At 39.7% G+C, this 62,589-nt stretch overlaps 3 protein-coding genes and 1 long non-coding RNA gene across 4 annotated transcripts; all 4 read left to right on the top strand.

Annotated features, from left to right (window-relative positions):
• The first annotated feature begins 25,728 nt into the window (after positions 1–25,728).
• LOC113280163 (putative disease resistance protein RGA3) lies at positions 25,729–26,732 on the top strand. Its single transcript, XM_026528818.1, has 2 exons — positions 25,729–25,994; positions 26,090–26,732. The coding sequence occupies exons 1-2, from the start codon at positions 25,729–25,731 to the stop codon at positions 26,730–26,732; spliced, it is 909 nt and encodes a 302-aa protein (XP_026384603.1).
• Positions 26,733–26,738: 6 nt separating this feature from the next.
• Positions 26,739–29,212, top strand: LOC113283783. The gene is made up of 2 exons (XM_026533145.1): positions 26,739–28,463; positions 28,754–29,212. The coding sequence occupies exons 1-2, from the start codon at positions 28,182–28,184 to the stop codon at positions 28,907–28,909; spliced, it is 438 nt and encodes a 145-aa protein (XP_026388930.1). The 5' UTR covers positions 26,739–28,181; the 3' UTR covers positions 28,910–29,212.
• A 21,291-nt stretch (positions 29,213–50,503) lies between these two features.
• LOC113283781 (F-box/kelch-repeat protein At3g06240-like) lies at positions 50,504–51,823 on the top strand. Its single transcript, XM_026533144.1, has 2 exons — positions 50,504–51,492; positions 51,593–51,823. The coding sequence occupies exon 1, from the start codon at positions 50,535–50,537 to the stop codon at positions 51,324–51,326; it is 792 nt and encodes a 263-aa protein (XP_026388929.1). The 5' UTR covers positions 50,504–50,534; the 3' UTR covers positions 51,327–51,492; positions 51,593–51,823.
• Positions 51,824–53,516: 1,693 nt separating this feature from the next.
• Positions 53,517–56,712, top strand: LOC113283782. The gene is made up of 6 exons (XR_003327626.1): positions 53,517–53,822; positions 54,160–54,365; positions 54,593–55,353; positions 55,533–55,734; positions 55,851–56,138; positions 56,256–56,712. It is a non-coding gene; the product is annotated as an uncharacterized LOC113283782 (long non-coding RNA).
• The last annotated feature ends 5,877 nt before the right edge of the window (positions 56,713–62,589 follow it).

Genomic DNA, 62,589 nt, shown 5'->3' with positions numbered 1-62,589 from the left:
CAACAGTATGGAAAGAACTGTGGAAGATGAAGTTGCCACATCGTATTAAGCTCTTTACCTGGAAATGCCTAAAAGGCATAGTTCCAACAAGGATCAGATTGTCTCAAGCAATGCAGAACATTGAAACTCACTGTCAGATATGCAAACAAGAAGAAGAAACACTATATCATCTTTTTATAAGCTGTAACCATGCTAAGGAAGTCTGGAGATCTCTCAGCATTAATATTGATCAAGTTATTGCTAATTTCCAGTCAGTACAACAATGGATCATATCATGGTTTCAAGATGTACAAAATGTGGGAAATTCAGATCGTCAGAGCTGGAGAGAGTTATTAATGGTTGGTAGCTGGATTATATGGAAAGAGAGATGTGATTGTGTCTTCCAGGAAAAATCTCTCAATCCTCTTCTAACTTCTTCTAGAATTCAGTATCAATTACTAAGTTTTAGTAATTCTGTGCAGGATAGAAGAACAGATTATAATACTTCAGTCTCAGTCACTACTCCTCATGAAAAACATGCATATGATCATCTGCATAACTTTCATTCAGAAAGCACAAGTTCCTTTAAATTGTTTGTTGATGCATCTTTTGATCAAGATACTAATGATTGTGGTACTGGAATTGCCTTACATAATATTGCAGGTGAATGTACAGGGTTCAAAGGAACCTATGCAGCTAGAATAGTCGATGCTGAAGGTGGAGAATGCATGGCAATACTTGAAGGCTTAAAATGGGCCAAAGATATGGAGTTGGACAACATTCATTTGGTTGTTGATGCTGAAGTGGTGTCTAATTCAATTAATAATTACTCATCGTCGCTAAGATGGGAAAACAGAAAGTTATTGAGAGACATTAAAATTTTATTAGAATCGTTTTCAGTTTCTAAGATCAGTTATGTAAGGAGAGATGACAATTAGTTAGCTGACTCCATTTCTAAGAAGGTCAAGAAAGATAGATTAGTCGTTGAGGAGTTTAGCCTTGACACTTTGCATATTGATACTTTGTTATCCAGGATTTTGGATCCTGACATTTCTTAAGTAATAAAATTTCAAGTTATCTAAAAAAAGTGTAACGGTAAAGGATGGTATAGACAATTTCTATTTTTAAGACACCGCATAGCCACCTTCATTGGATTGGACTAAAATAAGTCGCCCCTATTTCTTTTTGAGTCACCTGCTAAAGCCACAAAGCTTTTTAGTAGAAATAAAAAAGTCCATTTTATGTTTTTATTGAAGCTCAGAATTCCAGTCACAGGTAGAAGCTCTAACTCGGAATTTGTTCATCTTTTAATCACGTCTCTTTAAATTATCCTTAAATTATATACAAAAATTTGAATCACGGCCAAGTCGGATTTTGTAAACCTAGATAGTTTCTACTCGATCCGTCAAATAAAAATACCCTCAACCCTGAAATTGTTGACACACCAAATAGGTGGGCCCTGCCTTTGGAGAGAAAACAGGGGTCCCATTAAAAGGTGGATGTGTCTATGCGGTTTTGAGGGAGTCCGTTTACACGGTTTGTTAAGTATTTTCAAAAATGAAAAAAAAAATATGGGCTTTTCATGAAATGGAGGTATTACTCGGTAATTGGCCGACCAAAAAGGAGGCCTTCTATGTGATGAGAAATCTGCATCCTGTCAGCCACAAATGGGCGTGCCAAAACCCGTTTTTCCAGCAAATTTTTTTTTCTTCGAATCGAACAACATCTTCATCGTTTTTCCCCGGACTTTCTCAGTTGCAGACCTACCAAGAACTGCATCTATCAGAGATTGGAATAATTTGGGAGTTTTTCAATCCATAAACGAAGAATTTTAGGATCCAAATTTCACCCATGAACAAATTTAGTTCTTTCAATTGGGATGAAGTTTAATTTGGGTTAGGATCCAGATTTCACCCATGAACGAATTTAATTCTTTCAATTGGGATGAAGTTTAATTTTTTTGTTATTCAAATCTCTTCCGATCAATAGCTGATTCTTCATATTAATCTGGGTTGAAAGATATATCCAGAAATCTGATGGATAATCGAAGTTACTACACTTCAAAAATTAACCCTGTAAAACGGGTCACGCAGGGCAACCGGGCGAAGAAGAAGCACTAAACCCGTTTCGATGCAAAAATAAGTTTCCTTTTTGGTCGGCCTCCCCACCGTGCGCGATAATCTAGTTTATGTAACATGTGTATTTGGCACATTTTATGTATCATCTTTTTCATCGAGAGTGATACGGGCTGAGTAAACTCACTTATTTACAAAAGGTGAAAAAATACAGACAAAGAAAGAAGAGGGAGACCGAGTAAAAGAATAGTGATTTTGGAGTGAAACAGTGAGAGACCGAGAGGGTTTAAGGGTTTTCCAAAATGATTACATATTGTTGAAGAAGAGCACGAATCTCATGGAAGTTCTTTTTTTCTTAATCAACTTAAATCAAGTGATTCAAAACCAGGGTCGTCGCTGAGCATAGGCCAGCTAGGCGACGGCCTAGGGCCCCCAAATCTTAGGGCCCCAAATCCTATCTATTTCCCATCACGTATTCGAATTTTTTTTTCTTTCATTTTTTTTTCTCTGTGATCTGCTTTCCTATCTAGTCCATTATACTGTTTTTATGTCCTTATACTTACTACAATTTACAAGTTCTAGGATTTCTCCTTTCACAATTAAAAAACAAGAACAAGATTTTCGCCAATGAAATCAAAGTAAATTTGACTTTTAATTCTTCTATCTAGATTCCACTTCCAAACTTTTAATTCAAAAATCCACTGCCTTAAAAAAGAAAGAAAATCAACAATTCAATTTAGTTGTTGTGTATAAAATATTTATAAATATGGTGCAAGTGCTTCGAAAAAAAAGTTAAGTTGGACGATTGGAAAACAACTAATTTTACAGTTTCTTATATCAACTTGAAAGTTATCTAAGGCATGATATGAGTCCTGATATATTAACGTACATGACTTATATGCATAATCGAAATCTTTTGAAGTTCCGCCCAAACAAAAATCCAATTTCTTTTTGTTGATTTACTTAAAAGATATTGAAAAGTGTTATCTCAATGTATGCCATGCTCCTAATGAAGTAATTCTCGGAATACCTGGATTTTTCTAATCCCTGAAATAGGTGGCCTGGATTGCTAACAACAATATGGAAAGGGAGATATTGAATCTTTGGTTTGGAATCGTTTTACTTTTCGAAAAAATACAACAAACAAATTTACAAAAAAGAAAATAAAATTTTTCTTCGATTTTCTCTATTCTTTTCATTTGAAATACTTTCAATACTACTATTCTGGAAGAACAAAGCATTGTTACACCTTTTCATAAAATGTAACTTGCTTAATCTTTCTGTGTGCACATATTTCATCATCAAACACGTGTATATAGGAACATACGTGGAGAGCATGCGGACAAAGTCATCAAAGCATGATGACATGTGCCCACAACCAAGATGCCCATCCCGTCGACGTTGGATCGTTGCCCGAGCAAATCTAAGGGCAGAAGTTAAAGGATGTTCCGGTAACACGCTGTACTGCGGAGCACCAAATAACTCCCAAAGAGTTACTTTATATCATCCCCAAAAGAAGCCAAGATCAACGATGGAGAGAAGATGTACTGACATAGACGCGACAGAGGCAGAGAACACTTGCCTGACACGAGCAGGCGCCTCAACTACCCGCATTAAACACTCTGAGCAGCATACGTGTCGATCAACCCGTGGAACGAACGAGGATGACTCTGCGTGATGAAGTTACAAACGAAGACCTCTGCGTGATGGACACAAAACACAAGAAGATAAGGTTCCAACGGCCTTCAGAGATGGGTCCCACACTCTAACCCTATAAATACCCCCTCTCCACCAAGAGTAAGGGGATCGAAAAAAGGGGGGAAGGAGAGAGAGAAAAGATTGTAAGTGTAAGTTAGTCCTTTACAATAGATAGACCAATGTAAACTACAAAGTCACTCGACTATCTTTGTAACCATCAAGTACATAGTGAAACAACAACCCCGTGGATGTAGGCCTTAGTGCTGAACCACGTAAATCCCGGTCTAATTTACACTTCAGCACTTTATTTTTGTCTAACGCTTCATGAGTTTTACTTTTATGCTTCGTTTTCTTTATCTACCCTTGCATAAACGCCACTCGCAGTATTCTTAGATGAGGCTATGATAAACCCGAAGGTTTTGAGCCAAGGAATCAATGGCATTGTATTATCAGCACGAGTTGGTACCTAGAGTTTGAATATTGTTTGTGAACATATAGATGCCTACGTGATTTACGTGTTCACAATTTGGCGCTAGAAACAGGGACTTCGTCCCGGTAAAAGATTTATCTTATCCTGTGATTTCATAATTAAATTAGCGTAAGATTGCTCAGCTTCATTATCTTTAACAGTATTTATCTTTTATTAACTTTTCCATGTTCAAAAACGCACCCGTTGTCTTCGGTACTACCGACAGTATCGTCGTTTACTGGTTAAAGGATTTATTACTTAGATCCACGGATCTACATTTTTATAGATCTCGTACGGACCTATCTTTCCGTTGGGCTTTCGTAAGTTTTCAAGGGATTTACGTGCAGTTTTAAAAGGGGTTTTCTCGCGTTTTCTCATACTTTCAATGAATCCGCAGTTTTAATAAGAATTTAATCCATATACTTTTAACTCATGTTTGAATCAAATGGGCTACCCTAAGAGTTCTCTGTGGCCCTCGGGCAGTTTCTATCTGTCGTGGAATTAGGAATTTTCGCAAACTAACCCGATCCGCACAGACATTTCTGTTTCCCGCTGTTTGAAATTCCCTTGTGCAGAAAGATGCAAGAAGTAGGAAAATCCAGAGCCACGTCGAAGGAAGCACCGAGGAAAACCCCGGTCATCACCCGGAGCAAGCAGAAAGGAGACAAAGCCAAAATGACCAGTCAGAGACAGGACACTGCGGAAATCACTTCGCCTATGAATGCTAATTCCGTTGCAGCCGCGGCCCTCAGAGCAGCGGCGACAAAATATAATACGACAGCGGCAGTCCCGAAGACTGCGGAAGCCGTGAAAACTCTTGCTACGAATCAATTTCACCAACCAAAAGAAAGGGTGGATGAATCCAGAACGTACCAACCCGCGCACCCACCAACCTTCGGAGTGCCATCAACCAATGAGCTGAATCAAACTGTGCAGGTGGCTCTAACACCGCAGATGGGCACTCCGCCCGATCTGGGAATGCCAACAATCGAAGCTGAACCTCCCCCGCCTTTAGTACAAACCATAGAAGAAGGCGGCACGGTGGCCGTAATAGCACGAGCTGGGACTCCCAATCAAGGGTCGAACCAATCAGACCGATTGATGGCCGAACTTGAAGAATTGAAGAAAAGCCAAAAGGTTTACGCGGATGCTGTGGCTTTGTTGGCCAGAGAAAACCAGGATTTAAAAGACCGGATTGCCTTAAGCACAAAGACGAGCCAACAACTCGATGAAGCAAATTCAAAGGCACCCGAACCAAACCGAGACCGAAGAGTCATCGTAGCGGCCAATGGAAACGCGGCCAGAGGAAGTAGCGCATCCGACCCAGATTATAACGATGGAGAGTCAAGCTATCACGAGCAGAGGAATGTAGGGCACCACCGCGCGATGGAAGAGCTGCGTGATGAAATGATGGCAGAGATCAGGCAATTAAAAAGTAGACAAGGCGGAGGAAGGTTGGAAGAAGTCATGAGAGAGGCTAACTCCACACCCTTAACTCATCGCCTGGCCAACACCCTATTCCACTCAAATGCCCTGTCCCGACATTCGAATGCTATGACGGATCCAGCGATCCCGCTGCACACATTCGGTATTATAACCGTGTACTGGCTAGATGGAGCCAGAACGACGCAGTACTCTGTAGATACTTCCCATCGAGTCTGAAGGGATCGGCATTGTCTTGGTTTGATAATCTGCCGCCAAACTCCATCCACTCCTACGACCAACTCGCAGAAAAGTTCTTAAGAACTTACATGTACAACAAGGCTGTTAATACTGGAATGGATAAGCTTTTTCACTGGCAATCGGATATAAGGAAACCACGAGGGAATACACCAACAGATGGCACAAGGTCTGCCAAGCCATAGGAAGTGTGGACCCGGTGGTAAGTATCAACTGCTACAAGTGGGGATTAGACCGAATGAGTCCACTCGTTGAGATTCATGGAAGCGTGCCCAAGACAGAGGGGGATCTTCGAATAATTATTGAAAAACACGCTCGTCTTGAAGAAATCCAGCGTGAAAACCCGAGGGCGTACCCACAGAGAACTCACCGTACAATTCCGCAGAACAAACCACTGGAACCAAAAGGAATTGCTCGGTGGAACGACCCACGAAGATAGGAAAGAACGAAGGGACGAAAGGCGAAAAGACGATCGGAAGTTCGAAGATCAAGTTTACACAAAGCTCAATGCTAGCTATGCTCGGATCCTGCGAGAGGTCAAAGGAAGGGAAAATCTGGAATGGCCATGGTCTAAGGGAAAACAACCCCCAAGAACCGAGAAATCCAAAGATTACTGTGAATACCACTGTTTCAACGGGCACCAGACCGAAAAGTGTAAAAACCTCAAAATAATGATCCAGAAATTATTGATGCGGGCGAGCTCAAACATTACATACGAAAGGATGTCGCAGAGGATAGATCTAAACGAACCAAGCCAGTCCAACTTCCAGAAGGGAACCGCACAATCAACACCATCTCATGTTCTGAAACCGCAGGGCCCTCACTTACAGCACAGATAGGAAAGAGGTTACGGAAGCAGTTCGAGGACCGATGCGAATTGTATAAGATCGATGGGATAGAGGTGGACGAACATGAAGAGTGGATGGACTCACCTATTATCTTCGATGCTGAAGATATCGACGAAGATATGGAAGACCATAACGACCCCTTGGTCCTCACACTACCCGTGGCTGGATGTAACCTTAAAAAGATCCTCATAGACGGGGGGAGCTCAGTGAACGTTCTATTCTACGATGCATTCAAACGAATGAAGCTCCATGAAGAACAGCTAATGACCTCTTATTACACCATCTACGGATTTAATGGAGCACCCACGAAGCCCTTGGGAGACATCGTGTTGCAGGTTGACGCTGGACCCATGAAAGTAGAAACACGGTTCAGCGTAGTGACGCCCCGTCCCCCTACAATGCCATCATTGGACGAAAATGGTTACATAAACTCAAGGGGTGGCGGCAACGTACTACCAATATCTCAGATTCCCTACACCTGAGGGAGTAATGGAAATCAAGGGAGATCGGGTCTCTGCAAGAGAGTGCCAAGCCACTCAGGATCGCATCAACAACGAACAAGAAAAGCAACACAAAACCCGAAGACTTAAAAATAAAGAAGCTGCGAAAGAGAAGGCCATAGACCAGTTCCTCAAGGAAACTACAGGAAGGGATTTGACCAAAGATGATAATGTCCGGAACACAGAGACAAGTACTTCAGCAGCCAACGCTGGACAGAAACATACCAAGTAGCAATTAAAGAACGCCCCAGTCCTCGGGGATCCGAAGCCGGTTTTCACGCCAGTAGAGCCCGTAAAAGAAATCAACATAGGAACGGAGGAAAACCCGAAGATGATCAAAGTAGGGACCATAATGGACGAAAAGAGAGAAGATTCCCTGACCAAGTTACTTAAAGAATACGCAGATGTATTCGCCTGGAAATTAGGAGATATGCCTGGGATTGACCCAAAAATAATCCAACATGAGCTGCGCATCAAACCAGGCACGCCACCTTTCAGACAGAAAATAAGAAAAGTCGCGCCGGAATATCATAAGGCAGTGGAAAAAGAACTTCGAAAACTACTAGACGCAGGTTTCATCAAGGAGGTCAAGTACCCTACGTGGATCTCCAATATGGTCGTCGTTCCTAAGAAAAATGGGGGGGTTAGGATATGCATCGATTTCACTAACCTCAACAAAGCATGTCCAAAGGATAGCTATCCATTGCCAAGCATAGACCAGCTGGTAGAAGCAGTAGAAGGATATGAAGAACTGTCATTCATGGATGGACATTCTGGCTACAACCAAGTGGCCCTGGCAGAAGAGGATCAGCCACACACAGCGTTCTACACACCACATGGTCTTTATTGCTACACTAGAATGCCTTTCGGACTTCGAAACGCAGGGGAAATACCAAAGAATGGTCGATGCTATTTTCAGGCCATGGATTGGAAGCACCTTAGAAGTATACGTTTACGATATGCTCGTCAAAAGCAAGCTGCGCAAAGATCACCACAAGGATCTGAGAGACATCTTCGAAGCAATGAGGAAACACCGCATGAAAGTAAATCCATAGAAATGTACTTTCGGTGTCACCTCAGGGAAATTCCTCCGGTATTTGGTAACAAAAAGGGGCATTGAGGTAGACCCAGTGAAGATTCAGGCGATAGTAGAAATGCCATCCCCAAAGAATTTAAAAGAAGTTCAGAAGCTCAATGGGTCCATAGCAGCCTTGGGCACATTTATTGCCCGATCTTCGGACAAATGCAGACATTTCTTCAATATTCTCAAAAAAGGGAGCAAGTTTGAATGGACCGCAGAATGCGAAGAAGCCTTCCAAAAAATCAAAGAACACATAGCTTCGATTCCGATCCTGCAGAAGCCGGATCCTGATGAGGTTTTGGCATTATACATAGCAGCAACCGAAGACGCAGTCAGCGCAGTGTTGGTCAAAACCAATACGAAGATAGAACAACCTATCTATTACGTCAGTAAGACCCTCAATTCTGCGGAAAGGAACTACACAAAGATCGAACAGGTTATCCTAGCATTGGTATGGGCTACTCAAAAGCTGAGAACCTACTTCCTAACTCACTTCGTCCGGGTCCCATGCAAAGCACCACTGGAAGCAGTCCTCAAAAGCGCGGGAAAAGTGGGCAGAATAGCCAAGTGGAACACCCACCTGGACCAATTCAACATCATTCATGAAATTCAACATTCTCGACAATCCCAAGTTTTGGCGGAGTTCTTAGAAGAGCTTCCCCTGGACAACGACGATGAGATTAAGGGAATACCGGAAACCGAGGAAGAAAGCAAGGATCCAATGGATATCCTCGAACCCTCGAGTCAAAGACAATGGGAAGTCTTCGTCGACGGTTCCAAAAATAAGGAAGGAGCATGAATAGGCATTGTCATCACCACCCCAACCGGAGAAAGGATTGTACAGGCACTCAGGTTAGAATTCAAAGAGCATACCAACAACATCGTCGAATACGAGGCAGTCGTACATGCCCTCCGAATAATAATAGAGATGGGAGTAGCCGACGTAAGACCAACAAGTTACTCACAACGTGTCATACGGCAAATAGGGCTCGAGTACAACGTGTACGATGACACCCTCTCAGCTTACATGGCCTTGGTCCAAACATTGGCGTCACAAATTCCGAACATCAAGTTCCGGCACTTATGCAGAAGGGATCTCAGGCACGCAGATGCCCTGGCATATATATCATCCATGCTGAAGGACGAAAGCATCGAACCTATTAAAATAACAAGGGTATACGAGCCTTCGATTACACCTCAATTCTCCTTCGCTACCAATCAAGATACAGTGGAAGAAAATATCGAAGACCAGGTAGTAGAGGACATCCATAACGATTTTGACGAAGAAGATATCCTGTCAAGAGCAAATCAAGACGAAGACTTCAGCAACGAAGATGATTGGAGAACAGTGATCCATGCGTTTCTCGAAAAGGGAAGTTTACCCGCGGACCATAAACAGGCTAGGAAAATACTCTCCAAAGCAGGAAGATATGATCTTCGGGATGGGGTCCTGTACAAGAAATCCTTCCTCGGACCGTTACTACGTTGCTTATCTCGAAAATAGGGGCACCGAATTCTAAATGACATCCATTATGGGGACGCAGGGAATCATAGCGGTATGAGATCACTAGCCGACAAAGCCAAAACGCAAGGATATTACTGGACCACGATGATACAGGATGCCGCAAGAATGTACCGACGATGCGAAGAATGTCAGCGTTTCGCCAAAAAGATACACGCGCCAGCAACAATGTTAAATTCTGTAGATAGCCCATGGCCATTCGCAAAATGGGGCATAGATATCATCGGGCCTTTCATCGAAGGATCAGGGAAAAGACGATTTTTGATAGTAGCCACGGACTACTTCAGTAAATGGGTGGAAGCTAAAGCCTTAGATAGGATCAGAGACGTGGATGTGTTTACTTTCATATTCCAGAACATCATTTGCAGGTTCGGCATACCAGCAGAAATCGTATCCGATAATGGTAAGCAATTACAAGGGAAAAACATAGACATGCTCTTCGATGCTTTCAAAATAAGGAAGAACAAATCCACCCCTATATACCCTCAAAGCAACGGACAAGCGGAAGCCACCAACAAGACCCTCGCCCTTATCCTCAAAAAACAATTAGACGAACATAAGGGGCGGTGGTGTGAACAGTTACACAATGTGTTATGGGCATACAGGACAACGCGAAGATCTGCCACTGGGGAATCCCCGTTTCTTCTCACTTATGGAGCTGAAGCAGTCATCCCTACAAAGATACTCATGCCAACCACAAAGACCGAAGCGTGGGAGAAAAATCTCACAACAGACATGATGTTAGAGAGATTGTACGACCTAGAAGAAAGAAGGGAAGCAACATTGCAGAAGATGGAAAATTACCAACGAAAACTTGCAAGGTAAAGCTTCGGAATTTTGTAGAGGGGCAGTATGTGTTGAGAACAATCCCACAGTATCAACGAGAGAAGAGATGGGGAAAGTTAGCACCTACGTGGGGAGGACCTTTTATAATACACGATATTGCGGGAAGCGGTTCCTACTACCTTCGTAATCTGAAAGGCGAAGTCCTCCGACATCCTTGGAATGATAAGTGGCTCAAACCATACTTCCCATAGGGGCAACGCAGCCTTGCAACTGCGTGAAGGGTACTAGAAGAAGAAGGGAGCGTGACCACTCTACATGTTTCTATCTCTGGACGAGGAATTGGAGGCCTCAACCTATCAATCAAACAAGCTTTCTATATATCAACTAAACCTATCGATAATATTGGGGAAAGTAGTTAATCTACAATCTCTCAGGGCTCCCCCGTCAGTGTCCATAAGTGTAAGACCAGGGGGAAGGCACCCAGCAGAAAGAGATACCCAACCAATCTTAAGGAAACGGGTCGACGGAATGGGTGTATGTAAATTTTTTAACCCCATATCCTAGAACGTTTCCTCGGCCCCCACCGTCTGGGAATCCTCTGGCCAAGGGTTCGCCAGCGGGGTGACAGGTCTCAAGCCGATCACGAAGGTACCTCCCTTCGGGATCGCACCCAAACACTTCAAATCCTCTTATATTTTTAGAGTCTTTCATCACAATGACTAAAATAAAACAACAAACTGATATTGCAGGTATATCAAAAAAATGATCCATTTCATAAAGGTTGGTTACAAAAAGCGACAAGGCCATGGATTGTAAATATACACATCCAAAATTTACAAGGAATACACACCAAAAATATTCTCTTTTCACCAAAAATTTACAAGGAATCTCAACGGAAGGATAACGATGTTGCGGTCTCTACTTAAAAGAGGCCACCACATCAGCAGGATTGTTCCGAAGAGTTGAAGGGACGCTCCCACCAGACGAGGGTCCCGAAGAGCCAGGCAGAGAAGCAGGCATTGGACGACGTGGATAGCTTTTCACAAGTCCATGCTCGGTCTTAAGGCCAAGCTCAATCTTCTCCAGCATCTTGTTTGTCTCCTCAGCCAATTGACACCGAGCCTTGTGCTTAATAACTATCGTCCGTTGTTGGGCTTGGGATAACAATGAAGACAGACGATTCACTTCTTTAGAAGCTGCACCAACGGCCTCTTCACGGGACGCCGCCAAACACTTAAAATGATTAGTCTGTTCTTCCTGCTGCGTTAAGGAAGATTGAGCCTTTTTAAGCTTTTCATTTTCAACGCGGAGTTGTCCCTCGAGCTCTAAAAAATACAACACAAGGGAGTTAGCACATTAAAGACACAATCACACTCGATGAAATAGAGTTATACCTTCGACACAAGCCGAAGCCTCTTCATACTCATTAACAACCGCATCTCGCGCTTCATCAAGATGGTCATATTCCGCGGATAATTTCTTATAATCTAGTTGAAGGTTGGTGAGAGTAAATTGACTGGCATCTAATTCTACCTGCTTCATCGAATCCATGTGACGAAGGTGGTCGACCTCTTTGTTTATCTCTGATACCCCCTTGCTCAATCTGTACATACACACTTCAAGATTTCTCTCAGACTCAGCCTGACGAGCTACTTCAGCGCGGGACGCGGCAAGGGCCTTTCTTAGAGCATCGTCTTCGGCACGGGCATTGTCCCTTTCTCTGGCAAGACACATCACACTATCCTTAACTCCTGAAAAAGGGAGGGATCGAGCCTTTTGTAATTCCTCTTGCAGAAGTTGTATCCTAGACTCCAACAAGGAAGTACGCTCATGGGATTCCCGCAAATTCTCACGTGTCCACAACAGTGTACCGTTGAATAAAGCACGGTCATGGTTATACATATTCTGCATATCAACTATCTGAACATGCCTTGCGCGCTATACCTCAGCCCGAGCGTCCCACATTTTGGCTTCGCTTTTAATTTTCTCAACAAGCTCTTTAATACGATATTTCTGCCGTGCCCTTTCATTGCGGAGCCATATCAGCTCGGGGATGCCACCCACTGAAGATAGCGTGGGGAGACTCAGACAGAACACCCTAAGTAATGAAGGAATTATGACACATTGCGAGGTAAAAAGAGGAAAAAGAGCCAAACCTGTGAAAGCTGAAACTTGGCCGCGAGTTTGTTCTAACTTGGCGCGAACGACTGCAAGCTCTGAACGAAGACCAGCCTCCGCTTCACCCAGCTTTTCTTTCTCTTTGAGGTTTTTCTTCAGCTCTTCAATTTCCACCTCAGCCGCAGATAACAAAGTGGAACACCCATCTCGACCAATTCAACATCATCCATGAAGTCCAACACTCCCAAAAGTCACAAGTCTTGGCGGATTTCCTAGCGAGCTTACCCCTGGACAATGACGAAGAGGTAAGGGACATACCATAAGCTGACTCAGGAAAAGATCCAGTTGATATTCTCGAACCTGCAAACCCAAGTCGATGGGAGGTTTTCGTTGATGGATCGAAGAATGGGGAAGGCTCCGGTATAGGCATTGTAATCACCACCCCCACTGGGGACAGGATCGTGCACGCATTCAGGCTGGAATTCAAGGGGCACACCAATAACATCGTTCAATACGAAGATGTTGTACATGCTCTTCGTTTGATAATAGAAATGGGTATAACCGATGTGCGCCTAAAAAGCGATTCAAAATTGGTCATACGACAAATAGGGTTAGAATACAATGTTTATGATGAGACCCTGTCAGCATACATAGATCTGGTCCAGACTCTGGCATCCCAAATACCAAGCATTAGGTTCCGACACTTATGCAGAAAGGAACTTAGACACGCAGATGCCTTAGCCTACGTATCGTCCATGTTAAAGAACGAAGACGTCAAGGCAATCAAAATAAATAGAGTATACGAACCCTCAGTCATTTCCCAGGAATTCTGCGTTGCAAATCGAGAAGACAGTGTAGGGGAAGGCATCACCGACTATGATGTAGGGGAAGACATCGCCGACGACTTTCAGGAGGATGATATCATGACGAGAGATAACGAAGACGAAGACTTTAGTAATGAGGAAGATTGGAGATATGAAATTCATCTTCTTCTCAAAGAAGGAACGCTGCCTACGGACCTAAAGCAGGCTCGTAAAATACAATCAAAAGCAGGGAGGTACGACCTAAGAGACGAAATTTTGTACAAAAAATCCTTCCTCGGACCTTTGTTACGCTGGTTATCAAGAGAAGAAGGGCATCGGGTTTTGAAGGACATACACTATGGGGACGCAGGTAACCATAGCGGGATGAGATCCTTGGCAGACAAGGAAAAAACTCAGGGGTATTACTGGCCAACGATGATACGAGATGCAACGAGAATGTCAAGAAGATGCGAAGAATGCCAGCGCTTTGCCAAAAGGATCCACGCACCTGCAACAAACTGAACTCTGTGGATAGTCCTTGGCCTTTCTCAAAATGGGACATAGATATTATGGGTCCCCTGATTGAGGGGTCAGGAAAAAGACGGTTCTTGGTAGTAGCCACAGATTATTTTAGTAAATGGGTAGAATCTAAGGCCTTGGCAAGTATCCGCGACTCGGATGTCTTCACATTCATCTTCCAAAACATTATTTGCAGGTTTGGCATCCCAGCTGAGATTGTCTCCGACAATAGCAAGCAGTTACAAGGGAAAAACATCAACATGCTTTTCGATACCTTCAAAATCAGAAAGAACAAGTCAACACCCATATATTCTCAAAGCAACGGCCAAGCAGAAGCCACGAACAAGACCCTTGCCTTCATTCTCAAAAAGCAGCTAGACGAGCATAAGGGACGATGGTGTGAGCAATTACACAATGTGTTATTGGCATACCGAAAAACACGAAGATCAGCCACAGGAGAATCACCGTTCGTACTCACATATGGAGCCGAAGTCGTCATCCCTACAGAAATCATCATGCCTACTACGAAGACCGAAGCATAGGAAAAGAACCTCACATCGGATATGATGCTGAAAATTCTTGATGATCTCGAAGAAATAAGGGAGACGGCACTGCAGAAGATGGAGAATTATCAACGAAGACTGGCAAGGGAATACAATAAAAAGGTTAAACTTAGAAACTTTGTAGAAGGACAGTATGTGCTAAGAACCATACCCCAATACCAGCGAGAGAAGAAGTGGGGTAATCTAGCACCAACATGGGGAGGACCTTTTGTTATACACGATATCACAGGAAATGGATCTTATTACCTGCGTAACCTAAAAGGAGAAGTCCTCAGGCACCCATGAAATGCAAAATATCTCAAGCCATACCATCCATTAAAAGAAACGCAGATCTCCATCTGTGTGAAGAACACCAGAAGAAGAAAACGGTGCATCCGCTCGGAATGTTTCTATCTCTGGATGAGGAATAGCAGACCTCAACTTATCAATCAAACAAGATTTTCGCATAATTTCTATTCGGTAAAGTAACCACCTACAATCTCTCAAGGATCCCCTACCTGCGTCTACAACTACAGGGTCATAGGGAAGGCTTCAGTAGAGAGAGATACACAACTAACTAAGGAGGAAGCGTATCAGCGGAATGAATGCATGTAAATATGATGCATTACACACCCGGGAACGCTGCGTCAATATAACAAGATATTGGGGGAAGTAGATATCTACAATCTCTCAGGACTCCCCTATCAGCGTCTATGAGTGTAAGACCATGGGGAAGGCTTCCAGCAAAAAGGGATACCCAACCAATTGCAAGGCAGCGGGTCAACGGAATGGGTGCATGTAAATATTTCAACAACGCACCACATATCCTAGAACGCTGCCTCGACCCCCACCGTATGGGAATCCTCTGGCCAAGGATTAGCCAGAGGGGTGACAGGTCTCAAGACGACTACGAAGTTACATACCTTCGTCATCGCGCTCAAACACTTCATCTTTTATAACTCATTAATTCGTTACCTCTTAAATTCGATTAACTCAATAATTAAACAATAGCTGAACTAGTACTGCAGGTCAAATACATGGTGTACATAATAAACGATGATCCATTCCATAAAAGTTGATTACAAGTTCGGCAAAATAAATAAGAAATGAAAAATACATCAAAAAATGGCTCGAAGCCATGTAATCAACAAAGATCAACTTTCTATAACAAGCAGAGGAATCTACTTGGATGACTCAGCTTGATCAACTGGGCTTTTCTTCTACAACGAAGGCACGCTCCCACCCGAAGAAGGACCCGAAGAGTAAGTTAAGGGCTCAGGCATAGGACGACGAGGGTAATTCTTGACGATAACATGCCGTGCTCAATCTTGTCCAGGGTTTTGTTAGTCTCTTCGGATAACTGACAACGAGCCCTATAGGCGATGATGGTGTTCTTCAGTTCAGCCTGTGACAACAGAGATGACAGCCGGGTTACTCCTTTAGCCGCCTCATTCGCTGCTTCATCCAGAGATCCAGCTAATCCCTTGTAATATGTGGTTTGGCCCTCTTGCTGCACTAAGGAATATTGAGCCTTTTCAAGTTTTTCATTTGCAGCGCGAAGCTGTCCCTCGAGCTCTGAAAAAGAAAAGCACAAGGGGTTAGAACGATGGAACTGCAGAACCGCACACGATAAAATAAATATATACCTTCGACATTAGTCGAAGTTATTTCATATTCATTAACAACAGCATCCCGGGCTTCGTCAAGAAAGTCATACTCATCTGATATTTTCTTGTAATCCATTTGAAGGGTCGTAAGAGAGAATTGACACTCGTCTAACTCTACCTGCTTCATGGAATCCCGATGACGAAGGTGATTGACTTCGTTATTTATTTCTTCTATCCCTTTATTAAGCCTGTACATATTCATATCAAGACTTCTCTCAGACTCAACTAAACGAGCCACGTCATCCCGAGACGCAGTTAGAGCTTTGCTAAGGGAATTAGCCTCAGCTCTAGCATCGTCTCTTTCCCGAACAAGACGATGTACATAGTCCTTGGCTTCGGAATCCTGAGGTAAATAAGCCTGGCATAACTCCTCCTCCAAATGAGTTACTCTAGCTTCTAGGGAAGAAGCATTTTCACGAGCCTCACGAAGATTATCGCGTGTCCACAATAGAGCACTATTAAACTGACGACGATCATTATTATAACTATTCTGCAAATCGACAAACAGGGTTCGTTTTTCTCGCCACTCAGCCACTAAGGTATTATGCTCATCGGCACGAGCATTCAACTTATCAGCTTCGCTTTTAATATTCTCTACTAATTCTTTGATACGGGAAGCTTGCCGAGTCTTCTCATTCCGAAGCCATATCAGTTCTTGGACATCACCCGCTGGAGATAGGGTGGGGAGACTCAGACAGAACGCTAAGTACAGAAAAGGAGTGACGAAGAGGAAGATAACAAAGGAAAACAAACCTTTTGAAGATGAAGCATCTTTACGAGCCTGCTCCAACTCACTACGAACCAAGGCCAACTCATGGCGAAGCTTCTCTTCTTCGGCGCCAAGATGTTCTTTTCCTTTCAGACGGTTCTTTAGCTCAAGTATCTCTTTATATATCTATAAGAAAACATGGCATTAGTGATGATAATCCTGGCGACACATGAAATTTCATCGTTATATATGATAAACAACGACCATTAAAAATCTCGTCGCCAAATAATAATTTCAGCGACAAGTTGAAAAATCGTAGCTAAAATGGTCGCTAAATCTTATAAACAGCGACCAAGTTTAATATTGTAGCTAAATCATATAAACAACGACCTAAATTAATATCATCGCCAAAATTATATATTGGCGACGATATTGATGGTCGTTAAAAGACAATTTCAGGAACGTACTTCAGTTACGTCGCCAAAGGGTTTACTTTTAGCTGTGAGTTAGACCGAAATTTAGGCACATAGAACTATTGCGAAGCCGGTTTTCTTCTTTGAGCTAATCCTCTAGGTCGTGTCACTCTTTCGAAATGAATGAGTGACTACCAATTTTCCCCTACTATGTGGGTCTTTCAACCCTCTGTCACTCTAAACACTACCATACACTCCTTTAGGTGAAAGAGTGGTCGAAAGTGGACACTAGACAACATATATCAGCTGTTTACAAAAAATAGATTGTACACGGCACACTATTTTCCGTTTCAAGTTAAAACAACAGATTCTTTTAACCATTACATTTAACATTTTAGAAGTTTTTAGAAGCGAAACTCCTACGGTAGCTAACTAAGTGCGGCGCACCAAAAAAAAACACTCAAACGACATACAATCAGCCGTGTAGTGTAAATGAAAGTTGCCTTCTTGCCTCCCACAGTAGATTCCCTCATTCATATGGATAGTCTCTTTATGGAGGAGTTACTCTTACCCATAGCCGGATAGCCCATGCTCTTAAACTGTGGACCCCTTAAAACCATGTCATATCTTAATCCGGAGAAAATTTTGACACCCACCCAGAACGAGAACAGAACTCCCTCAAATATACCTACAGGGGTTAGTCCACGAGTGAGTTGGAGGGAGTTTAATGTATTTTGAATCTTGGGGATTTTGAGGGAGTGTAAGAAAGTATTGAGAGTTTGAGAGAGTTTGGTGTGTTGAGTGTAGGGAGTTTGAGAGACTCTCCCAAAATCTCTACTTTTTTGAGAGATTTGGAGTGAGGCAAAAATACACTATAAACTCCCTAGAACTCCCAAAACTCCCAAAAAAAAAAAACTCCCTATCATTCTAATTTTTACCACTAACAGGGAGTTTAAGAGTTTCTTTCAAACTCCCCCACGACTAACGGGGTTTTCTAGGGAGTTGGGAAGACTCTTCTAAACTCTCCCACGACTAACGGGGATTTTAAGAGACTCCTTCAAACTCCCTCATGACTAACGGGAAAAAACACAACTACACCCAACTCCCCCAACTCCCTTGAGGACTAACACCCTGCTAGTTTAAAAAAAACGATCCCCTCTTTCACCTCCCGTGAAATTGATTTCATATCTCCATTTTCTCTCTTTAACTGCTAAAAACACGATCTCGTACTCTCCTCCCTCTATTCACTCCATATTATTAGAAAGCTAGGGTTTGAATTCCATTCTCTCGATTTAGTTTGGGTTTCATCTTCGTTTCTCCTTCTGTCTCTTAACTGCAACCCATTTTCTCTAGATTTTAGTAAGAAATCAATTGAACTGAGAAGAGGATTCTGCTATGGATCATTAGATGCTTGGCGTGAAGAGGTAATGGGTTTTCTTTGATTTCAGTCTCGAATTGAATTAAGGTTGCTTCACCGAATTAATGATTTGTTGAATAAGCTTGCAAATGATGAAGAAGTTCCTTGAAATCGAGAAAGATGCAGCAAACAATCATCATGGACTCATGTTTAAAAGGTGGATATTGTGCAATTTTAAATTAGGGTTTTGAACAAAATTGAATTTTTTTCCTAACTTGTGTCTAATTTCTAATTCATGAAAAGATTTGAAATGAGTAGGTGTTAATCCTTTTCAGTCATGATACTATGTGTCTAATTCATGCAAATTAGTTTCATGGGTGTTAATCCTTTTCAGTCATGATACAATCTGCTGTGAATGACATCGTATATGAGCAGGTTTCTATAAATGTTTCAATTGTTCTGTATCGATGATTTCAATAATGCGAGAATCTTCCCAAGGTAAAATCAATTTCTGAATTCTGTTTAAGTTACAGATATTTCGTAGTTTGGAATCTTTACCAGTTATTGGTTTTTATTTCTTTATAGTGTCAATTAGGTTGATGGATAATCAGATCATACGAATGGATATAGTAATGCCCCTCTCTTTTATTCCCTGTACTAGTGGTCCGACAAATAATAAGAGTCAGATAGACATGTAGCATTTCTGGTTGTCATTCCTTGATTAAGGTTCAAACGTTGTCTTGATTATAATTTCATAGGATCGTTAAGTATGCCAGCGTCTTGTATGAATTTATTTGAGGCACTTTGACAAGATTCTAAAGGGATAAATTATATGAATACAAATATACAATCACCTGTGTACCTTACATGTGCATACCATGTTTCAACAGCTAGCTACAAGCCTAGCAGCCTAGGTTAGTACGGATGGCAATTAAATTAATGAATCTTGTTTTAGTGTTGTGTCTTCAACCTTGTTGTGAACTGTGATGTGAGTATAGTATGTGCTCCACCTTGAATATACATATTGCCTCCTTTTTTAGGATTCTTATCTAAGTTATACCAAGTCGTGGAATGTTTCTTTCTACGCTGATTTGACCAATAATGCCATCATGCAATAGACTAAAGAGTAAATGGGTGTTGTTTGTTGTTTTGAATACTTTTTTTTTTGAACTATCGGATTTAGTTAAACTAGTTCCTTTCGACCCATGTAGTTCTGTTTTTTTTTTGCACTGTATGAAGCTCGTCATGTTTCATAGTTTATTTCTAGATAGTTTGGCTCATGCAATAAACCCAATATTTTTGCTCAATTTTGTTTTTATAGTGTTGGTAAAATCTTATCTCTATGTTTTACGCTTTCCTTCAGATTCCTGTGGCATTGGTTGTACATTTTTTTGAAGCTGTGAAACTTATCGAGCGTTTGTTATTCAGTTTTTGTTTTGATTCAAGTTATATTTGTTTGGTTATTAAATTTAATGTGTCTTTTACATTTGTTCTTGTAGCTGAGAAACGCTCTAATCTATTGGATGTCAAGCCGTGGGATGCCTTTCATGGGGAATGCATAGGCAGGACTACCAAGATTTGCCTATTATAAACTCTTTACGGTTCCTGCCACATTGGTGTTACTGTATGCCAGACTGTTGGAGGTTGCTGCTACTGCCTATACCTGTGACAGCTGCGACATCAGATTTTTACATGACTAGCTCGTGGGAAACGACAGTTACGACAAGCACATTTTTGATGCCACAAATTACAGTTTGGCTTGATAGTTACTTTGCTCGTAAGGTGATACGTCTTCTAAGACTCATTTTTAGGACTAGAATTTATCCAACTCCTACATATCACCTCATTATGCTTTTTAGCACTAATTTTTTTTATTCCTTTCGTGTCAGATGTGGCTAGGCACAACATCTAGTGCTTTACATTCTTATTGTGGGAAAAATATCCTTGGTAGATGTTGTGATGACAGAAGATGTCCTGAATGAGTTAGATCAAGCTAAATGTAGCGTCGTGATTGGCTCTGCAATCTGTGGCATGGAGGTGACTTTTTGTACATTTAATTGATTTTGCTTGAGATTTAAGCTGTAAGGTTCTCGTATAAGAAATGAATCCGTTGTGTATACCTTTTGTCATCGCCGATATGGGTTCTGACATGCTTGCAGTGGACGTCTGTACTTTTCCCTCCATCTCCTACACCTCTGTGATCATTTTTCTACATTATGCTAGGATAATTTAGTTGACTTAGTGACCCTGAGTTTCAAAGATAGTGATGTAGTCGATTATGCCTTGGTGTATATATATATTTGTTTGTAATTCCAACTGCTTATGGTGTTTTACTATTCTCAATATTAATAAAAACCGATCTTCAGCATTTTCTATTTTCCTTCTTTGCCGGTAAATGAAAAATGCCTTTAACATTGTACCCCAACAGAGAAAAATATGCGGCCTAAATGTATGGTTTAGCTACAGTATGAATTAGTCGCTAAAAGAAAAGATTTTCCGACAAAAAAAAATCGTCGTCGCAAATAATTAAGCGATAGAAACTACATTGTCGCTAATAACAAAATTCTGCGGCAATTTTCATGAGGTCGAGAAAAATGAACCTTCAGCCACACAATTTGGTTCTGTCGCTGAAACATATTTTCCGACGAAAATAAAATACTAGTCGCTGTACACATTCTGCGACGAAAATCTTTTTACGACGTTGGCTTATGTCGATGATGCCATATTTTCTTGTAGATCCTCTTCCCTATGGAGAAGCTTGGCTTCCAATTTAAGGGACTTTTCCCTGAAGAACTGATACAGAGTGTGATTGCAGTGCTCGCTCCACATTATTTGAGTTTCAAAGAGATAGATGATTATTATATAACACAACAGAACACCTTGCAATTCATGGGAAATTAAGAGAACTTACTTCAAGCACCCGCTGCTGAGGAAAACCATACTGATATCCATCAACCATGGCCATCATGTCAGCAACAGTAGATGGGGGGTCCACTGGAAGATTAGCAGACGCAACCCTCAAATCCTTATCCCACACGTCTGTAACTCTCTCTTCGGAGGACAGTTGCATCATCCGACGAGTATAGGCATCGTAATTCTTCTCACCAGGAATTATTGGAGCAGGATTGGGTACGAACATCAAGTTCTTATTCATCATCCAATCAAGAATAGCATCATCACCCTCGCGCATTAAGGATTGCGGAAAATCCTCCAAGAGAGACTCAGTGGAAGTCTCACCAACAGCAATATTCCTCCCAGCGTCAGAACTCTTTTCAGCTTCGGCCTTTTTCCTAGCCTCCGCCTCCCTATTAGCAAGAGCATCTGCATATTCGCCATCAGAACTCTCTTCCGCGTCGACAGTCTTCTCACCTACGGTATTCCCCTTGTCAGAGTTGCCAAGAACATCCCAATCATCGTTTGGGGAAATTAGAGAGATCTCTGAAGCAAGACCCATGGCAGCGCTCATATCAATTGGCTCACCCACGGAATACATCTTCCCCAAAAGAGAATTCTTTAATAGAAGGCCGCCACCAGGGGAAATTTCTTCTTCACCAGTACCACCGCCACCAGGGGCAATTTCTTCTTCACCAGTACCACCGCCACCAGGGGAAATTTCTTTTTCACCAATACCACCGCCCCAGGGCCAAGTTCTTCTTCGGCAGCTCCACTACCATCTTCGTGATTGTGGGGGGAAGTCCCAATACGCTCCTCTTCGTCAGTCGGTTCCTCCTCTTCAACAAATTCCTCGTTCACAGGGCTGTTAACCTCATCAGGAACTTCTATCTCGTCAACAACAGCGGTAGAAGATTGCATGGGCCCAATTTTCTTCTTCTTCTTCACCTACAAAGTAATATGGAATTATTCCTAAGGTTATTTCCTTCTTCCCTTGAGAAAATATTTTCAAATCAAGAAGGAAAGGGGCAAATATAAGAAGAAGCCATACCTTGACAGCAGCAGTACTCTTCGAAGGAAGGGTGGCATCAGAACTTTCTTCCTCATCCGCGTCGACAGCATCGAAGGCATACTCAAAATTCATACCTTCAAAATTCAATCTCCAGGGGCAGAAATTTCCATAACGGGCTGGAGAAGTCTCACAAGCTTGACTACCGAAAACAGGGCGCCACCCACGCGGACCAGGTACCCAGCCGTAAGCCCAAGGACCGATAAATTCAATAATAGTAGCGTGCCACTCATATTCATGATCACGCTTAATCCTCTCACGAGCAGGAAATATCTTCCGCTGAGTAGACCCATCGATACCAGGAACGTACTTCAGCTTAGCATCACTCACCTCACTTAAGAGACGAATTTCACCACGAGGAGCAGCAATATTACGAAGGCCAACACTCCATGGCTTACGATTCCTACTGTTAATGTAATCTCCAAAAGAATTATTGAAATTCTGGGGAGTATACCAGTCTGTCTCAGCAGGGTTAGGAACATAGCAGGTCATCATCGTTTCACCTTTACTCCGAAGATAGCATTCTTTAAGAGCGCGAAGATAGTTTCCAGTTAGCTGCGAAATAGAGCGGCTATGGGTGTGTGGAGTGGAACCCTCACGGTAAGACAATACATCATAATAGAAAGAGTCGCCTGACTTGTATAATGGCAACATGAGATCAGCTTCGAAGGCCCCCACCATATTCAGCAAATGGAATTCATCGTATTTATACTTCGAAATCAGATCATAAGTAAGATCATCATCGGGAGCATAAAACCTAACTTCGAAAGCGTCGAGTTCATGCTTTTCCTTGAACGCGGAGAGATCTATATGCTTGAATGTGACCTTCTTCTTACCAACCGTGACACTTCGAATTACAGGGGAAGCGTCTGAATCATCAGCAGGATCTGACGAAGGCTTCTTCGGAGGACTCATATCCGAGGCTTTCCTCTTAGTGGGGGGATTCTTTGATAAATCAATTTTCGAAGCAGTACCCTTAGTAGATTTTCCTTTAGTAGGGACTACTGGAGGTGGAGCTGAAGGCCTCAGGAGGACCCTTCGGTTGATCTCCTCTCTTGTTAGACGAAGCTCTCAGACCCGAAGAGGATGAAGTCTTCTGTACACGGGGATCTAATTGTGAAGACCTAGACGAACCACCCCCTGGCGGAGATATGTCAGGGCTCCTATGTGAAGGAGACCTATGAGGGCTCGGCCGCAGAGTTTTGTAAGGAACTCGCTGACGATCAGCCATATCTACGAATAAGCATAAAAACAAGATAAAGATACAAACAGATAAGCAAATGAAGATCAGAAAACGTGAAATTTGTCAAAACTTCTACCAGTTCATCAAAATATCAACTGAAAACCCTAAATTCACCGTAAACGAAGAACCCTAACTTAATTGGGAACATCATGGACAAGCTTAAATCTTCGTGTACGAATCCGAAAGTTTTGTAATAAAGAACAGGGGCAAGTATATATACTTTGCATATCTGTTCTTCATCAGAAAACTAAGAACACAGTAGCAGAAGATGAACAAACAATCAAGATCGAAGAAAGAATAATCTCATCCCTGTATCAAAAGCTATATGAGCTGAAGCGTGCGATGAGAAGACGATGAACAACAGCAACAATCAAACTTCGAAAAATCCTAGGAAGATCTTACTCGCAATATCACAAGAAGAATTTAATGGTTAGAAAACAAGAAGAGAAGAATGAGAAGGTTCAGGAGAGAAAGAATTATGAACTGACAAGAGAATGAAGGAATGAAATTTATTTCAAATTTTTAATATTCTCTCTCCTATTTATAGCATTAAAGGAGATAAAAACCGTCCCTTAATCCAAGAAGAAGTTATTGCAAGGAGTGGGAAACATGCCCTAAGATCTAGGGGAAGTTATTATAGAGAGATGAAGAATATGTGAGGATGATTTTCCTCTAACTTCAACTGACGCCTTAGTCAGAAGAAAACGGGCAAATTGTATGCACATAATTCATCACTCGCCACGTGTCTGGAGAAACACACGTGGAGGACGCACAGTTTGGAGCATCAAGATATGATGCCACACTTGGATATCCAAGCAACACGTTTTATCAGTATAAGATCATCATCTGACGGATCTGACGGCTGAGAATCGAGGAGCACTGAAGGAAGGGGTTACTGCGAAGCACTGAAGAACACCCTAGGATTCACTTTATTCCATCTCGAGAAGGATCCAAGATCAACGGCGAGGGTTAGTCCAACTGACACGGATGTGACAGGGGCAGCAGACAACTATCTGGCGCGTGCAGACGACCCAACCACCCGCATTAAACACCCTAGATTAACATACGTGTCGACCAACCTGTGGAGGATGAAGAGGCGACTCATCGTCACCGAGCATAAACCGCTGGGGCCATCATGGAAGACGAAGATACCAGCGGGATTGACACAAAGAACGAGAAGATAAGATAACAGCTGATCTCAGAAGTGGAACTCACGTAGTAACCCTATAAATACCCCTATCCACTAAGAGAGAAGGGATCGACCAGTTTTTAGTTATTAGTCATATTAATAACTTATGACTAGACAAGGACGAACCCGAAGGCTCTGAGTCGATGAGTCATCGTACCCTCACAATTTTATGCATACCGTGCTCAGTTTTATAATGAATGATTGAATGCGAACATTGTTTGTGGACACGTGGATGCCATCGTGATCTATCTGTTCAGAGCGGGTAGTCGATATCACATAGTGGGTGGTTGAAAATAAGTAGTGGGTGGTTTCTGGTGGGTGTCAGGAATAATTTGGTCAACTTTTACCCTTTTTTTAAACTGATGTTTGAAAGACAAAACATAGTGGATTAGTGGGTGATTGAAAATCTCGATAAATAAATTATTTGTTTATTGACTAATGATCACGACTAGTGTTTCTGGTGAGTCTCTTATTCAGATCATTCAAAGATCAGTTTCTAAGTACTATAATTTCTGAAATTCTTTTGCCATTGATTTCCTATTATCTTGTAAATACAGAAAGATCTTATAATGTCTATTGCTGGAGGGGTTTTCACTAATGGTGTAACTGAAATATTAAAGAAATTGGTTCCTGTTATTGGTCGAGAGATCGGTCTGGCTTGGGGTGTAAAAGATGAGCTCAAAAAACTCCGAGACACCTTACAGATGATTCTTTCGGTCATAGCTGATGCTGAGAGAAGGCAACAGAATGATGCAGCTGTAGGCCTTTGGTTGAGAAGGCTTAAAGATGTTGCTTACGATGCAGATGATGTGATGGACGACTTTCCTATGAAGCCGTGCGTCGGTCTGAAAGGGGGAACAACTTGAATCACAAGGCTCGTGATTTCTTTTCATCTTCCAATTCGCTTGCATTCCGTTTCAACATGGACAGAGAAATAAAACATATCAACCAGAGGTTAGATGGCATTACCAAAGATATAAATAGGTTCCAGTTGCAAAGTACACCCGCTAACAATACTTCTAATTCTCATGGGGAAAGTAGTGAGCAACGGAGCCGACAAACCGAGTCGTCTATAAATGAATCAAGCATTAGTGGACGGGAGGATGATAAGAAAAAAATAATAAGTACGTTAACAAAGGTCATCCCATCATCTGACAGCAATCAAGAAAAGGTCTCCGTCGTTTCCATAGTGGGGATGGGTGGGCTAGGGAAAACAACCCTCGCTCAACTCGTCTACAATGATGAATTTGTAAAGGAACAGTTCAATCTAAGAATGTGGGTTCATGTATCTCAACATTTTGATGTGGAAAAGCTCTTTATAAAAATTATGGAGTCCATTACTCGAGATAAGTTTGATATTTTATCAAATTTCGACGTATTAACAAATAAAGTTCGAGAACAATTAAACGAGAAGAAATATTTGCTAGTGCTTGAGGATTTATGGAATGAGAGTGATGAAGAATGGGAGCAACTCCGTAATCCGTTGCTTGTTGGTGCTCAAGGGAGTAAAATTTTGATCACTACTCGTACAACCAAGGTTGCGAATGTTGTTAAGGGGAACATTGCTCCTTAATATTTGCAAACATTACAAGATGCTGAATGTTGGTCTGTTATTCAGAAGAAAGCATTTTCTCCCGGTGGAGCACAGAAGCCCGCAACTATGACAAGCATAGGACTGGAGATAGCAAAAAAATGCGATTTTGCTACTTGAACAGCAAGTTGACAGCTACTTGACAGCAAAACCAACGTGGCGGAGAGAGGGAAGTATTTTCTATTTATTTAAATAAAAAAAATCAAAAAGAAAAACGAGTTAATGGGAAAATATTAACTCCCGTTGGGTATACCCAACGGTTCAAATGGAACGGTTTAGAAATTTGGCAGCGGGAAAATATCTTATTCAGTTTGTTTTTTTTTCTTCCTAAAACAAATCTAGGGTTTCTTCATCTTCTTAAAACAGATCTAGGTATTCCGAGATAAGAATTTGTTCTCTCCAAATCTTGGAATAGAAACAAGTTCCGTGATGGTAATTCCATAGATCAGTACCATCTCTGTGTTAAACTTATTACTAACAAGGTAAACTTAAAACCCAACACTATATTTATTGTATAAGAGTTTTTGAATGCGACGTTTTGAATGCCAAACTTATCTTTATTGTTTAAGGTTTAATATAAATCGTGTTTTATGAAGTATTTACAGTTCTCGTTTCTCTTCCGTTAGATTTGGTAAGCATTCTGATCAGGAGTTTGAATAACGATTTCAAAACTATAGCTTATATGATTGATATATGTTAATGTTCACAGATGTGTTTATACCGTAAACTTGTATCACTTTTATAATACATCTAATCTGATTTGAAGTGTAGATGGTGGTGGCCAGTTTAGATGATGTTGAGAAGGAAACGGGTGAAAATATGCAAAGTACTGATGAGGATGAATTCTACATTGGAAAAAAGTTTGAAACACATGATGATTTGTTCAGTGCTTTTAAAGCTTATGCAAAACGAGTAGGATTTGCAGTTAGAAAAAGAACTAATCGGAAAAATGAAGAAGGGATCACAAGGAGTGTGACGTATGTTTGTAACCGAGCAGGAAATCCTGTTAACATGACTAAAAATATAGTGAAACCTCGCAAGAGCAATCGTTGTGATTGCAAGGCTTACGTTACTGCAAGATTGGATGATGAAGACAAATAGGAGATTACTCAGCTTAAGCTCGATCACAATCATATGTATAATCCAAGTCTGTCTCGGCATTATCGGCAACATCGCAAAGTTGAACCACATGTATTACATACAATTGATCTTAATGACCAATTAGGAATTCCAGTGGAAAAGACTTTCCGCTCTGTGATGAATCAGTTTGGTGGATTTGATAAAGTTGATTGCAATTGTGGTACTAATACGTAATGGTATTCCTGAAAAATACATCTTACGCAGGTGGAGAAAAGACGTAACAAGACCGCATACAAAAGTGAAAGTGAGTTTTAGTTGTTGGGAATTGAACGAGTCCAGTCTCCGTTACAAATGTCTCTGAAGTTCAACGTTTTAGCGGATTTGGCTTCTGCCAATGATGAAGAAAGTAAGGTTGTCAATGAATGGTCGGATAATAAGATTAAGGAGCTCAAAGCTAAGTCAATAGAACTCGAAAAGATTAAATTAAACGCTGAGGATAAAGGGGATACATCATTTCCTAATGTTCGTAATCCACCGAAAAAGAAACGTATAGGAAGAAAAAGATCTAAAAGACTCAAAGCCAAGAGAGCACGGAAAAGGACAAAAACAAATCCCTCGACAAAGCCTAGCCAGGTTAGTGTTTTATGTTCACTACTAATGGAACACATCTTTCATTGTCAAAATATTAGTTAGTATAATTTTGGTTGTCGATTGAACATCTTTTATCTTAGACAGTAACTTGCTCAACATATTAGAATTATAAGTACAAATTGTGAAAGATATTTGAATATATGCTTTTTCTTCTGTCTGTGGAAACATCTCCAGACCCTATAACTAGCATCTTGCTCATTTTATTTGATTTGTTACATGATATCATCACAAATATTCTAGACCTTAGATTAAATGATATGCCTGTGACCCAGGAAAGTGTTGCAACTCCAACACCATCATATCCTCATGATATTTCACATCAGCAACATACAGAAGCTACTCGTGGTCGAGGTACTCGAGGTCGGGGCACTCGAGGTCGTGGTGCTCTTGGAAATGCCGCTCAACTGAGTAACAATGCTTCTACTTGAACAACGCGCGCCATCAGCTGTCAAGAATCTGTTCAAGTAGAGAAGAGTTTACTTGGCGAAGAAGGCAAAACGCGAAGAAGATAAATTATCAAGCAAGAAATAGAGCAGGTGTCCCGACAAGACCAGGTGAAGTCAGCGAAAGGTGGGGGAAAACTTTATGAAATATGCTCCAAGCGAAGTATAAAGTAACCTCGGCGAGATAATGTGGGTTGTATACCATTAGGGTTGTTGGAGGCTATAAATAGAGACCTTGGGGGAATGTAAAGGGGGAGATCTGGTGGAGAGGGAAAGGTCTAGAATAGGAGAGAGATAATTAGGGTTTCCTTGTAATTCATAAGCTTGGAGAAGGGATTAGGGTTTCCTAGTAACTCACTAGTGTAACTTGTATTTCGCTTGAGATTAATAAATAAACTTAAGTTCTTGTGTTTATCATGTCGTAGATCTTATTTACTTTCCATTTGGGTGTGTTGCTGGATTTTCAGTAATCACATTTTGGCGCAAGAAACAGGGATTGAACATGTGTCTAAGAGTTCGAAGAAAGTCGAGGTTGTGAGAGTAGGAGATCTAGATAATTAGGGTTGGAAAAGTTCAGTTGATATTGAAATAAAGATAGGTTGATGGCTAGAACATCAGATCGAGCAGCGCATGTGATAGCAATAAGGAAAAGCAAACGATTGGCAGATATGAAGGGAAGGACGGAACGGGACGGAACATCAGCTGTGGGAGACAGACGAGAAGAAAACCAGCGGCAGACGGAAGAAGATGGCCTCAGGGAAGGTTCAGTGCACACATCCGATACATACACCGTTGTCGAGGAGGAAATGACTCGCGAGGAGATGGAAGAGAATATCGGAGAAGAAAACATGATGTTGGACCAGTTAAGGGAGACGCTTCACCGTGAACGAGAACGGGACCGGGACTTGGTGGAACAGCAGGTGGAGTTGGTAAGGCAGAATGCTAGGTTGAGGCAACAAAACCGGAAACTTAACGAAAACGTGGAGACGAATGCCATAGATTCGGAAGGAAACACTGTATCTTCGGAGGAAGATGAACTACGGCGAAGGAGATATGACCACGAGAAAGATGGAGGAGGACGAAGAAGAAGACGACGAATGGATGCCGACAAAGAAAGAGACTTGAGAAGAGCACTAGAGATATCACAATGGGAAGATCAGAGGCGGAGACATTAGGAGAAACATAGGTAGGAGGACGAACTGCAACGCCAGGCAAACCTTATCCGAGATGAGGAGCAAAGACGAAGATCAGGCGAAGGGAGGCTTAGCGTGATGAGAGGCCGTCACCATGAGGAATATGGAGGAAACTTGAACCAAGAAGTTATAAATGAGATGAGACACATGAGGGATTTAATAAATAACTCACGAAGATGTGGAAGAGTGCAGTTAGCAGAAGCGATAGAGGAAGCAGATAAGTCTCCATTCACCTATGAGATCATGCATGCGGACATCCCTGAGAAATGCGTGTTACCAACGCTTGCAAGCATATTTAGTGGATCGGAAAGTGTTGTGCAACACTTGAAGAAATATACCCTTTGGATGATGCAATGGGGACGAAATGACGCAATACTTTGTCGATATTTCCCTGCGAGCTTAGCAGGGGAGGCATTAACCTGGTTTGATGGACTCCCGGAAAAGTCAATATCATCATTCAAAGATTTACAGAAGATATTATAACGGCGTATATAAGCAACAACTTGGTGAGGCCAGGGATAGAGACTTTGTTCAACCTGAGGAGAAGGCCAACGGAAAGCTTGCGAGGGTTGGTCAAGAGATGGAGAACAGTGTGTAGCGAGCTAGTAGGTAGAGTGATGAACGAAACTTCATCTTAGCCTTCGTGAATGCTTTGATCCCAACGGACCTGCTATACACACATATATTCATTATTTGAAACTCGATAACGATGAATGAGCTGAGGGAGTACCGGGAGGAATACATAGCGTTGTAGGAAAAGCAGAGGCAGGTCAGCGAAATGACATTGGCCCGAGCGAAAGAAGGGAATTCTAGGCTATTACCAAGGACGGTGCACGCAGTAGAGGATGAACCCAGGCGAGGAAAGGGAGAGCCAACAGTTCCAGTCCCAGCAAAGCTTGTAGCCGTCTCGATTGGAGATCAGGAGTGGATTGATCAACAAAGGTATGAGGAGTCAAAACGAAGAAATCATGAGCCACGAAGCTACAATACAAGATACCAACCTAGGAATAATCAGGGACCCAGATACGGGGAAAGGAGGCCCAATGGACCAATCTTCGAAGATGTGAAACTCCCACGACTTAACACAACTGTGGAAAAAGTTTGGGAGGCAATAGTGCTGACGGAGTAAATCCCTCCCCCACTAAATTTCGGAAGAGAGCCTCCACCAGGATTTCGAAATCATGAATTATGTAAGTATCATCGCTTTCATGGGCATCAAACAGGTGATTACAGGAACGTTCGGCGAATTATACTTCGCTTGATAGACCAAGGGAAACTCGTGCATTTCCTAAAGAGCTACGTGCCACCACCACCACCTCGTGAGAATCAACCAATATACCGGATCGGGATAGACCGAGGAAAACATCAATTAAATTGTAATTCGATAATTCATGCGGCAAAAAGTCTCCAAGACTTTCATGACAATGTGCTCAAAAGAGTTCACAAAAGGGATTTCGAGGGAAATGAAATATTCAACATCATGACGAAAGAGCTTAGAGGAATGGCAGAAGAGGCAGATGACCTTCTCGGCGAAGGATGCACCTGATGGGGAAATTTCGCACACAAATCCTTTGCTCGTGACCTTGGGATTCGTAAAATATTACATATGGGAGGAAGAGCAAGCTGAGAAAAGGAGAATTTGGGCAATAGACAGAATCTTAGTTGATACTGGGAGTTCAGTCGATATCCTCTTTTACCATACCTTCAGGATCATGGGATACAAGGACTCGGATCTTGTACCTTCTACATATAACATATATGGGTTCAATGGGGTAGCGTCCAAGCCGAAAGGGGAATTTACCGTGAAGATTTCCGTTGGCGAACTAGAGACGAAGGTCACAGTTTGTGTCGTAGATGTCGATTCTCCCTACAATGCTCTCATAAGGCGGCCTTGGATACATGGAATAAAAGGAGTCGCGTCAACATATCACCAGGCGATACGGTTCCCAATGCCAAGTGGAATCGGCGAGATAAGATGAGATCTGAGAGATGCAAAAGACTGTATAACAAAAGACATGCATAACTACGAGGAGAAGTTAAGAAAGAAGATGAAACAAATGAAGAAAGCCAGCGAAGAAAGAAGAGCCGAACAACTGATGTTATTTACGATAGAATCTAGCAAAGAACTGAGTGGAATGCAGGATAATGAGGAGGAAACCAATGAAGCAAAAACTCATATCGAGGAAGGTAATAACGCAACTCCAGAGGAAGGAGGCCAGGTCAATCTAAAACAAGGCGGAAAGGCTAAGAAGGGGTAGGTGGCTGAAGGAAACGAGATGACAAAGAATAAAAAGGAAACTCCCACGACAAAAGAGAAACAAACTCCACGAGGAGGGAAGGTGAACTGGTCAAGAAGCAAAAAGGCACAGAGACAAGAGGCAGAGGAAAGCGTTGAAATGCAAAATTCACAGAGTAAATTGAAAGAAAGTTGGAAGAGGAGGAGATGGCCCGGTTAAAGGAGGAACTTTACTAGGAGAGGCGAAGGAAAGAGGATATGGTCAGGGAACGCATAAGGTTAGAAAGGCAAAACGAAAAGATGATTATCAGAAATAATCATTTGAAAAGGAAGCAAGCAGAGAGTAATGTGCAGGAGGATAGATATGTTGTGGGAGAAGCAAGAACTAAAGAAAGACATTATGTGCAAAAACGAGAAGGCCTGGGGAGAGGTGGGAAAAAGGAGCGAGAAGATTTGAAGAAGTCCATAGAAAGCAGCAGAAGAGAATTCAGAGAAAGGGAATATCGAATGCAACAATCAATAGCAGTTACTCAAGGAAGAATATCCCCAAGGAAATGAGAGAAAGTGGTTTGCAAATGGTAAACAAATGCTCAAGGAATGAACCGTGCAAGCCAGAGATAGCAGCGCTGTTCTCATTAAGGCAGAAAGAGAATGAGAGCTTGCGAAGTCTCGTCGCGAGATGGGAAGCAGTATGCAAAGAATTGAAGGGAAGGATCTCATAAGAGGAGTTGGTGCGATCCTTCATCTATGCTTTATCAACCGGACAGTCGTTATTCTCCGCACTATTCAAGATAAGAAATGAAGTACAAATGAAGGAGTTGAAAAACTACCAAGCGAGCACATTCGTATGGAAGAAGAATAGGAAAGGTGCAGCGAGATAAGATAAATGTATACACTTTATTTCGATGATGAAAATGAAATGATCGATGTACTCAATGTTCAAAAGCATGGCAATAAAAATTTGATGAAATTTTGATGAATCAAATATTCTCCGAGTAACCAAAGACAGTAAGACCTCAATATTAGGAGGCAAATAACGAATATGAAATAAACAGTTTCTAAGGAAACTCAAAACCTTCTCCTAGGAAGGCTGGGACCCCGTGGCATGCACCCTAGTTCGCATAAAAATGCAAGAGGTAAGACCTAACGCATGTCATGGACAACTCTCGGGCAGAAAGCTAGGGGCAATGATAAGACCTATCCGCTTAAGGTCCCTTTTATGATGGCCTTCTGTAAGAGGTGCAAAAATATGACCAAGGCGCCGACGTATTCTGTTGAGTTGCGGGTGCCTGGGACGTATGGAGCGTTACCGGCCATGTTAGTCTGGCAAGTCTTGTCTACGATGCACTTGATCCCAAAGAAACCCCACTTAGGGTGTGACTTCGTAACTCTGAGCCTTATCGGCGAAGAGGATAAGAAGTCACGAAAACAACTGAATGTCGTAATAACCGGATGAGAGGAGACCAACATGCATGTTAGGGTTAACCTCCTTGAAGGGGCACTCAGGGGGAATATAAAGGGATGGCACCCTCCATATTAGGGAGTTGTGTGACCAAAAAAGACGACAATGTCATGGGGCTGCTATTCATGGGAATAGATAGGCCTATCATATTGTCGCGAAAAGAAAACTTAGCAAAGATGTTAAGGCGAGGTTGATGGATTGCTATTCGCAAAAATAGCAAGCGCCTGAAACTTCGCCGAAGTAATACCCTTAAAAACAGGGTGAAGCGCAATAAGACCTTATTTAGGAGGCGCATTAAGACCTCATAAACAAGGAAACCAATGAGATAAGCAAGAAGTAGACACAACTACTAAAACAGCAAAGTTACAAAGAGAATTCTCAGAACCATATCGTCTTGATCGGATAATCCCAACAAGAACAATAGGCAAGTATATACTTTTATATTTTTTGTTCTTTTGGTATTTTGGTATTTTCCGCATGAAACTACAAAGCGTTTAAGATACAATCTAAGGCTACAAGATAGGGAAAGAAGGAACCTGAGGTAAAAAACTAAGATCGGGCGCACACTTTAGCAACCGATGCTCATCACTCTTTTAAATTAGCATTCTTACTCTCGTCGAAAAGCAAAAGGCAACAGGAATGAGTGAAGAAAGAAAGCTTGAACTGAGGGTGATTTGAAAGGTGAAGGCAGAAATGAAGATGAAAACTCGCAAATGAATAAAAGTAAAGTATATACTTAAAGGCTTCACTATTCTTTTGAGAGTTTCCATGGTCAGTATATACTTGAGGCAAATGGTGGAAATCAAATAAACATACGCTTGATAAAACAAAATCATAATATCATAAAATGCGATGATTCCCAAAATAAAGTGTTTGCCCCCCAAGCTTGGAAGCGCCCATAAAAGAACTAGTTATAAAACACTGATCTGAGACGAGAGAAGACAAAACTAAAGCTGTTACCGAGGAATGACACTATCAATGGTGGTTGTCTCAGGAATCTCGCCGCCTGCCCCGGTGAGGCTAGTAGAAGCTCCCTTGGAATCCTCTTTTTCCTTCGCGGTGTCAGCCTTTGGTTCCTCATCGTCATCAAGAGACGCTTCCTCGTTGGTAGGATCAGCAGCTTCATCTTGAGGCTTCTCACCATCAGAAAAAACCTCCAAAGGGAAAAAAGGAGGAGGAATGCCATGTTCAACGCAGTAGTCATTAAAGAGTGGAACCAAATAGCTCTGAGTGATCTTGCGGTCCGTCTGGGATACCTTCTTGGAAGAATCGATGATCTCGTCCATATTATCATTTAAGTTCTCAACCTCCTCATTAAGTCGAGAAACGTCACGACGAGCTTCATTTCTCTCCCTGGTGATACGAAGGACCTGACTTTTATAACGCTCATTCGATTATGCGAAGGCAAGAGAAACTACATTAGAAACAAGGAAGTAAGACGGGTCAAACAAGATAATAATACACCTAAAAACTATCTTCCGCCTGAAGGATAGTAGTATTTAAAGTACTCTGAACAACATAGTATAGATGATCAATCTTGGCGACTTCGAAGTTGGACTCTTCAAGTGGAACACATAACTCATGACACATTCTATCCCAACCTTCACCATGAGGGGATTTCAAAGTGCTCTTGTCAGACTAAATGACGAGAGCGTCTTTTCCGCGAAGACTTGCAGGCTTTGGACGAGAGGAAGTGACTAACTTAGCTTGCAAGAGTTCCACCTTTTTCTTCAAACAATCAATCTCCTCGTTTAGATCGTCCACAGTGCTCCAAGACCTACGAATAATAGCTGCGAGCTCGGTTTTGCTTTTGATTACTCGATCGTAATCTTCTTCCAGTTTCTCATAGTTGGCTATCGACGAAGAATGGAGGTTCTGCGAGGTAGTAAGGGAATTAGAGACCCGTTGAAGCTCTGAATTAAGGCGCAGGTTGTCATTATGGAGATGGAGGTTCAGTTTTTCGTTACGGGAGCATTCAACTGACAGACGGTCCACTTGCAAACAAAGAGTCTCGGCTTTTTCATTAAGGATGGAGTTCTCAGAAACATAAATATCATTTTGAGTTGTAAGGTTCACCATCTCAACGCGAATATCTTCCAGCGAGGAGGAAGTTTCGTTTGGGCTCATTTGATGTTGCATGCATCGAGCTTGACGAAGCATAAAATAAGAAAATAATGGAAGCAAAAGAAAGAACAATAGAGGGATATCCAAGAAAAAAAAAGAACTTACTCAGAAGATTCTCTATCTTTTGGCTTTGCTTGAGGGAATGATCTCTTTCTTTCTGAAGGTCCTCCGATAAAGCTTTGATTTTAGCCTCATCCTTCCTAGCCATCTCGAGAACAAGCTGAATTTCCACGAAGGTGGCCATGTGACGGTAGACTTCATGCGAAGCGAAACTTAAACTCAGAAGATAGATATCGGAGCCGAAAAGGAAAAATAGCGGAGAAGGAACAAACAAATCACCTGGTTCATCAAGGCAGAGTGCTGCTGGAGAGATAGATTCATTGAATCACTCAAAATCACAGACGAGTCTTAGGATAGGAAGTCATCAGAAACAAAGGTGGACAAAGATTCCAAAGCGCGAGATCTCATAGCCAGATATTCTTGGGCCTTGTGGTAGATACCTTGAAGGAATTGCATGTCAGGGTCGAAGAGAGGATTTGACATTGCAGGCTGGACGGGTTGCTTTCCCTTCTCGCCAGAGGGAGGTACCTCCGGAAAACTCTTAGGACATTCAACTCTCGGCTGAACATGGGAATCAACGACCTTGGAACGGGTAACTGAATCAAGTTCTTTAGGAGGAGCAGGAGCACGAAATGAAGGAGACTGTTGCTTAGTGCGAACGGGACAACCAAGGAGAGCAGCAGGTTGTATTGCCGCTAAGGCATCCACATCCAGGGTATTTCGCGGCCTCTTAGGCGCACCAGACAGAGGAACACCCGTCCGCAAAGTCAAGAGTTAAAAACGAAAAGGCTAAAATTTACAAATAAAAGGCGATAATGATGGTACCTGAGAAGAAGGAAGAGGCGTAGGGTGAGAACGTTTCTTATGACCCTTGGGTACCCCAAAAGTGGGTAGTTCACCCTGCGAAGAGGCATGATGTCAGGATAGACAATTATCACAAAATCGCTAGCAATAGACGAAAATGATACCTGTTCAGAGAGAGTCTTCTTAGCAACCACTTTCTTCTCCTGTCGCGCCTTGACGAATCCAGCAACGGGCATCACATACTAAAAAAAATTGAGAAGCATAAGTACAATTGATAGTTCTTAATGATACAAATCGCAGTAGGAAAAATCATACCTCGCTAGGAGCAGTCCAGCGAAGTCTCTAGGGATCACATCCTGCGAGGTAACAATGTCTGGGAAGGGGACCATTGCGAGGAAGGCCCTTTTCGTCGTAACCCCAGACGAAAGGACCACTGACTACTAAATGAAACCTCGCCCAGTCATCAACGGAGAGACGAAGTTGGGAATCCACATCCAATAGAAGCTCCTTAACGGGGGGAGACACCACTTTCCTGACGAGCTCGAGACCCCGTTCATGATGCTCCCGGGTGCTTGTAAATACAGCTGAATAGTTGTCCATGAAAGATTCTATGTTGAAATACAGGGAGTCAAATTCGTCCGCCGAAGAAGGAACTTGCGAGATATCATCACGAGAATGAACTTTGAACTCGTTGGCGATCTGAATCGCATTACCAGTAAGCTGGAAAACCCCGCACTGCAGCCTACCGAGAATCTCCAGGAAGATAGGGTTTGAAAGATCATACAGAGGTAAGGAAAATCCCGCTCTCACCTTATCAGCAGACCAGGTGTCCGAACCAAGCCATCGATAATTCAGCTCAATCTCCTAGGTAGCAATAACAGCAGGATCAGGTGGTAAAGAAAGCAGAAGGTCTCGAAAACACACGGTAAGAGGTGAGAATGAACACTGACCAAGGGAAGAACATAGGTTGGGAGAAGCAGAAAAGAAATCCAAGTAAGGGTTGAGAAATGTATTTATAGTAGGAAGAAGAGACCGGCAAAACCGGAAACAGCATGATCGAAGTAAAGGCAACCGGTGACAGGCGGTTACAGAAAGAACGTGGCCACGTGGAAGCATAGGGATGGAGAACGTGGAGGTTAAGGAATCTAAACCGGTTCTTATTCCATCCTCGCGCAACTTGGACAGAATAAGAAAAGGCAAAATGTAGGTATACGAAATAGGATCGCCACGTGTCACACCAAGAAGAGTTAGGGAATCTTAGTCAAAGATCCTCGTCAGTGAACTGTCAAATCAGTCAGTATCAGAAGGCGAAGTACAAATTCCAAGCGCGAGAAAGCTCCCCGCCCTGAACTAAAGTAGGAGGACCATCAGGGTATTAAGGCAGAACTACGAAGAGTTTACTTGGAGAAGAAGGAAAGACGCGAAGTAGATAAATTATCAAGCAAGAAATAGGACAGCTGTCCCGACAAGACCACGTGAAGTCAGCGAAAGGTGGGGGAAAACTTTATGAAATATGCTCCAAGGGAAGTATAAAGTAATCTCGACGAGATAATGTGGGATGTATATTATTAGGGTTGTTGGAGGCTATAAATAGAGACCTTGGGCAATGGAAAGGGGGAGATCTGGTGGAGAGGGAAAGGTCTAGAATATGAGAGAGAGAATTAGGGTTTCCTTGTAATTCATAAGCTTGGAGAAGGGATTAGGGTTTCCTAGTAACTCACAAGTGTAACTTTTATTTCGCTTAGATTAATAAATAAACTTAAGTTCTTGTGTTTATCATGTCGTAGATCTTACTTACTTTCCATTTGGGTGTGTTGCTGGATTTCCAGTAATCACACATGTGTTGTAATTACTATTATTTTTGCAATTGCAATAACAATGCATGTATTTTATAAAAATATCAAATTTGATACAGCCTCGGGACTACTAAATTCTATTGATTTGTCGATAAATTAAAGAACTAGTCATAGAAACCAAAGGTGACCAAACTTGTGGTACAAAAACCCTGTTCAAATGTTAAAATCCATTAAAACTCCAAATTTTTAAAATTTGATACAAAAATCCCAAATTTCAAACTTGGTTTCATCAAATTTTATGATGAAACCAAAATTGATTCATCAAATTCTTTGGGGTTTTTGTGTTACTTTTGTTTTTTTGGGGTTTTTGTGTTACTTTTGTTTTGATGGTTTTTTTGTGAATGGATAGTGACACCTTTAGGGTTATAACTCGGGGACCGATTAATTAATAAGTTATTAATTTATTGAAATATACTTGTAGGATCAGAATCTCGCAACAGTTGTGTCTTAGCGAAGTTAACAATGGTAGTACACAAAAGCGTCGCAGAACAATTTCAGAAACGATATCAGCAAGGATCATGAGAAAGGTGTGATAGTCTTGCGAAAATTAGAAAGCTTGCAAAGTCAAAATTTGTAAGGTTGCGAGAATGTCGCAAACCATATCCGAAAATAAAGGATAGATTAGCTGTCATCCACTATGTATTTCCCTTATAGATAGTCATTCGAGTTGTAAAGGAGAGGGAGATTTTTTTTGAGTGAGAGATAAGTAAATAGGAGAGAGAAAGTTGAGAACAGATATCATTCATGATTTCTTTATTTTCCTTGTAAGAATATTCAGAAATTGATCAATAAAATTAAGAGTGTAAACCTAAAAATAGGTTGATCAACGATAAAATCATACGAGGGGTGTATTGTAGGATTTCCTGCAACTACATAATGGCGCTAGAAACAGGGAGATTGAATATCGAAAGTTGAAGATTGATGATTGAGAAAATTTAAATCAAGAAAGTGATTAAACAAATCAGTGAATCAGTTAGAAGAAAGATTAATAGAATTAATGAAAATGGCAAAAAATTGGAGTGTAATATGATAACAAAAATCTTGGTTAATGAATTCCATGAAAACATCAAAGGAAGAATACATAAACGAAATTTTGAAGGAAAGAAAATTATGGCGGTAGAAAAGACTTCACCTTTGAAAGATTGGGAAAAGCAAAGAATTGTGTTCATGGCAGAAGAAATACCAAAAGAAAATTTGAATCATACATCTCCATTGGTTCTCACAATGCCTATTACACGAAAAGAGAAGGATACAGCAATAAAATCCACAGGAGAATGGATGTTGAACAGAACTTTAATTGATGCAGGAAGTTCAGTTGATATAATATTTTATCATGCATTTCGGGGAATGGAATTTAAAGATGAAGAAATGTCCAATTCAACATATTTTGTTCACGACTTTGGAAAATCCACAACAAAACCTAAAGGAGAAATAGTGGTACGAATTCCACTTGGAGAAATCGAAACACATGTGACATTGTGCGTGGTGGATATGGAATCGCCATTTAATATGTTATTAGGAAGATCATGGATACATGCTATAAAATCTTTGGTATCAACGTTGCATCAATGTATTAGATTCCCCACTCCAAGTGGAATAGGTGAAATCAGAGGAGATGTTCATAATGCGAAATTATGTCATCAAATTGAAGTAAGGCGTTATGAAGAACAAGCAAAAAGGAAACAATTTCGCGGAAAATTGGTAAAGGAAGCAAAGAAGGAAGAAGAATTTAGAGTATATATGATAAGGGCGAAAGAAGGCAAAGGAATACCCATCGAAATTTCAGAAGAAGGAGAAGGATCCATAAAAGCAATTAAAGAAACCACACCAATGTGATAACCTAAACCCAGTTACACTGCGGCAGAACCAACAAAAGAAATAAATGTTGGGACCGAAGAGGAGCCTTTAGTGTTGAGAATTGGAACCAAAATGGATATAGAAAAAGAACAAAGAACTGTCAATTTACTGCGAGAATATAAAGATATTTTCGCAGGAAACATGGATGAGATACCAGGAATATATCCAACAATTTCTTTCCACAGACTGGAGATTAACAAAAATGTGAGACCATTTAAACAGAGAATAAGAAAAATCGCAACAACTTACCATTCCCAAATAGAAGCAGAATTACAGAAAATGTTGGAGGCAAGAATTATAAGAGAAGCTAAATACCCAGAATGGATAGCGAATATGGTCATTGTCCCAAAGAAAAATAAGGAAATCAGGATTTGCATATATTTCAATGATTTGAACAAAGCTCACCCTAAAGATAGTTTCTGTTACCCGATATTCCTCAAATGGTGGAATCTGCAGCAAGAAATGATAGGGTATCATCTTTATATGGGTACAAATGGTATAACCAAATTCCTCTCGCTGAAGAAGATCAAGAACATACTGCTTTCTTTGCTCCTAGAGGTTTATATTGTTATACGAAAATGTCGTTTGGTTTGCGAAATGCGGGAGAAACATATCAAAGAATGGTAGAGAAGGTGTTCGAAAAATGGATACACAAAACATTAGAAGTATACGTGGATGACATGTTGGTAAAGAGTAAGGAAGCTAAGGACCATGTACAAGACTTGAGGGAGATTTTTTAACAAATGCGGCAGTATAACATTAAATTGAATCCCGAGAAGTGTACTATTGGAGTTGCATCGGAAAAAAATTTAGGCTACATTGTATCAAAGGAAGGAATATAGGTTGATCCGGAAAAAGTGCAAGCAGTTCGTGACATGCCAACACCAGCAACAATAAAAGATGTACAGAAGTTGAATGGGCTTTTATCTTCGCTTGGGAGATTCATTTCGTGATCATCACAAATGCAAATATTTTTTCGATATACTCAAGAAGGGTGCGAAATTTAAATGGAGTGATGAATGTGAAAAGGCTTTTCAAGGAATCAAAGAACATCGTATGAATACAACTATCTTACAAAAGGCAGAACCAGGAGAAGAATTATTGATTTACCTTGCGACAACGTCGCATGCATTAAGTAATGTATTATTGCGAGTAGACGCAGGAGTGGAGAAACCCATTTATTACATTAGCAAAACTTTTAATACCGCAGAGAAGAATTTCTAAAAAATTGAAAAGTTGATCTTAGCATTAGTTTATGCATCATTTAAGCTCCGCTTATATTTTCAAGCACACAAGATAAGGGTATTAACAAAAGTACCAATTGAATCAGTGATGAATAATTCTAAAAGATCAGGAAGGGTAGAGAGATGGAATGCACAAGTAGGCCATTTTGATATTAAATATGAAGTTTTATCTTCACCAAAATCACAAGTTGTTGCGGATTTCTTGGAAGAATTTTCGTTAGAAGAAGATGAAGCAGTAGAAGAAATGATGGATGTAGAAGACGAACACGGAGATCCAAAAGATTTATTAACAGAACCAAATAGATGGGAAATACTGGTAGACGGATCATCAAATGGAGAAGGAAATGGAGTTGGAATTGTTTTAATTTTGCCAGAAGGAATAAAGATGGCTTTTTCATTCAGTTGGAATTTGAATCCACTAATAATGAAACAGAATATGAAGCTGTGATACATGCATTAAAATTCGCAATAGAAATGAAACTAGAAAACGCCAGGATCACTAGTGATTCGCAGCTAGTTATTCGCCAAATAAAAGGAGAGTATACTACAAATGAACCATCCCTGAAGAAATACAAGAAGCTGGTTGAGGAATTGTCAGCGAAAATCCCAAAAATAAAATGGAGGCACATTTCAAGAAAGGATAATAGACTCGCAGACGCTTTTGCTTTCATCTCAAGTATGATGACAGATCCAACTGCGAGATGCATAAAAATACAAACACTTCTGTCACCATCATCAATAAAGAAGAGGAAGATGTGGATGTGATGGTCATAGATAATGAAAAAGAAGAACAAATAAAAATGTCGCAGACTGGAGAATGGACTTCACGCATATTTGGCGAAAGGAGAAACACCAAGAAATAGATTGGAAACACACAAGTTAAAAAGCCGAGCAACGAATTATGAATTAAGAGATGGGTTGTTATACCGAAAATCTTTAGTGGACCATCACTCAGATGTTTGACAAGAGGAAGGAGAAAAGGTGCTGAAAATGTTACATAGTGGAGATGCTGGCAATCATAGTGGAGGAAGATCTTTGGCACATAGAGCAAAAATGCAAGGTTATTACTGGCCATACATGCATGAAGATGCAAAACAAATATCAAGACGTTGCGAAGATTGTCAGCGGCATGGAAAGAAGATACATGCACCAGGAGCACCATTGTCATCTTCAACCAGTGTGTGGCCCTTTGGAAAATGGGGCTTAGATATTGTGGGGCCATTTTTACCAGGAACTGGACAAAGAAGATACTTAATAGTCGCAACAGATTATTTCACAAAATGGACAGAAGTGAAGGCAGTACAACATATTCGCGACAAAGATATCTTTACATTCATATTCGAAAATATCATTTGCAGATTTGGAATTCCTGCACAGTTGGTATCTGATAAAGGGAAACAGTTTGAGGGGCAGAACATAGAAATGTTACTCAATGCATTCAAGATAAAATGTGGAAAGTCCACTCCATTATATCCACAAGCTAATGGGCAAATAGAAGCAACAAATAAAACAATTGCAGATATATTAAAGAAGAAATTAGAAGGACATCACAAATCATGGTGTGAACAAGTACATAATGCAGTATGGGCTTATAATACAACTAGAAGAGAAGCTACTGGAATGTCACCTTTTGTGTAACATATGGAGTTGAAGCGGTGTTACCAACAGAAGTTGTTATTCCGACAACAAAAAGAGAAGCTTGGGAGAAAAATCTTAGTGCGGGTTTAATTCTAAACAAACTTGATGAATTAGAAGAAAAAAGAGAAAAAATTTACAACATATGAAGAATTATCAGCGAAGATTGGCTCGAGAATATAATAAACGTGTCAAGATACGTGAATTTCAACCAGGAGATTTAGTTCTGCGAGAAATACCAATATATCAGCGAGAAAATGGTGGAAAATTAGAGAAAAAATGGGATGGACCTTACATCATAAAGGAGATAGTTAGAACAGGAGCTTATAGATTAATGGACCGAGACGGAAAACATGTTGGTCATAGATTAGATAGACCATGGAACAGATTGTACTTGAAAAGATATTATCCATAAGAAGCTTTGAGAAGTTATGAATTCTGAAAGAATAATTGCAGGATTATTCATGACAAAACAAGATCATGATGTACGCAATTTTCGCAGAGAACAATGACATAAAAGAAAGGGGCGAACCTTTATGGCGTACACCTTAGTTCGCGAATAAAATTTCGCAAGAGGAAAATGTAAGACCTAAAGTACGTCATATTAGGGGGTACCTGTTACATGACTCAAGGAAAGGCTATACCGCCACCGGAACCTGAGTCATGGAGATTTGGGGTCAATAAAACCCATCCGGGAGAGGCACCTTGGATTCTCAACTTAAGCATATGACTTAGGTTGGGCGACTAAGGTAATAAGCACTCTCCCAAGGAGTGCACATCTGATCAAGGCGCCGAGGTACACGGTTGAGTCAAGAGTTCTGAGGGAGTTTGAAGCGTCCTTGCCATTCTTGACAAGTCTTGGCTTATACTGCACTCGACCTGAAGAAAACCCCACTTAGGGTGCAGTCTCGTAACCATAAGCCCTATAGGTAAAAGGGATAAGAGGCTGTGAAAACAACTGGTTGTTGTTAAGACTGGATGGGAGGAGCTAACCTTGTATGGTAGAAGTACGCCTCCTTGAAGGGGCAACCAGGGGGAGATAAGGGCGGCACCCTCCATTAGGGAGCTGATAAGTGTCTTAAGACGCAAATGTCATGAGGCTTATTATTCACAAGGATAATTAAGGCTTGTCATATTTGTGCAACATTCCTGAAGAGGAAATAATACAAAAGAAAAAGTTAAGATGAGATCAATGGGTTTTCGCATGAAAGTGCGAAGACGTCCTGCGATTTCATCGCAAGACGGCAATGTCATGGGGCTTTATTTTCGCAAGAATATTTAGGCCTGTCATATTGTCGCAACATTCCTGAAGAGGCCATAATACAAAAGAAAAAGTTAAGACAAGATCAATGGGTTTTTGTATGAAAGTGCAAGGACGTCCTGCGATTTTATCGCAATGACAAGAGATGGCATAATAAGACTTTTAATTAGGAAGGAAAAATAAGATCATATAATAAAACAAACTAATTATAAGCATTTATAACAGATTATTTTTCGCAAGAAAGATAATGAGAGGAAAGTATGGGAATCGATATACAAGAAGCATTATCTTTCTTATCAACAAAATATTAAAAGAAATAGTTGACTCCAAAGTCGATTGAAAAATGCATCTCTCAAAAGTAATAAAAATAAGACAGCTAGAAAAGAAAAAAAAAACAAAGCTAGAAAAGAAGCTCAAGCTTCAATATCAATATCGGTAGCAGGAGATGACATAAGTTCTTCGCCAACATTCTCGCAAGCTTCTCCTTCATTTCAGCTTTGATCTTTGTCATGACTAGCATTTTGATTATCACCAGCAATTACTTGATTAGCATCTTGAGTATCGCCAGCAACTACTTCTTCGGGAGAAATTTCTTTATCATTCTGATTAACACCAGCAGATACTTCTTTAGAAGGACCTTCTTCTTCATCTTCCGGGAAATTATCCTCTACACCGCTTTCATAATCGTAATCACTGTCAGCAGGACGAGGAACTTCATCATCATCTACTTCTAAAGGATTAATTGATGTAGGAGGAAGAGAGTTGGACAATAAAATGTCGTTTACAAGGACTTCAGCCCAGAGATGAACTTGGAGAAGAAGTGCTCTTTGATGATTCCTATCTTGAATATCATTAAAATAAGCAAGATAATCAAGTCTTCTTTCTGCCCGGTCGCGAGAACCAGTAAGAGTAGAGACAAGTAATGCATTCTCCTTGCGAATTTTAGCATATTTAGCCTCCAAATCAGAAATAGAAGAATGAAGATTCTTCTCAGACTCTGTGAAAAATAGAATACAAAATTTTATTAAGATAAGGAATTCAGAGAGATATGACAAAGGAAAGATAATTAAGGCAGTCAAACTATTATGACTACCTTCCTTTTGCGAAATAAGATGTTGAACCAAGGATATAGAACTATTCTCCCAATGATCCATTGCGTCATCAAATTTATCTCCAACTAAACCTTTAAGTCGAGACTGAATATTTTTCTCTTTAGAAACAAGAAAGGCATTTTTCTTCGCAAGAGAAGAATAAGATTCTTCTAATTTGGAATATTGATCTTTAAGCTGATTTGCCTTCACACTTAAAGCTATTCTACCTTGAATGAGTGAATCTCTTTCAATGATAGATGATTCTGTTACTTCTTTAAGTTCATTTCTTAAAGAGCGAAGAGATTTTTCTTGGTCAGCACATACTTTTTGGAGAATATTAAGTTGTTGCGAAGATATCTCCATCTTGTTTGAATAAACTCGCTTCTCTTGAGACAAGGTTTTATTCTCATCTGATAAAGTTTTCATCCCTAAATTAGCTTTGGTTAAAGAATAAGAAAGACGAGATACTTCATTACTTAATAGATCTTGTTTTTCAACTAATTGGGTATTTTCATTGGTAAGGTTATTTATTTGATCAAGAGAATATGAATATAGATTATCTAATTGGTTATATTGATCCATTAAGACTTCTTTATCAACACGGGCTTCTTCAACAGCAGATTCAAATTGATATCTCTCCATTACTCGTTTCTGATTTAATGCTTAACATGCGAAAGAGGGATTTAAATGATAATTAAGCGGGGGAAGGATAAAACCATCAAAAAAGCAAATTAAAGACATGGATGAGGAAATAATACCTCTTAACTCATCATTCGTCTTGCAAAGAATATCAAGATTCAGCAAAACGTTCTGAAGTTTCTGATTTTCAAGACGAAGAGCATTACATTCTTTTTCTAAAGTTGTCTGCGAAGCAGCTTTGTAAGAACCCAAATGCTTGCTCAGAATTTCGCAAATATTAGACTTGATGGGATCAGTGGAAGACTTCTTGCCATCATCTAGAATCTCAGATACAACCTTGAAAGCAATATTTATCCCTTCCACGCTCTCTTTCGACAAAGGAGAAGACTTAGGAAGAGAACTGGTGGAGACAAAAGGTTGAGAAACATTCTCAATGGGAAGAAAAGAGGCTTCATTCGCAGAAGGAACCACAAGGGGAATTTCAGTCATAGGAAGATCAACTGGAGAAATGAAATCAGAGGCAGCATTCTCGCGAGTTGGAGATAAAGGTTTATTTTGCGAATATATTGCAGGAGATTTGGAAGAAATGAAGTCAGAGGCAGCGTCTTCATGAATTGGAGATAAAGGTTTATCTTGCGAAGATGTCGCAGGAGATTTGGAAGAAATGAGTAGATGGAAGGGAACAATAGTTGGAATAGCCTTGAGGTGGCGAGATTTCTTGTGAGGTATATGAAGATCTTTATCACCCTGCGAATTACAATCTAGATAAGAAACATAGGCAACAATATTGTTATTAGAAAAAGATAGTGTTTCTTACTACCTTCTCATTCGAAGAATTCCTTTTATGAATGACAACTTTATGCTGTAATTTGGGATTGTTAGGATTCTGAACTGAAAATTTGGTGTTGGAGCCGCTTTTGCTGAAATAACAAGGGTATGGGAATCACATAAACAACATCACATAAGGAAGAAAAAAGAAGACTAACCTTGATGAATCCATGAAAGATGATAGCAGGGAAATTATCTTGAAGAAGATCACGAACTATGAAGATCTAATTTGAAGATGAAGAAGAATTTAAAAATATTGAAGAAGAAGGAAGAAAAGTTGCAACGATAGAGTTTGCAGAAGAACGATGAAGTTGCAGAGAGAATAAAAAGAAAGAAGAAGAGGATGAAAAGAAATATATATAGAGGAAATTTTTCCTCGAGAAAATAAACGTGGTTAATACGGAAAGATTTAAGCAGTTAAAAAGTAACGGTTACAAAAGACGTGTCGAGAAATAAATTGAAGAAAGAATACGTGTGATAAATGCAGAATATGAAAAAATAAGAGATTGCGGCATTTCTCACATCATTCTCTACTTTGCAGAGAAGATATGAGAAGAGGCAAGATGTAGGATCAGAATCTCGCAACAGTTGTGTCTCAGCGAAGTTAACAATGGTATTGCACAAAAGCGTCGCAGAACAATTTCAGAAACGATATCAGCAAGGATCATGAGAAAGGTTCCAGGACTTGACATATCACAAAAAGCTCCTCCCATAATTCATCTAATGTATGCAGATGATCTTCTGATCACCTATAAAGCGTCAGATCAGAGTAACCAACACCTTAAAACCCTCCTCCACGCCTATAGCTCCTCTGCAGGGCAAGTAATTAATACTACCAAATCAATAATCATCCATCACCCTAATTTAGACCCAGTCAAAATAAATGATCTTCAGCAACTCTTAATATGCCGGCCACATCAAAACCTCCAACCTATCTAGGCATCCAATTTAAACAAGGAAGAGCATAAAATCGAACTTTCACTCCCCTCCTACAAAGATTAGCCAGAAAAGCAAAAAGATGGATGATAAAATGCCTAACTCCAGCCGGAAGACTCGTTCTCATCAAAACTTCCCTAACCCCCACCTCAAATCACATAATGCAAACTCAAAACCTACCCAAAAATATCCACAAACAAATAGATCGTATCACCAGAAATTTTTTCTGGGGACATGACTCAACAATTAAAAAACTCCACCCTATAGGATGGGATAAAGCAACAAAACCATTAGCCGAAGGAGGATTAGGAATACGGAAAAGCAGTGATCATAATAAGACACTTCTCATGAAAAGAATCTGGAATTTGTATGAACAACCTAACTCTATATGCGGAAGTCTCTTCAGTGCAAAATACCTTAACAAACAACCAATTCTACAAGGAAGAATTTCCATTCCCTCTTCTTCCAGTCCTCAATGGAGACAACTTGCGTCAATTATCCCTACCATGCAAAATTTAATTTTCCATCGTATTGGAAATGGGTTATAAACTCCGATAGAGGCTAATTGGATTCCACACTCTCCCAATCTAGACCCAACACAATGCTACCCAATCCAAATGGTAGCAGATATCATCGACCCAATCTCCAACTCCTGGAACCATGAAAAATTGAACACCATTCCCAATCCAATAATTCAAAAAATAATCAACATCCACCTTCCCCAAAATAATACCCCGGATAAAATTATCTGGCCACACTCAAAATCTGGAAACTACACTACATCTTCGGGATACAAATGTCTAACCCATGGTCAACCAACTCACACCCCTCTACTACCTACCAAATTCCTGTGGACTTTACCATGTCCACCAAAAATTCGGCTTTTCTTGTGGAAAGTCATCAACGAAGGATTACCAACCTTCTCTCTCTTACATCGAATCCATTTGACCAACTCAAACATATTCCCAAGATGTACTACTGATACAGAATTAGCAAGCCACCTTTTTAATTCATTGTCCGACGATAACTACTTCGTGGAACAACCATAATGCACCAAACTCCAACCCCACCCCGACCTTCACCTTAACTCCTCAAATAACCATATCCCAAATCCTGCAACAACCATCACCAACATATGTAATATCCTCGTTCTGTTTTCTATTCTGGACCTTATGGCTATCCAGAAATGATCTAATTTACCAACAACAACAAACAACTTCGGAAGAAATCCTAGCCTGGGCACAAAAACTACAACAAGAATATTCCAGGGCACTGCACGCTTCACCACCAATCATACCAGGAGATACACCAACATTCAACCACCCAACAACAGATAAAAGGATAGCAAGAATATCGGTAGGTTGGTCCATTCCGAACATCAACTGGATTAAGATTAACACAGATGGAGCAGCCAAAGGCCACCCGGGATTTGCAGGGGATGGATTCCTCTGTAGGAACTCTGATGTGCGAACTTTAATAGCAATGGCGCAACCGCTGGGAATTACGACTGCACTAACTGCAGAAACCTGGGCTCTGCTATTGGCTTCAAGAACAGCAACAGAGAGACAATGGCCTAGAATTCTCCTTGAAACAGACTCAGAGAACCTCCTGCGTTTCATCACATCAACTACCACTCCACCTTGGCACATAGCAGGAATGATTGAAGAAATAAAAAGTAGGCTTAGGCAGATCCCGCAAGTCGTTATACAACACAACTACAGGGAAGGAAATCAAGCAGCAGACGGACTAGCAAATCATGCAGCAGATGGAAGCCAAGAAGGAAACTATTCAACCAAAATATGGGACCAGACAATCCCATCTTTTATCAGTCATATTTTATTTCAAGACTCTTTGGGTACCACATATCCACGACAAGTTGTAATCTAGCCTTTTCTAATAGAATTCATGCTTCAAAAAAAAAACTAACAGTGACCACCATCATTTTCTTTAAAAATGAAAATCCGCAACCGGGTGTTGACTGCTGGTTTCGTCACCCAAATAACTCATAGTTATACAACTGTGACACATCTGATAAATTACTTAAATACAATCTCGGAAACGATCACGTTGACCATTTTGTCAAACTCATGACTATCCATATTCTGGTCTTCTTCATCTCGGAAACAAGCGAACAACAAAATCCCCAATTTCATAACGAAATAAACCCTAGTTTCCTCTACCGGAAATTCCAACGCTGAAGAAGAAGAAGATATAATGTCGTCAAGTCTTCCCGAAGAGATCTACCTCGACATTCTCTTAAGGATACCGGTGAAATCAACGTTTGCTTGTAAGTGTGTTTGTAAATCTTGGCTTCATCTCATTTCTGATCCTGATTTTGCTAAAATGATCTGAGTCTTTCGGTACTAAGAAACAAACCTAATCTCATGCTAATGGGGCAAGATTATCAGATTCAGAATGATAACCATACGGTATTCCGTTCCGTAAGTAATCATTCATTAAAATCATTATTGTCTACTAGGGATCTTTATCATTCAGTTAAAATGGATTATCCATTTAATTCCATGAAGTGTCGTTTATGGGTTGAAATATTGGGTTCTTGTGATGGTTTGCTCTGCCTATGGTTCCAAGTTGATGATGATGATGGGAGGATTTTTCTATGTCTTTGGAATCCTGCTACCAAAGAGCATAAACAAATACCCAAATCACCATATAATGATGAATTCGACATGGTTGCATTCGGGTATGATGCTAAGAGTGATGATTACAAGTTATTAACTCGTTATTGTAAGATAGTCCAAGTCTATTCGTTGCGATTAACTTCGTGGAGAAGAATTGGAGATGTGGACTTTTATATTACTCTAGAAGCTGGGGAGCTTGTTAATGGAGAGCTTCATTGGTTGGCTGAAGCACGAAGCTCTTCACATTTTGTAGTCTCTTTAGATATCAGTGAGGAGACATTCAAAGAAATACAACTACCAAAAGGACCTTTGGTGAATAAACACCGGTTTATGACACTAGGGGTGTTGGAAGGGTGCATGTGTGTTCTTGTTCGTGGTATCAATGCTCGTGCGGAAGTATGGGTAGTGGAGGATTATGGAGTTCAAGATTCTTGGACTAAACGCTATGTTATTAACGATGAATTGATTGTGAAAGCTTCTTCGTTGAAGCTTATCTGGTCTTTTAAAAGTGGGGAGATTCTATTCAGGATTCGTTAACGTCGTGGTCTAGTTTTATATGACCCTAAAGATGAAAGTGTTAGAAAACGACACACTCAGAGGTTAAATCATATCTTCAGCGAAGCGTCTTATTATGAAAGCTTAGTTCCCCTGAAATCAAATACTTATCAGGGAAGAAGGACCAGAAGAACAAGACTACCACCAAGTAAGTTTTGGTTGCATTTTTTGATGTGCAAATATTTCCATCAAGTGATTAGTGATATAATGTTACACCAGTTTATTTAATAAGACACTTATGTTTGCAGGGATTCCTCTAGCACCAAGGCCACCATTTAGGGTATGTGGTGGATCTACTTCTTCAAAGGCAGCACCCTGTAAGTCTAGTGGTAGGGGTCTATGTCGGAAATAGTTGGGTCATATCTAGAAACAATGATACGAATATCATTTTGGGCTGCTAATTATGATTTGCTACATAGATAGCATCTACCACAATACACCTTATTGTGTAGAATTTGTGTAACTTATTGGTTTTTGATTCCGCACTTTTTCTTGAGTCATCAAATCATTTGAAGTTCCTAACGATAGTAATATTACTGCTTGCAATAGCAATATCTCCATGTACGGTCATTATTTACATTCCTACACATCTCACAGAGGTGCATGGATCGAATATCTGATCTTTAACATGTCTTAGACAGAGCATTGGTTTTGGTCTTCATATGTCTTTGTACAATCTGATTATCCATTTTCAAACCTCCCATCCCATCATTACCTTTGGATGAGTCTGAAAGAACAAAGAAGATATCAGGTATTCTGCAACTCTCAACTTGTTGTTTACTTGTTCTCATATAGCATGTGCTGTTGGTTTTTATAGTAGTACCACTGCACTTGCAAATCATGTGGTAGAAATACTTCTTAGTTACTTCTCTTATTCGGTTGGGATCAACGATTTTCTTGGTAAACATCGATAAACATTTCTTTTTGTCATTCTTGTGGTGTTATTGGGCGGAGTATATTCAGATAAGTAGAAATTGACGGATCATCTTGTTTGTAAGATCCGAGAATTAAAGTCTTGACAGAATTTGCTTAGCTATATAATGTTTTGCTTAGCTCGATTCTATTGGAATTGCTCATTTTCAAATGTTATCCGCATTTTTCACAAACACTTTACTTTTGACTTTCACATTGAACCTTTCCTTGTGAGATGCTGGTATATCACATTCTGGTTTTTGTGCATTGTCAGTTGTTTGCAAATAAGTAACTGGGTTCCTAGCCTTAATATTAGGTCGTTTATTCAGCCTTAAGTAACTGGGTTCATTCAGCACTGAGTTCCTAAGCAATTGAATGATTACATAAACTGGAAATTGTAAGGTCCTGTTTAATCAGTAGACACGGGATCCCATCTGAATCCTCCTGTTGCCCATCTTTGTTTGCAAGATAAAGCGTCTGAATCTTGGATCAATAGCTTTGTTTTTCTTTCTGTAAGATATTAATAATATTACAAGTATTCCTTTCTGTAAGATTTCCATAAAACATCCTGTTTTTTCTTTCCGTATATTTCAATGACAAAAATAAGGGTATTCCTCTCTTTGGGGTGTTACCAGATGAATTATGGTCCCTTTCTTTGTTGAGTATACTTGTATTAAAGCAATACAATTTAAGGGGATTTTTACCCCTAGATGTTCCCCTTTTTGCACACTGGTGAATGACATGGAACCTGGTGGATCTCATTGTTGACAAAGCAACAGGTCCTGACAATGGTTTCCGAACCAGGATACGCAATCTGACACTTAGACTTCAACTTGGCAATCTTCATTGACGTGGTCATTTAAGAATGGTTAGATTCTATTAAAAATAGACATGAGCTAGTTTTTAATGACACGATGAAGGAAGTTAGTTGCTAGAAAAAGTCGTATTTGGACAATGTTTGATTTGTCTTTTGGTTTTGCGCTAATGCATTTTTGAAACTGATATGCCACTACTATAGTACCTGCTAGTGCTAGGTCATAAGGCCTGATTATTTTAGCAAGGTGTGTAGTAGTAGAAATAAGCACATTTTCCAGCTGATGCTATGCCATAAAGACAATTTCTCATCGAGTATGAAGGAGAAGCCTCTCAAGCAGTTTAGAGTCTTCATCGGTTTCATTCTCCAGTTCATTGGCTGCCAAGTTTCTATAATGAAATGCTACTCTATCTTGAGCAATATTGGAAATGGTATGACATTTTTTGTAGATTTAGTATTGTCCTACATTTTTCAAGGCTTATAAAAATTAGAAAAATGAAAGAGAAAAGGGAATTGTTATCTCTCCTGCCTTGATAAATTTTAACACCGAAAACCTTTTAATTTTTCTACTCAATAATTGAGCACTTCCCCACACTGATATTTGCAGATGTATGGTTGCATTCCTGACGATTGTAAAAATCTTGTTCTGAAGCTGTTGATTTAGGTTATGACTGTTTAGAGTGGCAAATTTGTGTCTCGAATAAACCTTGCTAATGGAGAAGTTGTTCCTGAAAGAAGTGCACTAGACAAAGGTAGCATCTGCAACTTTATCTGATGCGTTTGATTCTGATTATATTGTATGATTTAAATTAGCTAACCCATGGTTTACAGAAGGGGTCACTAACCTCCATAAGTATAGCATCAATGCTGTTCTTTGCAAATTTCTCCTTCTGATAGTATTTTGTATTATGGTTTTATCAATATTCCTACATTAGGGACTGGTAAACCTGTACCCACTACTTGTGTAATTCAAAACTTACTAATATTGAGAATTTTCGTTGGTTTTATTTCAAGATGTTATTTTCATGTTTGCACTTGAAATGAAAATGATCCATCTTAATATGGGATGTTTTATATGCAAAATCTTAGGTGTCCTTGATATCTTGTCTGGGGATATGCCTAAAGGTAGTAAGATTCAGACCAAGCATCTCGAGGTATTGATTGAGTTGCAACTTGCACAACATGGCGAGTGCTTTTGCAAGGAATATTCAACATTTGTTCTCGGATTCTGCTCTTTAGGTTTTATTGGACATACTGAAGGCAATATATTCCCCTTACGAATCCTTTAAACAGAGGTGAGGCTAGCAGTATCACTACAATCTTAGTTGTATTATCTCCATCACTAGTCTACTGTAACGATTTCCAGTGAATAAATAATCTAGAATTAGTTTACCATCAATTTCATAATTTTTAAAATCAAGCTGTTAATTGTAAATCAAAATTTCTCCTTTGCCCTCCGTTGGCTAATTGAATTATCTAAATATCCTATTGTAAAACCTAATAAGGAAACTTTGCTTTCTAGATATGGACAGATAGAATGTATAATCCTGTCTTCTGAGATTGCTGGACTGGATCTTAGGGGAGCTGTTGGGGGTCAGGCATTCAACTATGTGGAACATTTCGAAGTATGCAAGAATCTATTCCACAAGTTATTGTGCTTCTTGATGCAGCTTTGGAGAGATGCATCAATTTACTGGAGGTTCCGAGGCAGGGGAACTTATTTTGGCAATTGACGATATTATGATGCAGTTTATTCCATTTTTCAACAAACATTGAAATCATTGGGCGCTGTATGTGGAGTGGACTTCACCAGTGATGCCACTGGTACAAAGAAAGAAATTGGTTCGGACAGAAGGGAAGGAGCCTATAATGCGCACAGATTAGAGACTAGCTTAGAAGAAGAAGAGTGGTCTATTGTCCAGGGAGCATTGCAGATTCTTACAGTTGCGGATCGTCTAACAAGCAGGTCTTCAGTGTTAGAAGCTTCCTTGAGATCTACTCTTCCCCGTCTGAGCACTAGTTCTCAATGGATATCAGTGGAGACAGTTGAAGAACTGCAACTGCAACTACCAACAACTCAATAAGATATGAATATGGGAGTGTTGGATGCCTTTGCGTACTTGCTCAAAATGAAGAGACTTTTAAAGTGTGGGTAATGCAAGATTATGGAATTCCAGAATCTTGTACAAAACTGTATACCATTACGTATGAGAGTGTGCCATCAGAAAAGTCATCGGAATAAGCATCAGTCAGTGGAATAAGCGACTAAAAGTCATTGGAAAAGTAAGTTATCGATTGATTTTTATCTTCTCCTTCCTTTCTAGCTTTCTGTTTGGATTGAATGTTTCATTCCTTTAGTTTGGTATTGCAAAAAAAGTCGTGGGAGATCTTTCATCATAGTATTGGCCTTAAAGTCCTTGTCTAACTCTCTGCTCGTCTTTCATCATTGTTTTTATTTACAGTCGTTTCACACTTACCATGGAGAACTCTCTGAGAGAGATACCGTGAACTATTGTTGGACAACTGTTTAAATCTTATATTGAATGCCATGGGATTGAGTCCCAGCTTTCAAATTTCCAACACTTAACTATTTTTTTTTGCGCGGTTTTCGGTCAATTCCTAGACTTTCAATCTCAAGCCCTCTTCCAATACATCATTCTTCAGGTACATATCTGCAAATGGTATCTTCTTTTGGTTTTCTTTTCTTTTTCGTTTCTCCTGATCACTAGTTCACTACCTAATTCATGCTTTAAGTATTCCTTTTTATAATTGTTATTCAGCTGAATACAAGTGGATTAGATCGTAGCAGAGACCATGGTCTGGGTAAAGAAGCGAATTCACCACTTATTTAGGGATGAAATTCTCAACTTCCTGACCGGGTTTGTATAGATGTGATATGGCCTTTCAGTTTCCAACTAGCTGATAGGAAAATCGTAACCTACACATTTACTCCTCTTTTGGTTCCTCAAGTACCATTTCATTACTTTCTCAGGCGGCCGAGTTGATTTGATTCTCTACTATCCAGTTAGCCGTTCATTCTAGCATTACACAGGCTCCCTTGCGTATCTGTATGTTTTTTTCCCAAGCATTTGATTTTCCTTTAAAAAAAAATTTAAGTTTGCTTGATGTACCCTCCTTACACTCATTACAAGATTTGCTCAACTTTTCTTCTATTTGACTCGCAGGTGTATTTCCGGCTTCAAACAGTACCACCTTTTAGTTCATTTGAGTACTCCATTCTATAACTCAGTAAAAGACAGGAAGCCAGCAGAATCTCAACTGAATTCAATTGCTTGCAGGCTGGCAACGCGAAATATCCAATCTGTTCATGGTTTCTGAATTTCACTGCACAGCGTAGTGTATATCTGGTGCATTGCATTAGTATAAATTCTCTCTGTATCTCTAACAAGTGACAACAGCTCACAAGGAAAAGTATAAAATCATCAATTACACCTGTTATTCAATTCGGATCCTAAAACGGTTTTAGGCCCAATCATTGGAAACAGGCTTGAGTTTGAAGCTCTTCATTTTTCTAGGCCCAACTAGTGTTGTTAGTATTGCTCCCACGGTTTCTCAAAGGCAATGACTAATTTTTTTTTGGGAAAATTAGGGGGAGACCCAAAAAAAAAATAATATTCTCATTGTCAGGTCCACAATTAATTTTGGATACCGTGACACCCATAATTATATGAAATTATTAAAAATGTATGCATGACGGATTATGCATCTGCATGATGGGTTATGCATCAGGGGTATAATTGGCAACACAATTTGGATATAACATATCTAAAAATCCTCGCCTTGGAAATTTACAAATTTTATATCGTTGGAAATCTTTTAAAGAGAGCTACGCAACGAGTACAAACGACAATATCAAATTTTTATTTTTCACGAAAAAATCGGAGGTGATCATCGTTTTAAGAAAATTTTCGAAAACTGACTGCATATTCATTATGCAGCCTCCAAAAAAGATGCATAACACATTATGCAGATGCATAACGGAATATGCAACCATTTTTTCGACTGCATGACAAGTTATGTTTGTTATGCATCTGTAACAAGTTATGTAGCCATTGTTTTGGTTGATTTTAGTTCGTACAGAAAAAAATTGATGCATAATGCGTTATGCAACCATATTTAAATGATGCATATCAGGTTATGCATCCATTTTCTCGATGCAAAAAAGATTATGCAACAATTTTCTCGATGCATAATGCATTATGCAGTCATATTTTCGGATGCATAACAAGTTATGCATACACTTTCATGACTGCACAACATGTTATGTAGATATTATTGTAGGTGCATAACAAGTTATGCAACTTTGTTTTTTGTTGGTTTCAATACTACGAAAAAAGTATCTGCATAACGTAGATATTATTGCCTTCATCAAACTACTCATCTTTACTCTTTTAATAGTTTGTAAGCATTCATCCTTAAAAGTGCGTGGCAACCATTTACAGTCCCTGCAAACTTAACACCAAATTAAACAAACAAGTACTACACTATAAAAAAAAAAATCATAAAACAACACTTCACATATATAGTGTTGTTTCGAATCGATTACCTTGTGTATTTATACTCCTTATAAGATCTAATAAAAACCATTCTAAGAACGCCAACGGCACTTTCATTAAATTTACGAACTCGACAAATAGACAGTAAAACAGCAACAGTGAAATGACTACAAGCTCTTAAATCATTTTGCACTAATCCTAATATCTCCTGACCTAATGATGGATCTTGTTTCACAGCAAAATTGAAATGCAATAATACAGTTCCTTCAACTTATCTAACAATTGAACTCACTTTACTTAATCCTCCAAGAAATCCAATAATTCCATCGATCACTTCTCGTTTGCTAAAATCATTTGAAACTAAAATCAAAAGTTAGTAAATCAATGAAGGCGATTCCTGTAAATCAACTTCTCTCATTCTAATAAAAACTTTATCTAGAAATTCTCTCGACCTAATCTTATCGAGAACTATAAAATCTGAATCAATTCTCTCGACCTAATTCTCTGGACCCTAATTTTCTTCTTCGATTCTTCCATCAATTCATCACAAAATATGAATCAAACTTGAGTGATAACCAATACCCACTCTTCTTAATCAACCACAACTCATTGGGAATTCACGGTAGAGCGGAGAGGAAGAAGAAAAGGATTTGAAGATGGAGAAGAAGAAGAAGAAGAAAAAAGAACGAAATAGAATTTTATAAAATATGAATTTGAGAATAATTTTTTCCTAGAAAATGGGTGCGCGCCTTCAGATTTCTGGGCGTAGATTTCACAGTAGAAAAGATCCGAAAAATAGATCTCCTTGTAATTTTCACTTTTTTTTTCCAACGGCAAGGCGATGACTAATTGCAACCTTTACTTAAGTTAATTAATTAATTAATACCAAACCTTTTTTTTAACCAAGTCTAGTGTTAGTGATCAATGCACACCTTCATCATCATCCAACCCAAAATGATTTAATTCTTCTTTTTCTCTCGTCGTTGTTCTGTCTTTCTCCTAGATTATACAGTTCTAAGCATTATCAATTCAGATACCTTTATCACTTCGGTATCCATTCCTCTTGTTCTAACATCCTTGGCCGTGCCGTGATCAATGTTGTATTTAGGTTCAATTACTAGTGTTTGAATTTGAATTCAGCATTGGCTGCCTATGGTGTTGGGATTTCCACTGGGTTTGATCTCCACTGGGGTTTTTCCTAACAACAACTTGTAACGCAATAAATTTTACTTCCTCCCACTACTCGTTGACTTATTTATTTTTAGATTTTGTCCCATTAATAGTTGATTTTATATATCATTTGATACTCATGTTTATATTCGTTATGTAGGTGTTTTAAAATGCTTTTTTCAATGATATATAAAATTTACGAATATCCGTGGTATAGTTTGAGAGATAAACCATTTCTAAATTGTACTACTAGGTCAACTAATAGTGGGACGGAGGGAATATCTTTTACGCTATCAGTGACGGAATCACAAGTAATCCAAAATAAACTTTTTTTTTTGATACCCTAGACTAGTGGTCCCTAAACTACATCCAAACTCCCTAAATTGTTGGAGTGGATTCAGCAATTATAAGGTTCGAACCCCTATCTAAACAGAGAGAGGTAGCATGCTAACCACCATACCACTTCGTGATTGGCAAGATATTTTCTTCAAAAGAAAAAAAAATATTAAAGATAGAGTTAATTTTTCATTTTTGAAGTTTAATTATTTCTATAATATAGATTTGGAATATATAGAGACTTTGGCATAAAAAGAAAAAAAAGTTCATATATTTTAGGAATAAGAAATCAATTAAGAGTTGTCAAACTCTTTTTGACCGACTGATTTTGGTTTAGCCAAATCATCTCCACCGATCTAGCTTCTAAGAATACGTTACACACGGTTTTGGAGTCCCATACAATTTGGACTCTTCCACAAAACCGTGTACTATAAACTAGCTTTCAACAATTCTCCATCTCGGATCATATATTAATGCATGAGACGATCAATAACAAAATCACTTTCGTCTTCCAACGTCGATTGTGCCATATGATGCCTATGTATCATCTGCAAGAAATATCAAACCTATCGTAGTTCACTTGATGGCCTTACTAGAAGGCCTCCACCAGGTTCCTAAGAACCTCTACCCCAAGGGGTCTCACTAAACCGGAAGAATGTGGATCAATTTAGAGCAACGACGAAACTTGACCCCGGATATTACTTTCGTTAACATATCAGCTGGATTGTCTTTAATATCGATCGTCACAAGTAGAATGTCTTATTCTTCAAGAATTTCTCTACCAAAGTGAAATTAAACATCTGTATGTTTGGTTATGGCATGATGCACTTGATTCTTAGCCAAGTAAATTGCACTAAAACTACCACAACGCACAGACAGATGTTCCTGCATAAGACCCAAGTCATCGAGCAAACCTTGTAACCATATAGTCTCCTTAAATGCCTCTGTCACTGCTATGTACTCCGCTTGTAGTCGAGAGAACCAAAGTAGACTGTAAAATCGATCTCCGACTAACTGGTGCTCCAGCCAAGGTAAATACATACCCTGTAGTTGAACGCCTCTTGACCAAATCACTAGCATAGTCAGAATCTACATAACCAACACACGGATGATTGTTCTCATCTTCCTTCACAAACTCCAAGCCAACATCAACGGTACCATAAAGATACCTCAAAATCCATTTCACAGCTTTCCAATGTCCTTTACCCGGGTTATGCATATAGCGGCTGATCATACTTATTGCATGTTAAATGTTTGGCCTCGTACATACAATCACATACATCAAGCTACCAATAATACTGGCATACGGGACTTGGGCCATATACTCACATTCTTCTTCAGAACTCAACTTAAAATGAGGACCAAGGGGAGTACTTATAGATTTAGTTCCTTCGTAGATACCAAATTTGTGTAACACTTTCTTCAAGTATTCCTTCTGAGACAAACAAACTTTACCCTTTTCTCTATCACGTTGAATCTTCATGCCAAGAATCTTCTTAGCTTCTCCCAAATCTTTCATATCGAATTCAGTTGAAAATTTCTGCTTCAAATTATAAATCTCTTTCTTGTTGTTCGATTCTATCACCATATCATCAACATACAAGAGAAAAATATATGAAAGACCCATCACGTAGCTTCTTGAAGTATACACAATGGTTATAGTGACTTCTTGTATATGTCTGGCAAATCATAACCTGATCAAATCGCTTGTACCACTGTCTTGGGCACAGTTTCAGCCTATACAACGATTTTTTCATCTTACATACACAATCTTCTTTTCCAGCAACCTTGCACCCACTCCACCGAGTCATATAGATCTTCTCTTCTAGATCACCATGTAAAAACGCCGTCTTAACATCTAGATGGACTTTAGGAATAAGAAATCAATTACGAGTTTTTAAACTCTTTGTGACCTACTGATTTTGTTTTACCCAAAATCATCTCCATCGACCTAGCTTCTAAGAATAGGTTACACACGGTTTTGGAGTTCCACACACTTCGGACTCTCCAACAAACCATGTCCTATAAACTAGCTTTCAAAACTAGCAACCTAACATGTTAAAAATATTTTTAAACTCCCTTTTCAACCGCCATCCCAAATAAACTATTATTTGAGAAATTTATCTTTAACCCCAAATTATTAACTCGAAACAAAGAAGTAGGTAACGAAGAGCATCAACTTATTCTCTTAGCATTAAGAGAATAATAATATAATCCACAAATTGCAAGTAATTTATTTTTGTTCTCCAATCCTTTACCGAGAATTATATACATAGTATATATGTAAATCGGGTTTGAGAGTAACTGTACTTTCCTCCCACAAATACACTGCTCCTGCATACATTTTTTCATTAAATCTCTTTTATTTATTTTCTTTTTGAAGTTTTGTTAATTAATTATCTTGTTTTTTCTTTTATTTACTCCTTCATTCTATAATTCAAATAAAGAAGGAAGCCAACAGAATGTCTTTCGAATTCAATTGCATACTGGGTTAACAATATACTTTGTGCATTACATCTGTTTAATTTCTCGTTGTATCTATAAAAGATCACACCCGAGTACTCTCTCCATTCCAGAAAAATAATACTTCTTTTTTGACGCGGTTAAGTAGAGATTATTAATCACAAAGGAAAACTCTGCTAAAACACAGAGGCCAAAAGAAATATACAACAATAGAGAGAATCCAGAACTCTCATGACGACAAAACAAACATAATAGAAAGAGCTAATTACGAAGGATTAAAAAAAATTCAATCTACAATTTAAATAACATCATCTATTACAATATCAGACAAACAACTAAGCAATTTTCCCCATGAAAAAATCTTTATTTTTGCATCAATAATAATAGCTCGACGAGAGTGGTTTTTATGCTCAGAAAATGATACTTTTACTTTTCTAATGTTTCCTTAAAACTTATTTATGAAATAAAATCATCAATATGATCTGGTACGCACTTAGACTCTTCATTTTTTCAAGCCAAACTTAACGAGTGTTTTTAGTGATATCGTATTCCCTTTGTCCTTATTTATTTGACAAAATAAGATTTTGCGAAAATTTGAAAGAACTCAAATTAGTCCACATACACCATCAATCTTCCAAATTGTTTGTTTAATATATTAATTTTCACATCCTGATTTTTATCTTTTTCTTCATAATTAGAAATTTTAGTGGAAAATTTCGTGGTAAATTTTTGCTAATTTTTCTTTTAATTTAAAAAGTAAACTAGGACTGATCAATAAAGTAATTAAATTGATTATAATTTTAGATGCACTAACCTTCATGAGCTAACAACTGCTAAAGTCAGGTTAAGACACAAATCAACTAATTGTCAACCAAAAGGGTTTTCCTTCTTTAATAAGTGTTGATAGGTTTTGACCAGATAATTTATTCACGTATCAGGAAAAATGTAAAAAACAACAGATAAAAAAATAAATAATCTAACATCTGATATGGATTAAGTCAAATTTTAAATTAAATTCAAGTAAAAAACTAGT

Source organism: Papaver somniferum, chromosome 5, assembly GCF_003573695.1.
Source record: "Papaver somniferum cultivar HN1 chromosome 5, ASM357369v1, whole genome shotgun sequence".
In the NCBI taxonomy this organism is placed as follows: Eukaryota; Viridiplantae; Streptophyta; class Magnoliopsida; order Ranunculales; family Papaveraceae; genus Papaver; species Papaver somniferum.
Note: the sequence above shows the minus strand (reverse complement) of the source record. Positions and strands in the feature narration are given on the sequence as shown.

Bases quoted from the DNA above. Each gene is read 5' to 3' on its own strand.
- LOC113280163 (XM_026528818.1), top strand. From the start codon at position 25,729: ATGTCTATTGCTGGAGGGGTTTTCACTAATGGTGTAACTGAAATATTA. The intron at 25,995-26,089 runs GTGCGTCGGTCT...CAACATGGACAG, and splicing joins GACGACTTTCCTATGAAGCC to AGAAATAAAACATATCAACC.
- LOC113283783 (XM_026533145.1), top strand. From the start codon at position 28,182: ATGTCTCTGAAGTTCAACGTTTTAGCGGATTTGGCTTCTGCCAATGAT. The intron at 28,464-28,753 runs GTTAGTGTTTTA...CCTGTGACCCAG, and splicing joins CCTCGACAAAGCCTAGCCAG to GAAAGTGTTGCAACTCCAAC.
- LOC113283781 (XM_026533144.1), top strand. From the start codon at position 50,535: ATGCTAATGGGGCAAGATTATCAGATTCAGAATGATAACCATACGGTA.